Genomic DNA, 72089 nt, shown 5'->3' on the forward strand with positions numbered 1-72089 from the left:
TTAAGACTTGATTTTCGATGGGGTTGTCAAGTCCAATAATGCGGTCATAGTTGTATAGTTTTGTAGTTATCGGACTTTCGACGTGCGGTCTAGGTCCGATACAGAGTTTCAGTGTGCTCTCGAGAGTAACCAGGTTTAGGGATGGATTCTAGATCTCAGGGTAATGTAGCGTCAATGACTCTACACGGTTTGGGTCTTGCAGATCATATTTAATGTGATTAGTGTTAATTTCACAAGTACTTTAGTTTAGCACTTACTATTCTTAACCTAATTGGTAAAGGTTCTGGTCCTGGGTGATTTTCGCCTGAGGTGGTACTCGGGTCCTTGTACGGATTTTTTCGAGACATTACAATAAGACTTAACTAATTTTTTATAATCAATCTCAGAAAATAAATTCAAAACAGTAATTAATATTGAAATATTGATTTCAATTGAGTCATAGGACAACCTTATTTCACGGCCTCATTGATTTTTGTGTTTCAAGACAATAAATATTTTTTAAAAAAATTATCAATCACCATAAGTGGTATCAAAGCGAGGTTGCTCTTAATTGGATTCACCTCTTAAAGCTAGATCTAGAGCTATAACATGTCAAATTTCGAAAGCTTATCCATATCCAGGCCACCTCCCTTTGATGGCTCCAACTATTCGTATTAAAAAGCCCAGATGAAGATATTCCTTAAATCTATAGATGAAAGTTTGTAGCAAGTCATTGTGACTTAATGGTCCCATCCTACGATGGAAGTAGTAGCAAAGGATAGAACCACGTCTATAAAAGAAATAGCCTATAATCTATGGACAAATACTCAGAAAAGTGAAAGTAATGCTAATGTGAATGCCTTGAATGTTATAACTTGTGCCCTGTCACCGGATGAATTCAAAATAATCATTTCGTGTGAAATGGCAAAAGAAACTTGGAATATACTTGAAATGACCCATGATGGAACTAATATTGTGAAAAAATCTAAGATCTAAATCCTCACAACCAAATTTAAGGAAATTCGTATGGAAGAAAATAAGACATTCATAGAATTTTATATAAAACGAAATGATATAGTTAACTATATGTGAGGTCTTGGAGAAAGTATCATTGAAAGCAAAGTTTATGCAAAAATACTAAGATCACTTCCTAAACAGTTCAATTCTAAGGTTACTCCTATGCAAGAATTGAGGGATATCAACAAAATGAAGGTTGAGGAATTAGTTGGATCTCTTCAAACACTAAATTTCAAAGCTCTGAAGAACAAGTCCATAGCCTTCAAATCCTCTAAGTCCAAATTAAAGATAATAAATGAAAATTTAGATAATGTGGAAAATGAGGATAATATGGCGTTATTGGTGCAGAAATTTTATAAAATTTTCAAAAATTATATATATATATATATATATATATATATATATATATTCAAAAACCTTTTGACAAGAGAAAAGGAAATTCTAACTATTAAAAAGCCAAATCCAAAGACACCCAATGTTACAACTACTCTGAGTTTGGGCATCTTGCTTCAAAATGTCCTAAAAAGAATAAATTAAAAAGAAAGGGTATGATTGTCACTTAGGGTGAATCATCAGAATCTGAATTCGATTCAGAAACTGATGAATTAAATCAAGAAGAAGTAAGAAATCAAAATGCATTCATGACAATAGCTGAAGTTGCTATTGTGAAGATAGTGAAATATCTGGATATGAAACTCCCGAGAGTGACTCTGAAAATGAAGAAGACCTTCAAGAAGGTTATGATGCTCTCTTCAGAGAAAGTTGCAAAATTGCAGCTTGAAAAATACAGAATTTCAAAATCTTAAATATAATTATGAGAAATTGAGGGTTGAAGTTTATTCACTTCAGAGTTCAAATGATACTTGGAATTATACCCAAGGAGACAATAAACTTTAAAAATTATTAACCTCATCTCGATGGTATAGTGATAAGTTTGGCCTTGCCTGTAACAAATATAACAATCTAAAGCCTAAAACTTTTACTCCTACTTTTGTGAAAAGAGAATCCTCAAACTCTAAAGTATAAACTCAAAAGGGGAATGAGTTTGATTGTAAGAAGACTAACTTCAAAAATAAAAAACTCTTCCAAGAATTTTCTAAAATGAAAACCTTTTGCCAACAACCAGAGATATCAAAGAAGAGAAATTAACAATCCTCCTCTTGCTGATAAAATTTGTGGACTTATTCAAAGAGTTGTTGAAAATTAACTCAAACAAGAAAGGAGTAAACAGGAAAAGGAGAAATCCTAACTCTTTAAAATAAAAAAAAAAAAGAAAAGAAAAAAAAAAAAGAAACAAACAAACAAAAGGAAAGAGACTCTTCAAAGCCTAGAACCATCATGAAGTGGGTTCCAAAGGTAAAGTGTCTTGTCATCCACATAGCTTTCAAAGTAAGTAACCATTCAATATGGTATATGGACAATGGATGTTCTAGATATATGATAAGTGATAAAGCCATTCTCTTAAATATCAACAAAACTGATGGTGGCTCAGTTGCATTCGAAGATTGTAGCAACTGCAAGATCATTGGCCAAGGTAATGTACATCTTCCTAACTTATCCATATTTTAAAATATTTTTTATGTTAAAGGATTGAAACATAACCTTCTTAGTATATCTCAAATCTATGACAATGATCATAGTGTAAGATTTTCTAAAAATGATCACAAAACTTCTGAAAATTGCTATATAATTGATGCTACTTGCTCAACAAACCTTTCATGTTATGTGGTTCAAATAGACGAGACTGAATTATGACATCTAACAAGTATAACTATGTGTGTCTTGTAGTGATTGATAATCTTATATATATATATATATATATAGATATATATATATATATATATATATATATATATATATATATATATATATATATATATATATATATATATATCTTAAAATACTAAAATCAAGGAGGTCGTGAAATGAGGTTGTCCTACCTAAGATATTAGGTGAAGGTTGTCCTAAGACTCAATTGAAATCAATATTTCAATATTAATCATTGTTCTGAATTCATTATGTAAGATTGATTATAAAAAATTGTTTAAGTCCTATTCACCCCCCTCCCTCCCTTCTAAGACATTGATAACTCAACTTATACTTTTTATGAATTAGACAATTAGTTGCCCATCTGAGGATTTACATGTGGCTAAACATAGATATAGTGTATTTTTTGTGGTATAGAAATCGCTCAAATTGTCCCACTTTGGACGTTCAAGGTTAGATAGATTGTGTGCTTTCATATAACCTATTTAAATGCTCATACTTTATTTGTGCTTCATCTCCACATTTCTCTTGGATATGTTTCTTCCTTTTTATTTCTTATGTCAAATATCTTCACATTGCTTAGATATTAAGTATGGGAATGAAATGAAATATCAACTTATCTGAAAAGACATGAGGAGATGCTGCCAGAATTTTGGGGTGAGCGTTTAAATGGAAATATAAAAGTATTATAATCTATCCAACCTTGGATGGGTGACTAATCTAAGATTAAGTATAAACTTTAAGGCATTATAATGTTAATCTGATTTAGTATCTTTCAATTAGTAAATGGCTAGCAAGGAAATTGCTAATACCCCTAGCGGTTTGTTAATCACTTCGCCGATGATATTAAATGAAGGATTAGGTCTGCAAGATGGAGAGGCGCCCATTGATATTAGTGCCTCACAGTCACAGAGTTCAATAAAAGCATTTTTATATTTTTTAAAAAAAATCGGTAGTGTAAGAAGATTTTGAAAAGTAACTCTAAAAACGGCTCGGTGAAGGTACAATTCAAGTATTGCAACGCTCAATATGCTAAATAAGTAGATGGGTCAACTACAACTATAAAGAAACACATTTCAAAGTGTCATAGAAAAGTGAGAAGCCAAATCTTAGGCCAATAGGCACTTTCATTTACCCAATTTTGGTAGTCCGTCACAAGGTACTTTGTCCACCTATAAGTATAATAGAGACCATGTGAATGAGTTGACGGCCAGATTTTTTATTGTTAATGAAAAATCATTTCATATGATAAAGAGTCCATCATTTATCGAATTAGCCAAAGGCCTTAACCCTAGATACGAAAAGATCTCCCCTACAACAATAAAGAGAGTATGAATGAAAATGTATGCAAGTGAGAAGGTCAAGTTGAAAGAACAATTGGCATCGGTTTCCCGAATCAACCTAACATCAGATTTGTGGACGACATCCAATTAACGAAAGGGGTATATGTCACTAATTGCCTATTACGTTAATGCTGAATGGAGGCTCTACAAAAGAATTATAAACTTTCATTATCTTGTACTTTCTCACAATGCTTTGATGATTTCAGACTGCATCTACAGATGCCTTGTGGAGTGGGGCATGAAAAGAAAACCACATCGATAGCTTTAGACAATGCCTCTGCAAACGATAGAGTGATGACGAATTTTTGAAACTAGTTTAGGGCCACCAGTGACTTATATTTTTGTGGAAAAATATTTCATGTTAGGTATTAGGCCGACATCCTAAACTTGATTGTACAAGATATTTTAAAACAATTGAGTCAACGATCGAGAACATAAAAAAAGAGTGTGAAGTACATACAGGGGTCACCTTCACGATTAAATACATGGAATGAGATCGTGAAACGGTTGAATTTGTCGTCTTAGAGAATGATGAAGCTAGATGTCATGACACGTCGAAACTCAACTTACAAAATGTTGGATTCAACGATAGTTTTAAAAGATGAATTCTCTCACTATGCAAAGCGTAATAATGCGTATCAATGGTTGGCTTTTGATGATGATTGGACAAGAGCTGAAGCAGTTCGCGAGTTCCTTTCAGTTTTTTACGACACAACGAAGATCTTTTTAAGAAGTAAGTATCCAACAACAAATATATTTCTGTTAGAACTTTGCAAAGTAAAATATGTTTTGTAGAAAAGCTGTAGTAAACTAGACTTTCTACAATTAATGACTATGGTTATGCAGTTAAAGTTTGATATGTATTGGTATGAGTGCAATTTGGTAATGGTTGTTGTAGTCGTTCTTGATCCTCGATATAAGATGTTCATAGTTATATTCATTTCTAAAAAGTTGTATGGTGAGAAGAGTGTTACCGAGATTGATAAGATTTGTGATACAGTTGAAGATTTGTACAATTTTTATGTAGAAATTTTGAGGGTCGCAAAAGACAATACCGCAGGTTAAAATCATCAAGTGGGTTCTAGTTTTAGTGTTAATGCACAACAAAACACGATCGATGATTTCATGCTTTCATGGCACAAGTTGATACTCAAATGGAGACAACCCAAACAGAACTTGACCACTATATCAAGAGCCACTTATAAAGTACAAAGGCAAAGAATTTGATGTTTTAATTTAGACTAGTGGAAGTTAAAAGCTCGTGAATCACAATACCATGTGCTCTCGTTAATGGTACAAGATATATTATCAGTTTCAATTTCAACTGTGGATTCAGAATTTGCGTTTAGTACGGAGAGTAGGGTCGTGAACTAGTATTGAAGCTTACTTACACCAGAATCAGTTGAAGTATTCATTTGTACATAGTATTGACTACGTCTGATCTGAAAAAAGGCAATTTTGTTGATGAGAAGTTCGACAAAGAGGAGAGTGAGAAGCAAGATAAGACAATACCTACAACAATTGCATGAAGCAAGATGAGACATTACTTTCTATTTCCCTTGCATTTGCATACGATAATGTGACAGTTATTATTTGTGGACTTAAATTGTAACATTTAATAGGTGGATGGATATTTTCTATGCTTATCACTTATTATCTTATGTATTTTAATGTTTCTTTTTTATATTTTCTCTCTTTTCATTTATGCTTTTAAATGACTTAATGTTGCTTAAATCTCATATGATTGACTGGTTTCATTTATTTATCTTCATTTCTTAATTATTTATATTGCCTCAACCAAACCAAATATTCTATCTTTCAAAATATACACTTGTAGATATGTCATCGGAAGATGATCCATCGGTAGATATTTAGGATTATGGAGCCCAAGTCTACTCGCAGGACAGAAAGATAAAGTTGCAACACAAGTTATGTGAAAAACAAATTATAAACAAAACAAATCCGTTAAAATTACATTTGGCTTGTTGATGAGGAGACATTGCCTCATGTAGCAAAGCTCCTCCAGAAGTCCGGGATTTATTTTGAGCCATTCTCGACTCAAGTACAAATGTTTTCACCACCCCTTCCCTTACAACCAATACAGCCAGTCACAGAAGATATAGAAGTATGCCTATTATAATTAAAGGGTCAAGCAGAGGAACTGCCCCCATAATTAGTAGAGAAGAAGAAGACACACTATTAAGGGAACAAAAAGAATGTGATTATAAAGAAGCCGTAAAAAAAATTCTTGAAATTGGCATCCAAAACTAGACAACAACATCAACCCCCTCCAAGACAACATGATGCTAAAGCAGGCACAAGTACGGGACATAAGCCAAGCGATAAATCATCAGAGTTTTTAAATGTATCACAGCATTCTATAGGCGGTTGAGAATCCCATACAAATCGGATCATAATAATGGGCTAAAAAAACTTATTGAATCTATAAATGAGGACGATGGAAAAGCATCTCCACCATTTGATTCAGTAGAAGTAAACAACCATCTTTTAGACACCTCCAGCTCGGACTCAACCTAAAGTTTTCCTGCAGTTCAAGCCATAAAAAGAGAACCAAAGGATGATTTTGGCGACGAAGGTGGAGGAGGGGGTTACTATTATGGATAATGTTATTCGGGTTACACACCAAAAGGGCATTCATCATACAAGAGATAGTGAATGAATGAATGGTTTTATTGGTTTGTATGTAGAACTCCATCTAAGATTCTAAACATACTTTTGATTTTTGATAATGATTATTTACTTTGTTTGTTTTATGAATATGGTTTATTTTCTTTTAATTTCAAAATCGGATCGGGTAGGATCAGCCCTAACTTGGTCTGACTCGACTCAATGCCCAGCTCTAACAGGGGTCTTCTTTGCATTGCAACATGCAACAAATACAACTGGGCTCATTTTAATTTTTGCATGACTATCTCATACCGCTAAATGGAAGAGGAAATGAGAAGTGGTTGAAAAATGCAAGTTTGTTTTAGTTAAGAGAATGCAGCTATTTGTCTTAAAACATAACTTTATTCTAAATTACAAAAATGTTCTTTTAATTGCTTTAAAACCCTTGTCATGTATGTCTATGTTAGGAGTTATATGGGTTAGGCTAGGGTCAGGCCAAGATTATCATTAGCCAGGCCATTGTCCTCTAAGTATTGACCAGTGGCCCTATCAAGTTAAGGAGTGAAATGACCAAAGGTTTTAAATGGGGCAATCTAAGAATTTTATGAGTATATCCTCAACGAGTCTCACAATACACATGATTTTGATCATTAAAACATCTGTGAAATGATCAAAGGTTTTAAATGGGGCAATCTAAGAATTTTATGAGTATATCCTCAACGAGTCTCACAATACACATGATTTTGATCATTAAAACATCTGTGGCAGATCCAAGAGTGCTTTTAAGAGACACCTATATTTTGAACAAGGCAAATCGTCGATTACTTTTAAATCATTCATTCTTTTTGTACAGAGTGAGCCACTTAATGAATGCACCAAGCCATTCACCACTAGCATAGTCTGGACACCCTAGGGTTAGATTTTTAAGCTTGGGCTTAGCCATCAGGTCAAGTGTTTGAGCCCAAGCCCTTGCCCTAGAAAGCCAACTCGGCGACCTGATCTGACTCGGTACCAACTCGACCCGACTAGACGCGATATCGAGTCAGGTCGAGTACGGGTCAGGCCTATTTCAAAACCGGATCGAGTTGGGTCAACCCTAACTCGGACAGACTTGACTCGATGCCTAGCTCCACCTAAAAGAAACATGGGTTTTTGCATATTCCCACCTCAATGGTAGGGTTTAACAACATAAAAATATTAAGTTTTGTAAATAACCACATTATTTATTTGATGTGATTACAAATACCTGCATTTTTTTTTTACTACTACAATTTGCAACAGTTAAGAGAAAATGATTTTAAAAAAATGGCCATTCTATTGAAGAATAAGGAGAATGGCCACCTAGTATTATAAAATGAATATAAAAACCCTTGTCCCCCTAACCAACCATTTTGCAAGGCCAGGATCATCTAATCAATTTGTTTTCAGGCCAAGGCTCCATCTACAGTGGGTCCCACTATTTGAGAGGTTTAACCGAGGACCAGGTATCAACTTGTACACAATTTCTACGTGCAAGACGATGAGGTCTTTTGAGTAGAAGACCTCTAATCAAACTGTTCGGATCATCTGACAACTTTCAGAAATAAACCCTCCACAACTCTGCCCCACTAATGAAAGTCTGTGCGGAAGAGTGGGCCCTCAAGATCTGACAGTCTACACGGTATGGGACCTCCACGAAGTCGAGGATGGTCCAGATCTAACAGTCCACCTAATCACTATTAGAACAGATGGGTCTAATCACCCCTCTGATTCTACGGTATAGATGGCCTCAAATAACAATCTATAGCTCAGATTGTTCAAAGGACAAGCAAGATGGACAATTACCACTCTCAATTTAACTTCAAACAAAAGAAAGGAAAATTGATTAACAAAAAGAGGCTAAACCTCATGGGACCCACCCACTAGTGGGGCCCATTGGCCTATGTCCAACAGATGCCCCACTAATGAACAGCGCCAATCACATCCATGCTTAATTAGGCAGGGAAGGACTAGAGTGATTCGCAATACATTGCCAAGATCTAGGCCATTCATCAGGCAGGTCAGTGCAATTTATTTTATTTTTTTTCCACAGCCCATCTACAATGTGGAACCGATCAAATGGATGGTGTGGATTGCCTCAATAGACCCCACAACTAATTCCCAATGGAAGGAAACAAAAGAAAAGGAAAACAAGGGGTGGGGGGGTAACAAGTACTTCTAGGTTAAGGTCTGAAGGCAAGGCCAGGCCAAGAGAGGTTTGCAAGAAAGAGAACATTGAACGAGGGAAGGAATGGGAAAGAGAATGCAAGTGAGAATGAGTGGGAGAGGTGGGAGACGCAAGAAGCGACTGATCCAGGGTCTTTGGGCTTGGAAAGGGGAAAACGAGAGAGGGTCTTTGGGTTTGCAGAGGGCAAACTGGAGAGTATTTTTGGGCTTGCAGTGAGGGAGGAGTTTCAAGGGGAGGGGCATTTTATTTTATTTTTATCATTTTTATGTTAAAAGAACAAAAAAAAAAATTAAAAAAAAATCACAACCGTAAACAGGCACAAACTAAAATTAACGGAATGTGGGCACTAGAAAAATAGGTAGATTATGATGACTAATTTGTAAACTCAATGTTTTTTTTACAGAATCTCTCTCTCTCTCTCTCTCTCTCTCTCTCTCTCTCTCTCTGCACTGAAATACATGCAAGGCATGTGTAGAATGGATGTCATCCATATGCAGTAAGGTGCAACTTATTTCCTAATGATAAAAACTTTTAAGGTCAAATGCCCACAACATTCAAAAAAAATAGGATAATGTTACATTACATATCACTAATACAAACTGCATCATCTTCTCTCTTCTGAAAAGTGGGATGGATAAGCTGTTCGGGCTTCTTATTACATATTTATATAGAGATTTTTGTTATATGTGCCCGCTCATCTAGAAAAAGGAGTTACGATTATCACATCAAAGCAAAGGCCATCATGTCATTACAGAGAAGGCGGTACCCATATATAGCCATGTGTTTGCACATAACCAGCTTTTGCAAGCAGCTCATCTGCCTCCACCGGGCCGCGGCTGCCTGGTTTGTAGGCAAGTGGCTTCATTTTACCTTCATCAATCCTATGTAGTAAAGGAGTGAAAATCTCCCATGCCGCCTGATGAGCAAACAGCCCAATTTCAGTTTCAGACACCTCATGCACACCTAGAGTTCAACATACATGGTAGAATATAAATATATATATATACCTTTAATTCATCTCGGCGGACAAAATGCTGTTGATCTCCTCGAATTCTGCAGACAAAATCCCAACGCTAAGCAGTTGTCTAGTTCATCTTGTGCATTATCACAAATCTGTTCTTCCTTTTCATGGGATTAAAATAACTCAAAGTGGTCACACCCATGCCTAATATGTATCAATACTTCCTAGTATATCCAAGACAACCGGGAAAAAAATGCAGTATGGATGTATTATACACAACAGGTTAAGTAGGGTTGTCAATGGGTACCTGGCTGACCCGACGGATTTTAACATGCTTGGCTACAATTCCTCTGACCCATTTAGGAATCAGGTCAGATTCGGTTCCACCATTTTGGGCCCAGTTAGAGGTCAGCTATAGCAGTTTTGGGTCATGTCCAATTAATTTTAATAGCAATGTTTCTATTATATTAAATAATATTAATTATTCTAGTGACTGGATGAGATTTGCTTACCCATAAGAGGTTGTTTCCACACCACGTGTCAAAGAAGCACAAGTGTGTGCAAGCTAATCCACCCTGCAGGTAGCTATGACCATGTAAATGCCTTTATTTGACCCAGAACTGACTTGGAACCCAACTCGTAACCAAGGTCCAAAGACCAGATTGTACCCGATGGGTACCCAAACCCAATTGGATACAGGTTCAGGTTCTGAAAATGAGAACCAAATCCAGAAAGGACCTGGACACAATCAGCATGGGTACGGGTACTCCAGGAGCTGACCTGAACCTGACCCTTTGACAGCCCTAACAGGAATTAGAGAATCTTGATGCATCCAGCATCAGATGTATACAAACAGGAAGGTAATCTGATCCAGACCCTGATACAGACCGTCGTTCAGATGGGCTCCACCATTGACCGACCCTAAACCACCCAGATTAGAAGTCCTAACTCCTCACCCTTCAAGGGGTGGTCAGCAAAATAGACAAATAAGAACCAAGAAAAATAATTTTTTAAAAAAAATACAACAATCATTTGGAAACACGACCAAACGATTGGGGTATCTTGGTAGACAAATATTGGTGGGATCTTGATCTTCCAGTCTGGAAAACTTTTGGGGTATCTTACCGTCCATAATGGACCCCATTATCCATGAATCATTCACAAATACCATATATACTCCAGTGTGTCAAGATCCTTAATTGCTTAGTACTCATATCCTTCTCTATGTATGGATTCATATGACTTAAAAAGGTTCAAAGGCTTGCACCAATGGATTGGCATTGAGCCCGTACCTTTTCATGTTGCTTATGGATCAGTTAACAAGGCATTAGCAGGAAGAGATCCCATGGTGTATGTTGTTTGCAGATGACATGGTTTTGATTGACAGGACGAGTGAGGGAGTAAACACAAAGCTAGATTTATGGAGGGATGCTTTAGAATCTGAAGGATCTAAAATAAGTCGGACTAAAACAGAGTATATGGAGTGCAATTTTAGTCGCAAAAGGAGTGAGAATGAGGAATTTGTTAAGATTGATGACCAAGAAGTTTTCCAAAATGACCACTTACAATATCTTGGGTCGATGATTCATGAGAGTAGAGAGATTGAGAAGGATGTTGCCCATAGATTTCAAGCAGAGTGGAACAAACGGAGATGTGCCTTCGAAGTTTTATGTGATCGTTGTGTAACACTCAAACTGAAAGGAAAATTTTATAGGATGGTTATAAGACCAGCCATGCTTTATGGGACAGAATGTTGGGCAGTTTGGGATGAGTGTAGCTGAAATGAGGATAACGAGGATCATGAGATGGATGAGTGGGGACTTGGATGGTTTGGTCATGTACAACAAAGACCAAGAACTGTGCCAATTAGAAGTGAGTAGTTTTGTTGCCCCCCTGCCGAAGGAATTTGTTGGATGACGAAGTGGACAACTTTGTAAGGCTTCAGGAACGTCTTCGATGCTGCTCCCCACACTTGGGGAGAGGGATGCAATGGTATAGAATAAGGACAAATCATGTCGCTTCTCTGTTCACTCATTTTACATGCTCCTCCGGAGTTTCAATGGGAGAGAGGAGATTGCACTTCCAAGGATTGGTTCTATGGCTCCCCTCCAAGGTAGTGGCATTTGTTTGCTTAATGGGGAGGAAAAGGGTGCTAACAATTGACAACCTTCAAAAAGGTCAATGGTGCTACCCAGTGTTCGAGTTGTTGGTATCACCACAAGTTTCGCTGACGGGAGATAAAGATATAATATTGTTATCGCCGATAATATCACTGATAACTAAAAATGCAGAGAAAAATGGTGAAACATGGGGAAATTGATGGAATTTTTCAATGAAACTTCAGGACATGCCTAAATACATATATTTGCATATTTATGAATAAAAAAAATATTATAAAAGAATGCATTAAATAATAAGTTTTCATTTAATGGGTCCAAAAAGCATGCCCTGTCGTAATAAATCACTCCAATTATAACCAAAATGAGTTTATATAATACAAATGCAGCTAGCATGTGATAATTAAGACATGTAAAAGTTAATGAACTAAAAAAGTACACCTTTCTTTGGATATGGAATCTATATAATGGTATACTTGGTAATGGATGGTTTGGATATGGCACTTGTCTAACATACTGGTGCATCCATCCAGTTTTCCGAATCATTTTATGCCTAAAAAATAGGTAGATCCAAATCTCAAGTGGATCACATCACTGGAAATAGTGTTGATTGAACGCCCACCATTAAAAACTTCTTAAGGGCCACAAGTTTTGGATCAAATTGGTCTATGTGACCTAATCAACAGGCTAGATGTCAAATAAACATTACTACGGACCCTAGGAGGTTTTTAATGGTGGACATTCAATCACTATTGTTTCATGTGGTGTGGTCCGCCTGAGATTTATATCTGCCTAATGTTTTGGATCAAGATTTAAAATGATATGAAAAAAAATGGATAGACAATCTGGATCAAATAAATATGTCACGATTGCGCTCACATAGTACCAACCATTAGCCATCTGGCTAGTAGCAACGTAACCAGCCAAACCACGTCTTGGTTTAAGGACTTTGTGGTACCCACAGTGACGCATGTGTTTTATCATGTTACCAAGAACGAGGTGGCTACTAGACGGTGTTCCATGGGCCCACCATGATATATGTGAGAAATCCACCCCATTCATCCGTTTCACCATATCATTTTAGTACATGGTCCCAAAAATGAGGTAGATCCAAATCTCAAGTCTACCACACTAAAGGAAACAATATGAATTGAATCCAGGCATTAAAAACTTCTTAGGGGTCACAAAAAGTTTTCGATCAAGTTGATAATTATGTTTTCGATTTATCCAAGTCTTATGTGACCTAATCAAGAGATTGGATGGTAAAAAAAAATATTACAATGGCCCTAAGAAGTTTTTAATGGTGTGTGTTTAATCACCACTGCTTTCTTTGGTGTGGTCCACTTGAGATGCGGATCTGCCTCATTTTTGGGCTCATGCCCTAAAATTATCTGGCAAAATAAATGGACGGCATGGATAAAATATACCACATCATGATGGACCCAACAAAGCACCGAGCCACCGACCCTTGAGACCTAAACAAGTTGTACACTTGCGCATTGAGTAAATCTGTATGCTGAGGGAAACGAGACAACTCTGTGGGGCCCACCCTGCTTTATATGCTTTTATCCACTCGGTCCATTAATTTTACAAGATAATTTTAGGGCTTGATCCTGAAGATGAAGCATATCCAATGATCAAGTGGACCACACCACAGGAAATAGTGGGAATTGAACGTCTATTGTTGAAAAATTCTTAGGGGCCATAGAAGTTTTAGATTTGTGTAATATGTGTTTTACCTTCATCGATGACCATGTGATCTTATGAACAGCTTGGATGATAAATAAACATCACTGTGGGCCCTAGGAAGTTTTCAACAGTAGGAATCATTGTCCCCATGGCTTTCTGTGGTGTGGTCCACTCAAGCTTTGGATTTGTCTCATTTTTGGTCTCATGACCTAAAATGATCTCACTAAATGGATGGATCGTGTGGATATAACACACATGATGGTGGGGTCCACGAAACTTAGTGACATCCAAACGCCATCGAGGTCGACACGCACCACTGTAACACACGTAACGCCTAATCTGCTTCCGCTCCCTGTAAAAGGGTTTCAAATCCCTTAACTCCCGAAAAACCAGTTGCCAGAAAAAGCCCGATAGAAGACAGTTCCAGAAGGGAACCCTAAAATCCTAAAAAATCTCTCCAAATTTCCTAAGATTTCTCATATTCTTCGCCAAAATCATTATTTGATTTGAAATTTTTTATCTATTTGAAGAAAAACAAAAAGGAAATTAGAGATTTTTAGACATGTAGTTAAAAACGGCACACTGATCAATCGATTGGCCCACTCTTACTTCCGATCAACGATCCTATTCTACAGGTACACACTTCCAAAAGTTTCTTCTTTTTTCCCCTTTTTTTCAGATTTTTTTGGTATTTACACAACCCCCAATATTATCGCCCCTTTTATCGTCGAAAATGGGCTGTTGGCTACAATTATCCCGTGACAGGGTAGCGATTTCTAGTCGACAACTGTATTTTACGGGAAAAATCGATAAAATCGCTGAATATTCGCCGATAATAGGAAGAGAAACGGAAAAAGTGAGTTTCGGTATCGCAACTCCGGCGACATCGATAATATCGGTGATATTATCGATTTTTCGCCGATAATATGAACACTGGAGCTACCCAACATTTGCATGATGAGCATGGAAAATGTGGAATCAGTTAATCATCTCTTCATTGTTAAAGGTCGATGGTGCTACCTAACATTTGCATGATGTGCATGAAAAATGTGGAATCAGTTATTCTTCTCTTCATTCATTATCCTTTTGTGTGTGGGAGAGGTTTCTTGATCTCTTCAAAGTTTTGCAGGTGGTGTCAAGGACAATTGAAGATCTCCTCTTAGCTTGGCATGGAGGAGGGATTGGAAAAGAAGGATGATGTGGCGGCTGTCTGATGGCAGTCTTATAGGCTATTTGGTTGGAAGGAACAATCGGTGCTTTTGAGATAGGAGTGGATTGGTCGTGGAGGCATTCAATAGGGCAAAGCTAGATGTTGTGCGATGGGCCTCTTGTTTAAAGGCTCTTCACAATTGAAATTTGTCTCTCTTGGTTGGGCTGTAGCTTTTGCATCTCAGTTTTTTCTTTGGCACTCTTTTGTAATAAAATTTCGTTCTCTCTCAATAAAAATAAATAAATAAAAATGGATAACATTCTTAGCAGACATGGACATGAAAAAGATACAAATGAACATAATAAACAGCTAGTTGAGACTAGTTAAACAAAGAATTCACTGAAAGCTGGAAGTAAAATGTATCAAAATTCTATCGCACAGAACAAAGACACAAAAGGCATAATATCATTATCCTTGCTACTATGGGGAAAAAGGTCACAAAATGTTGAGTTCAAGGCATACGTGTCCAGAATTAATCGTTCATACGCCTCAGGAATCGTCACTCCTTGGTAGCGTTGCTTATAAGACAAGTCTAGTTCACTTTGTATAGTTGACATTTCTAGACCTGGTTTCTTGACCTGCAGAGAAATTAAAGATGTCAACAGGATATTCAAAGAGGTCACAGATATTTCTTTAACATTTATGACTCATGATGATATACCAGCTGATAAATTGATCCTCTTGGTAACTTTCATGCAAAATGAGCTTAAACTTATCACCTAGGACCCTACAATCAGTGTGACAAATATCTCTAAGATTTTGTACATCTCGCAATATCATCTCAAAATTTTGCTTAAACGATATTATCGAATAGCATCAGGAGTTTCAAAATCTCACCACTTTTTGAAAGCTAAAATAAATCATTTTAGACCTATATTTTCTAACCATTAAAATCATTTTATTAATTTATTATAAACATTTCTGTATACTATTTTCAGTGAGATTTTCATGATAACATCACAAGAAAAACATCAACTTTTGAAAATCTCCCAAGAAATTGCAGAGAACGAGATTTGTCACTCTGCCTACAATATGGTGGGGAAACTTGTTTGGAAAAATACACCTGCAAGGGAGCAAACTTTGTGTGAAATAAAACGTGAATTTAGTTTCTTGATACCTCACTGACATATGCTTATGAAATGAATGAACCTAAATTCAGAAACCACTAGGTATGTTTCCAATCAAGGTGTTCCGTAATGGTAACGGTGGCCGTAACGGCCACCACCGTTACCTTTACGATACGGGGCATAACAGCTGTTACGGCCCCGTAATGGCCGTTGTGGTCTCTCCTTTTTATTTTTTTTATTTATTGAAAAACCCCCCGAAAAACCTATATCTGCCACGTAATGTTGATTAAAAAGTATGAAAAACCTGTATATGTCCCATAATAGACCATTACAGGGCTATTATGGTCTTTATATAGGATGTAACGTGCCTTTAACGACAATTACAGGTCATTTTTTTCCATAACGGCTGTTATGGCCATTACGACCCCGTAACATGTAACAGTTGCCAAAGTTACCTTTACATAACGGCCTTTACGGCACACCATGTTTCCAATACTTCCATGCTGGGATTTCTTACTAGTTCAAATTTGATAAATTTCACATCTTTGACAAACAGTGGGAATGCATTTGAATCTATCAATGGATTTCTCTCATGACCAACTGCAGCAAATGCTTGTCCAAAGTATTTTTAAGTGGAGCCATGGAAATATGGAAGAGATGCATTGAATCTCTACTCCTAAAAGCAACATGTCATGAAACTTTCTATAATTTGACTTTTTAAAAATTTTATTTCCATATTTGTAATAGGACATTAATTCAGAAGAAATCCAAGACATTTTACAGTACCGTTTTAAACAGTCTACATCAGCAAAGCTTAATGTGCTACAGCATGAGTAATTCAACAGCCGTGAAGTTCTCCTAGAGTAAAACATGAGTGGCAACTTACAGACATGTAGGATAGAAGAGCCACATACATGTGACAACCCAACCACTCACATCTGCAAGGACACATGTTCACACACAGCTCACCCGCCAAAAAAGAACTTATCACATGTTTAATACAGCTCAATCATCCATGGAAACTTTGGAAAGTGAAATTGGTAAGATGGAAGAATGAGACCACCCAACCCTCTTATTGGATGAAGATAAAAGCATGACAGCTTCCAACTAGAAACTTGGATTTTGAACGGTTGATTAAATCAAGATGACATGGATTGCAGGTTAATCCTGTTTTACGGTATGCGAACAGGTATGCTGTCTGCTACTTCCCCCAACACTCTGCACGTGTGGGTAAGATCTCATGGGTTGTTCAGGTACACACTACCAAGTATACATAATATAGTTATATATCCAAAATTGATGTTTAAATTTATATAAATAATGATGTCTGTTATTATTGTAAATCCTGCAACCACAGTATTATATTATATTGTAATGCATTATTACATGATCAAAGTATATATCTCTACATTCTAAATTCAAATTTAAATTAGAATTTAATCAAGATAAGAGTGTAAACCATAATTTTGGGTCAGAGAAAATAGCTATGCAGTCGTAAATGAACCATAATCTAAGTGCCATTCTGAATGGAAAACAACTGTTGGTGTGTGTTCATACTTGCACATTTGTGGACTGGGAGATCTATAGTCACATTGGATTAAATTACATCTTATTTTCTTTACCTTTTTTTCTTTTTTTTGTCATTGTTGACGGTACACTTTACCATTCATTTGAAGAATCCTATAAATATTAAGGTATGAGATATATGTGACAGCATGATTCAACACAATTTTACAGCTTATACTGCATATTCGGATTTTAATTGATGCAGCTAAATCCTTCGTGTATTTTACATTAGCTCTTTTAAAATAACACATTGTCCATGTTGGCATTGGTTCAGAAGATGAAATATCAAACTTGGAAGTCATGACCTTATTATGTAGCTCATTGAATATCACTTTCACCCAAGACTCACAATACACTACACGAAGGTATTGAAAGTTGGGAAGATTGGATCCATATGAAACCACAATGATAGTGTAATAGTAATTCTAATGGTGGCATACCATAAGAACCAAAGACATACCGTAAGTTTCATGTACATGGCTTCCGAAGGCTGCAAGCGTATAACAAATTCATTTCTACCTTGCTTTTTACCTGCAAAATAGAATCCAGAAATATGTCACTCTTCACACTTTGGCTGACCAAAACATGAAACTTTAAATTAAATTTCCAGAAAGTACCAAGCCATGCATATACCAATTTTTGTAGAGAACAAAAAAACAAGAAATAATGCATGGTAAGTGACATTTTCAAAATTTTCATCAATAAATAATGAAATAGTATGCAGTATGCTGTTCCCAAGGCATGCTAGTGAACAGGGAGAGAAATGGGTTTGACTCTAAGTTGCAGGCTGTGTTTAAGACAGCTTTTGGCGTAGTATAGGAGAAAAAATAATCTCGATCATGGGATTCCTACTCTTAGTAGAGTTTTCCAAAAATCATTAAATGATATTGGCGTGAAAATGAAAGATCTCTTTCTTTCCAAAACAACACAAAAGATCCCCATGTTGCAATTTTTGGAAATTCTACTGAGTGAAAATTCCAAAATAACAAATTATTTTCTCCATTCTTGAAATGGCAATGAGCCAATGCCACCACAATTCGACCTAGAAATTTGCATGGACACAAAAATGCTTTTATCCATGTACTCTAAAAGTAAGCATATACAGCTTTTCCATGGTGTTTTTCCTATTGACTGTCTGGCTCGGCCATTTCAGCAGCAAAGAAAATTTGTTCTGCAAAACACCGCCAGTGTGAGTGTGAGCCTTTGTGCTCTCATTGTTGGTTCCAAGCCCAGATAATGGAGGGTTGTGTCAGCTAGAAAGGCCAGCATAAAAAGTTCTCTCTATCGACATTTCAAACTCATGCTAGGGCATTGGTCCTTGATTAGAGTGGAAAGGAGGAACAGGATTCTTGTAGCAAACCCCAATTAGTTATGGTGAGGCTTAGATGATGATGAGAAAAAAATTTCACAATTTTGCAGCTTCTACTCTCAGTTCAGTAGCTTCTCACAAATTGCAAAATGGAGCTTTTAGAGCTCTTTCATATATACATGGGTAAGATTTCATGGTTTACGAGAAAGTTAACTAAGAGTAAAAATACTAAATTATTTCTCCTCCTGAGACAAATGCAACCGGTGTTCCAAGTATTAGTATCGCTACAAGTTTCGCTGGCCAAGGATACGGAAACGATATCGATATTGCCGATAATATCGCTGATAACCGGAAATGTGGGGAAACATGGGGAAAACAGTGGAATTTTCAGCGAAACTTCAGGAGATGTTAAAGTGTACATGTTTACATATTTAGAAATAAAAAAATTGGCAAAAAGAATGCATACATAACAAGTTCCCATTTAATGGGGCCTTAAAAGCATGTGTTGTTGTAAGAAATTAGTCCAACCATCCCATCCGGCCTATTTAACCATCCAACGTTCCATCCAAACATCCATCGATATTGCAAAATATCAACAACACATGATATTTCACCAAGAAATCATCAACAATTGGAAAAGAAACGAAAGATTGTGGTCTCAATAACGCGCATGTTGCGATATCGATAATATCGAGATATTATCAATATTATCAATGACAAATTAAACACTACATACAACCATGTGCCCGTGAAAAAAAATTGAAATAAAAAGCTTTCTAATAAACAAAATTTTGATAATATCAATACATTGGCGATATTATTGAAATATTGCCGATACACTTACGATACAAGCATTACCTAGAATTCACATAGTCGAAAATATTGGCGATATTGATGCATTGGCAATACAAGCAATACCTAGAATTTACATAATTGAAAATATTGGCAATTACATTAGCGATATTGATATGTTGGCGATACTTATCTATACATTGCTAATACCTAGAATTTTCGATACTACCAGTGTTATCGGTATCGCTACCAGTGTTATCAGTATCGTTGATCTAGAGATAAAGATAATATCAGAGATATTTCGATAATATCAAAGATAATTCTCGAACACTGAATGCAACCTATACAACTATACATGCTCAAAGTGCACCTGGGGTTCATGCATGATTTTGAAGTAGCTTTTCATTTAAACTGATCATCACATGCTGTCCATGCATAATATCAATTTCAAAAGTGAGTAGTACAGCATAAGCTTAAAAGGCAAGTTTCACCAAGAAAGGCAATGGAGAAACATTTCTAAGACAACTAATCTCGGAAGTTGTGCACTACAACTGGAACTATAAAAGAAGGTCAAATGCCATACATTTGAAGATATCACCAGGAACGTCCTTAAATTGAACACGAATTTCTGCTTTCCTTGAATTTAATGCTTTTCCAGCCTTCATTATAAAAGGAACACCTAGCAGTAAAGGTTGATTAAACATTGATGTTAGAATAACAAATAAAAAGTGGCTATCAAATCAACGTAGTGATAAGGAATACACAAAATCATACTCATCAAGCTCTACATGTAAATATAAGTCAAGTTAATGTTAAAAAACAAATAGGTAAGAAAAGATGCATTGCTGCAAGCAAGTTGATAACTTTGAAATGCTTATGTCACACCTTCCCATCTTTCATTGTGTATTCGAAGAACCACAGTTGCAAACGTAGGGGTGTTCGAGTTATTTGAAACAGTTGGATCGTTTTTGTAGCCCTCATACTGTCCAAGAACAACCTCTTCATCTGATATGGGTAGGACAGATTGAAGAACCTGAAATTTGACATAATTCTCAGAGGATACAGGATAGCAGTCCGTAACTAGGAAAATGTATTGTGGAAGTCTTAATTAAAGAAAAAGGATTTGATGAAAGAGATTTCAGAATCTAGAAAAGCTGTAAAGATTTCAATATTCAAGTGATGGAAAACAGTTGTGAAAAGGCTATGACGGCGGTAATCGTAGTTGTCTGGAAAATATTGATACCTTGTAAATATTACGAAGTCTAAGTGCAAATGACAAAATAAAAATACGAAGGCAGAGAATAAAGATCACCTTCACTTTCTCATCCCGGATGTGCTCCGGTTTAAGAGACACGGGCTTCTCCATGGCAACCAGACAAAGAACCTACAGTAGCATCCAATATAATCTTCTCAGCTTAAATTCAAGTTCCACATCACCAAAGTTCAAAATTTTGAGGCTATTCAGAATCAGCCTTCAGATTTCCAAGTTGGACCCATCCAAACTAATGGAAATTCACCAATATCCTAAAAACAGTCAAGTGATTCGAGGAGAATCAAAGCTTTGACTAGTCACTTAGAGCTAGGCTAAACGAAGTCAATTTGGCGGAGTTCCACATCAATTAACAAGAGCTCTTATTCATCACAATTCAAATGCTAAATAAGTATATCATGAAAATAATAAAATAATTTTTATTTTTATTTTTTTTAAAGCAAGAAAGCAACGCTTTCTCATGGCAGAAAGCAAAGAAACAAGGATGATATACGGTCCGAATCAATTGCGATTTTGAGAGAATCGAAGTTTTGGCTAGTCGCTCAGACTAGGCCAAATAAAATCAATTTGGCCAAGTTCAGCACCAATCAACAAAATCTCGAATATTCATCACAACTCAAATATAAACAAGTATATCATGAAATTAATACACAACAAAAGACCAACTCAAATCCGTATAGTCGACTCGAGTCCATCAGATCTCACCAAGATTCAAGAAAAACTTTATTTGGAACCGATTGAGGTGGTTTGGCCATGTGGTAACAAACCCTGGTAAAGGGAACTTCGATTAGAATTGATGGCCCTACAAAATAATGGACCCATTTGGGGCAGTTTAGCCATGTAGTAACAAACCCTGATGGGTGGTAAGGGAACTAAAATTATAATTGAGGGCCCTGAAGGGAGGCTGAGAGGAAGACCCAAAAGGATTTGGATAGAGGTAAGAGAAAGGATATGGAGGGCTTTTCACTAATTCAAGATGGGGCCTTAGGAATTTACGGGGAAACAGGATTGGTATAGCTGACCCCAAATAGCTGGAACAAGGCTATGATGGTGATGGTGGTGGTGGTGTGGTGGTGAGATAATATTAAGTATAGTCAATGGACACTATGATGACTCTTAACCATCCCATAAACAAATAAGTGCATTGACACCTGAAAGTGGGGAGCATAGGCAAATAATATCTGACAGAATGTTGTAATAAAGACAATGAGTTGGAAGCTTTAGAAGTATTGGAGAAAGTGCCCTAAGTGCTCTGTACAATACTGTCATGGTTAAGAGGCCGGACAAACAATAACAATAAATAACACAGCAACTGTCAAGAAGAGACTAGATCCAATTTCAATTATTATGAAGTTGAGCCATTACCAATTGCACAATTAGTGTTGAGGTCAGCTGCTTTCAATGAAGTTTTCTATCAATCGTACTAGTACACAGAAACCACATTAAGAATCGGAAGCAAGCATTTTATTTTTTTTATTTTTTTGAAAGGTTACGAATATCATTAAACCAAAACAAAAACACAACAGAGAAAAGGAAAAAACAACAACAAAAACAAGAACAACAAAAGGCAATGCTGAGATAGCATCAGCCCTTAAGCAACAAGCAACAAGAAATCCTCCTCCCTTGGGCAGTCAGCATAAGTGGCCCACTCAACCACCAAGGTCGAAACTTTGAGAGAAACGGAATCGGCCGAAGAGGAACAATTTCTAAAACATCTATCATTTCTCTCGACCCAAACTGACCACCAGATAGCAGGAAGGACCATCCTCCAAATCTGGGTCTCCATCTTCCCAATTCTGAAGCCGTGCCATGCTTGGATGAGGAGATCCACCAAGCTGGAGGTGCACCAATTGATTTGGAATCTTCTAGCGAAGACCGCCCATATTTGAGAGACGAAGGGCAGTGGATTAATAAGTGATCTATGGACTCCGCGTTTTCATGCAACAAAGACAAACATTGGGGAGGATCATCCCTCTTTTTTCCAAATGGTCGATGGTGAGGATCTTCTTATTGAGAACCAGCCAAGCAAACGCTGCAATTTTGGGGGGCGCAGAGGAGGACCAAACCAGAGCTGAAGGGAGGGGAGCTTCAAGGAGTTGAGGGCGCATAATCCACTTGTAAAAAGAGCTAACAGAGAAGGAAGAGGACTTCTCCATATTCCAAATAGTTCTGTCATCCGTGTTAGGATTGGGGGAAGTTTTGTAAATGCGATCTACCAGATTGACCAGAATTGGAATCTCCCAGTCTTCCAAATTTCTTCTGCACTGGACTACCCACTCCGTCTTCCCACCTATAACAGAGTAACTGTCGGTGATGCTGATATCTTTGTCTGAGGCTATCCGATAGATTGAAGGAAAGGCATCTTTAAGGGGCCTGTCACCAGCCCATTGGTCCTTCCAGAATCTGATTCTGTCTCCCCTTCCTAACTCGAAACCGATGCCTTTAAAAACCTCATTTTGAATGCGAAGGATACCTTTCCAGATGTTGGAAGCTCGATATGCTGATGAAGGATTAGTCCACCACCCCCCTGGCAAGCAGCCATATTTGCTCTTGATCAGAGAATTCCATAAGCTGCCGCGCCTAGTCTCCATATCTACTTGCCAAGGAGAGCCTTGTTCATACACCTGAGATCTCTAAACTGCTCCGCCATCACTCTGATGCCTGCAAACGTGCTTCCAGCCCATCAAGTGCATTCTTTTCTTGTCCTCTTTGCCATGCCACAAAAAATCACGACGCAGCTTGTCGATGGAAGCCAACACTGAATGAGAACATTTGAACAAGGACAAAAAATAAATGGGGAGATTGGAAAGGGCAGATTTGATAAGGGTTAGGTGACCTCCGAGGGAAAGAAAGCGACATTGCCATTTGGCCAGGAACTTATCGAACCTGTTGACGACCTTGTTCCAAGCCGCTTTAGGAGGAGCACCAATACAAAGCAGAAGGCCGACGTAGGAGGTCGGAAATGAATCTACACGACAACCAAAACATTTCGCAAATGAGAGGGCTTCGCCATCTTCCAGATTGAACCCATATATCTTGGATTTTCCCATATTAACCCGCATGCTAGATACCACCTCGAAGCATCGAATGGCTGTGCGCAGGTTGTCCATCTTATCGGAGGAAGCCTCTGAAAAAATCAGATGTTGTCTGCAAATTGCACGTGGGAAACCGGGCTGCCCAAACCTTCTATTTTAATACCACATAGAATACCTTCTACCTGGCCTTTTAGAAGCATGCAGAATAGAGCTTCACCCACTAGGAGAAAAAGGAAGGGAGACAAGGGGTCCCCTTGTCTAAGACCCCTGCTGCCTTTGAAATATCCCTTTGACAAACCATTGAGCAGCACAGAGAAAGACGGCGACTAAATACATTCGGCGATCCAGCTACTCCATCTTACCCCGAACCCCATCTGCTGCATGATATAAAGGAGGAAGTCCCAGACAACGTGATCGTAAGCCTTCTCTACGTCTAGGCTGCAGAAGATACTCTTTAAGCTAGATCTGGAGGCTGAGTGGAGACATTCCTTGGTGATGAGGGCGCAGTCCACTATCTGTCTGCCGGGAATGAACGCACATTAGTTAGGAGAAATAATCGAACCAATTACCTTCTTTAACCTGGTGGCCAACACCTTTGCCAGGATTTTGTAAGGACTGCTGATGAGGCTGATGGGGCGGAACTCATTGAAGGAAGCTGCTCCTAGGATCTTGGGTATGAGAGCAATGGAGGAGCCAAGAACTTTGGACAATCTGCTTCTGACGTGGAATTCCTCCATAAAAGCCATCACGTCCGGTTTAAGCATCTCCCAAAAGTGGCTGAAGAATCGGATTGGGAATCCATCAAGGCCGGGAGCCTTGTCACCTTGGAGGGCATTGATAGCCGCACTAACCTCTTCCGAAGAGAAGGGAGATTCTAGGGATCAAGCTTCCTCAGAGGAGAGGGAATTGACTTGAAGGTTGTTTAGGCGAGGTCTGATCCATTGGTCATCTTTGAGAAGCCTGCTGAAATGGGAGATTGCCTCCGTTTCAATCGAATTTTGGTCTTCAATACAAGACCCATTGATTAGAATGTTGCTGATCTTGTTAGCGCTGGAATGCATGTTAGCTAGGCTGTGGAAGAATTTCGAATTTCGGTCCACTTCTTTAATCCATTTAGCTCAGGCTTTTTGCTTCCACGAGATTTCTCTTTCCCGAACTTTGACGGAGAGGCTCTGAATGAGCTGAATTCTCTTAGCTAGGATATCTTTCGACATGGGAGTGGATTCAGCTTAGAGATCGATCACCTGGATCTCAGCGAGCAACGATTCCGTCTGTCCTTCTCTGTTATTCCATTCAATCAGTTTCCATTGTTTCATCTTTGCTTTCAGCAACCTTAGCTTGCAACTGAGCCTGTAACCTGCGAAGCCTTGGACCTGGAAGCTATTCCACCACTCGGCAACTAACTTGGATAAGCACGGGATTTTGAGCCACGAGATATCAAACCGGAACGGCTTAGGGCCCCAATTGAGCTCTTCCGTGGAAAGAGTGATCGGCCAGTGATCCATAGTGATTCAAAGGAGGATTGACTGGAAAGCTGAGGGATACTGGTCCATCCACTCTGTTGACAGAAGGAAATGATCCAACCTGGAAAGAATTGGGTTTAATCTGCCGTTGGTCCAAGTGAATCTTGACCCAAGCAAAGGAAGATCCACCTGGCCGGTGTCGTCGATCCATCTCGAAAACGCTTTCATTGCTACAGTAATCCTTGAGCCTTCAGACTTTTCTTCAACAAATCTGATTATGTTGAAATCGCCTACAAAGTAGCAGGGGCCTGAAAATTTGTCTGGCAGCAGACAACTCTTCCCATAGAAGCTTCTGATCAGAATCAATCGATGGGCCGTACACAACGCAGATGAGAACAGTAAGGCTCGATGCTACCTCCTTCAAGATCACCGACAGAGAGAACCTGCCTGTCCAACTCTGCTGTAGGTCCCGGATAGAAGATCTCCAAGCGACCAGAATACCTCCTGCAGACCCATTTGCGTCTAAAGAGGCCCATTTGGCATCCTTCACCTTCCATAGAGAACTCATCAAACGATCGTTGAAATTCTGAACTTTAGTTTACTGAAGACATATAATTTGAGGATTGTTTCTCCCACACAAATCCTTAATTAACTGCCTCTTCTGATTTGAGCCCACTCCCCTGACATTCCAAGACAAAATCTTCATGGGCAAAACGAGCTACCCCGGTCTGACTGTCTCCCTGCTTCGGCTAGAATGAGAGCTAAACTGCTCGAACTCGTCTCTAGACGTTGGAGGTCTCTGGAGCTGCATGATCTGGCGATCCGTTTTCTGGGGGATCTAGAAGTAGTAAGGGGTCTCCCGCGGTGTTCGACACATTAAAACAGCGCGATAAAATCTTCTAGGCAGTCTCCAAAAGACAGGCCGAGTAATCTACCCACATGACCCATGGCATCCCGAATCCATTTCTTCTTGTGCATTTTGTTAACCAGTTGGGCCCTACTTTCTTCCATGATGTTGCTAGACCCACCAGAGTCTGCCTGAGGACCTGATGATCCGTCTCTGATTTACAGCGACTCAGCTTCAATGACTTCCTCTTCCTGGGTCTCCTGAAAAAGCGAAACAAGGTTTTGGTCGGACGAACCAGAACGGGCAGAAGGATGGGAGAACGACTAGGGACAGGGGGAAAGTGGGCCGTCAGAGGAAACCTCATCACCCGAGAGGCCGTTAGCGTCGTTATCGAAAAGGACAAGATCTCCGCTCTACATACCTATGTAGAGATGAATCATTTGATGAAAGTTGGGGGTGCAGATAGGGTGTGGCATGATCCAAGGACTAGGGGGACCTTCCTGGGGAGATAGACTGGGGAGTCTGCTGATAAGGGAGTTGCGCGCCAGGGTGAGAGGGAGGTTGAGATCTAGGGGAGATGGGGGAGGGAGCTTGGAGACTTCCTGAGAAGGGGATGTAGAAGAAAGCGAGGGCACCCTGCACTATTGGAAATGAGAGTCCCCTCTCTAAAGAGGCTCGGAGACCCTTCTGGGTAAGGGAGGATTGGTGATAGGAGCGTGCGCCACTTGGATAGGTACTGAAGTCAGACGATGAGGATCTGACACTGGAGCAAATGGACGGTGAACAGTTGGCGCCCAATCCGCTCGAGAGAGCATTTGAATCGGATGGGAGACATTTGTCGACGGAAGACCAGGAAGTGACGCCACGTAGCCAGGTTCGGAGCCGAACGTGACAACATCGATCGTCGAACTGGCTAATGGCGTGACACCTGTCGGCCGAGGCAAACGAGGCAGAGAGAAATCTGACGCATTGGGCGGGACGCCGAGACGTGGCAGCGTCTCTAGCTCCCGATCGCGATGCGAATTAAATGGGTCTAACACCCTGGGAAGCGTGATGATACGTGTCCGCTCCTCCAACGTCCAATGCCTGCAGCGGTCGTCTCGAGGAACAGCCACAGCCCGCTCGCCAGTGCCACATGTGTTCATCTCTGCAATGTCATGCGGAGAAGTTTCGAAGGGATGAGCTCCATCATCTGCCGAGCGGGCACGTGGCGGGACGTTCAGAGAAGGGTGGGGATACGAGTCCATAGGAGTCAACATCGTGCCACGTGGCAGCCGGAGAGAGGGGCGTGCGTCACGCATTCTGAGTGTTTTTGCCTCGAGGGAGAGGATACTCTTCGGTGCTCCGCTGGTGTACAGGGGCCGTGCACCTTCTTCCTACATCGGGCTCGGTGTTGCCGGGGGCAAACCTTCTCTCAGCCTCCAAAGATCTCCCCATCTTGGGGCGGCGAAGCCATCAGATTCCGTATACAGAGGAAGAGTGACGTTCCTGTTATTCACCATTACTGTGATGTGGTGAGGCAGAGGCCTCCCTTTCTGTTTGCGAATCCGCACTCTCTGAACAACCATTTCTTCCCCACTCTTAGACTTCGAGTCGAGCTCGATAAAGGATCCTAAAATGGAGGCCACCAATAGGAAGAAGTCCTCCTGCCATAGTTTAAGAGGGATCCCCCATATCAGAACCCAAACATCTTCTATACCAAACATAGAAAACTCATTCCAGCGCTTGACGGCAGAGATCGGTCCGTCCGTGAATATCGCCCCTGCGATTATCAGAATGTCGAGGTTGACGTCTCGTTTTCCTTTGATCCATAACTCGTTATATCTAATGGGTCTGATTGAATACTTATCAGGCGGGATTCTACTGCATTCATCTATCCAGGATTTAGCTTGGGAGATAGAAACGCCCTCTTTCGTTAGCAGGACGACAGAATCTTGAAGATCCTCCATCGATTTGAGAAGAGAAAGCTGGTCAACTTTCAACGTATACTTCATTTCTTCAGGAGGTAAGGGCTCATCTGTACCTACCTTCCCTGCCTTGTCCACCTTTTTTCTGCCCTTCTTCTTACTGCTGTCTTTCCTTTTGGTCTTGATCGGAGGATTTATCGGCGCATTGGGAAGTAGGAGAACTTCCTTGAAAGACCTTCCTTCTGACGATGGGTTGATAGTTGCAAGCGCAGTGGGAGAGGATATCTTTTGCGTCTCAGGCTGGGATCTAGGAGGTATTGTTTTAGATGAGATCTGTCTACTTTGTGGGCCATATCTGGCACTCTGAACTATCATCTTTCTGCCTCCGAAACTTTCCCCATTCAATGTATGAATCGCCTTATATAATTCTTCTTCTGTACTCATGCGAATGAGGGCGAAGCCTTTGTAATGCCCGATCGATCTGTCCCTTGGCATAACCACATCCATGACCACCCTTGCACAGCCGAAGACTCTGGAAATATTGATAGGCAACCACCCCTCCAAATATCCTTTTGCGAAGAGAGTAGGACAACTCTCTAAGGGTTTGCATTTCTCCTTTCCTCTCGTTGTTTCTCTTCACCTCCTCTTAGAAATCTCCATCCACTGCTCCGTGTCCGGTCTGTCCCTCTGCAGCGAAGCGTCGTCAAGGATAATTTCTGCCTGCTCTATCTGCTTTTCCGTGACAATATCATCATCGTTGGCATCTTCATCGTCTGCATCGCGTCTTCGGAAGGGCATCCTCAGCGGGAGGGCATCCTCGTTCTGTCGGCGTCGGTAGCTCATCGGCATTGGTAGCTCATCGGCGTTGATGAATGTTATTATTACTAACAGCCTACACTTGTATGAAAGTTTTGCGGTCCATTGTCCATGAGGGTGATCATCTCTGGTAATCAAAGGTTATGGTGTCTCGGTTAAAGAATGTGATAGAGGAAGAATCAGAAGCAAGCATTGTTCAATGCTATCTCTTAATTTTGTCTCTAGATGTGCGTATTTTGTCAATTCATACATTATCTCTATTTTCTAGCAATTGCATATTGATGGGGAGAACTCATTGCATGGTCAAAAAAAAAATCACTGTTCCTGTTCCTTGGTCACTATTGTCTTGTTTGTGCATAGCAACCTTGTTATTTGTCTCACTGTTTGCACACAGTGAAATACTGGAAACTTCTATTAGATCTACATGGTTGGATTGTAGATTAATATCACCAAGATCTAAGACTTCATTCATTAATTATTGCATTTGGTATTCACACCTTGAGATGCCCATCTAAACTTTCAACTTTCTGACTTCAACTTGGATAATACTATCCAGTTTTTAAGGATAAAGGCATTCATGCAGAATTGAATTTACCTTTGTGAAATATTTGAGCATGAAATCCATGGAACTAAAAATACAATTTAACTATAAGAACAACATGTGCACAGATTATGCTTGAAGAGAAGTATAAAGTTTTCATTTTTATCCAATGTTCGGTGATGAAACCAACCATCGAATGCATAGAGTAACCTAAATAGTCAATGTACTGAGCCTTCCTATCAAAATTGATAGTTTCGCACAAGACATCCATAGTTGCATGTCCATAGAGCACATTTAGTTCTTTGGTGTTTTGTATCACTGAATATCAAGTGGCCTTACCTGCAAGAGATGATTTTGAATGATGTCTCGAATGATTCTGCAAAAAAACAAAAGAGCATAACTTGTTAGAAAATTAGAATAGGTAAACTTCCTAATCCAGTTGAAATGTGAATTAACATGAATCCATCCTGAAGTAAACACTATAAGTGAAGGCCGAAGCTAACTTTCTAAATATTGGAAGTTCTCACTTAATGAAGGAGAAACATGATTTTTTTTCACATACATTTTCCACAACATGGTAGACATTATTAGAACCAAATAACATACCCATATTCATCAAAATATCCACCCCGGCCTTCAGTCCCAAAGTCCTCCCTGAACACTATCTGCAAAGAAAAGCCACCTCTTGAAATGTTCAATGATGAAACAAAAGTTTTGCAATGTAGCGGGTAGCTTTTTCAGAGGAGATAAAATATTTTGTTAGAGTGCAAACATAGATTTGATATCTTCAGGAAGAATAGTTAGATTTTTTTTATTTTTTTATTTTTTTCGAAGGCTGAAGAATAATCAGATTTTGTGCAAGGGTAACAAAGACGGAACATTTGGACACATGACCAATATGGCAAAGTCTCATATATTAATTAAAATACAAGCAAAAACTGCCCCAATCACAAGGAAACATGTGAATATGGGTAAACAAAATACATTTAAATTTGATTGCTTCCTTTTTTATTCAAAGTCAAAAGCAGCTCATACATATAGAAATAATAATATTAAAAAAATAATAATAAATAAATAAATAAAACTCCAGTAGCAACCTTCATTTTTCGTAACACAGATTTTCACAAAATAGTATTATTGAGAACAGTTACTATATGGGCAATATACTAGTAACATCATCTAAGACAAAAGGAAACAGAAAAGAGTTGGCTATGCCGACCCAAGGATCATGCTATGATCTTTAGAATATTTTAAAGAAAGAGATATGATCACCAAAAACCTGCCGTAGACTAACCTAACCTACTACCCACCCATTTTCACAAACTTTGACCTTGAAAAGGAAAATTTGAGAACAAAAATTCCAATGGCATAAAAAAAAGGGGCCGTACCATACAACCAGTTCAGGTGATTGGTTCTCCAAAAACCTTACCTTTATCTTCAGTGCATTTACGACAATGAGCCCATTAATTGAGAACAAATATAACTACCCAAAAGATTTCATTGGAAATATTCTTACCTGTATGTTGTCAATGTTATCGCGGTTCCAGAGGGGCAAAAAAAAGCGATTTGCAAAACGAAGCACCAACTGCAAATTCCAACAGATATATGACAGGAAGATCAGCAAAGTGTAAAAAGACATTAGGGAAACATTGGTTAAATTAGGGTCGCGCGTATTACCAAATTCTGCACCAATTCCTTTCCCAAGTAATGGTCAATACGATAAATCTGTGGTTCATCAAACAGCTCTCCCAGCTGAGCACTCAGATCTTCTGCAGTACTCAAATCCTTGCCGAAAGGCTTCTCAACAACAATCCGAGTCCATCCACCAAGATCAGCTGAAAAACAAAAAATACTAAGAACAACTACAATGAAATTTCATCATAGATGACTGAATTTTCTTTAGCAACACAGAAGTCAGAGGCGTTTGAGGACCAATCATTAGGCACCGGTATGAATAATTTCTCTACTGAATAAATTGACAAGAAATTCAAGCTCTTTAATAATGAACAAGAGCAGTGACTTCAACAATCAGAAAAGTATTAGAGAACCTCATGGTTAGCACTGACAAGCACTCCATTACAAATGTATAATGGGGTATTAGTTGACATCCACATGCATCTATTTCCTAAATGATGTGATTCCTTCAATGTGATCTGATATCACAACTCACAAGATTCAAACCAAGTCATATTGTGCATCCATTGAATAATGTGTGTTATTTGAATATATTCCAAGGTACTGAAGGACCATCCTTTTTTCATTATGATATTTCCATTGCTTGCTCCAGCTTCATAATTGACTCATGCTGGTTGTCTTTCTTCTCTAGAAGAAAGTTGTTTTTTAACATAATATAGTACCACAGAGTTGATCAGGCTCATTTGACATAAAACAATTACCCTTAAAACACACAAGCAATGTTATAGATTGTCTATTAGTAATAATTCCAGTTCTATGCTGCATGTTTTTTCCAGCATCGTTACTTCCTCTAATGCCTTAGTACAGTGGATAGTTGTTTGCTCTTCAATTGTTGATGCAGGACAATTAACCACTTGCTTTAAAAGCTCGAACTAATAGAGCAGGCAAATTAATCCCTTTATCTCATAGCCCAGGCCCCACATCTATGGGTTAGGTCCTTGGCCGAACCCTCCTCGTGGGCCCCAAATTACATGGGTTCCGCCTCACACGAGCCACCCGCCTCACACGGGCCGCCCACCCCGAGTGTGCCCCTGCATCCCACAAGCCACCCCACTCGAGCCCGATGTGAAAATGCCCCTATATTAATCACCCCCAGTGAGAAGTCTCAAACACGAGACCTCCCGCTCTGATACCAACTTGATGCAGGATAATTAACTACTTGCTCTAAAAGCTCGAACCGATAGAGCATGGCTAATTAATCCTTTTATCTCATAGCCCAGGCCCCACATCAATAGGTTAGGTCCTCGGCCGAAACCTCCTCGTGGGCCCCAAATCACATGGGTTCTGCCCTTCGTGGGCCTAAAATCACATGGTTTTCACCTCATATGGGCCACCCACCCCGAGTGTGCCTCTGCATCCCAAGGGCCACCCCACTCGAGCCTGATTTGAAAATGCCCATGCATTAGTTGTGGCCATGGATTACTGATGGATGTCCATAGAAAATGGGAGTAGAATCAAAGATGTAGGCTACCTTAGGTACATGAACTGCTCTTGCAAGTCAACCTTTTCCTACTTCACCAAGAGCATTGGATCCAGATCACATATATGGGTGAGATAGGAGGTTAGAACTGGAAAACAATGAATAAAATTACTTGGGACGTGAGACAGAAGAATGTCCATCTATCTCTAAATATGTTTATGTACCATCTTCATATACAATATTTACACATAACTGCAAAATAATGTGACAAAATATGGTTACAATATATAACAATGATGTGCATTACATAAAGAACCTATAGAATTATAAGATTAGATAAGAATTTACAATGAAGAAAAATAATAACAAATTAATGCCACCAATAGCCCAAAATGGAGTTAAATGATCAAGTTTGCCAACCAAGATCAGTGAGCAATTATTGATGATGGGATTTCTGCATATCATCTAAATGGTGATTAGAAAAGATGAAAAGATAAATAGACCTCCAAAGTTCTTTCAAGAATGAGGAATCAATCTCAATATCATTTATGCTCTTGTAAATAGTGGGGAGACTGCAACAGGGGACGATCGAAGTGGCGCAACAGTTTGAGAACAGCTTTAAGGTGTCAATCGGCTTCGACATGAGGAAGACCACTCCAAAGAGAGGTGAGAGAAGATCTACTTGGATATGACGGCTAGGGTGGCTAAAGCAAGAAGGGAAGAAAGAAGAAGGTGAGTCGACGAGAGAGGAAGGGTGAGAGATGGTGGAGTGGCTAATCAAGCATGGGAGTTTGGAAGGGGTTAGGAGAGGGCAAAAGGGGGAGGAGAGAGAGGGTGCAAGGGTTAGACATGGAGAAGTGGGGAATAGGAGAAAGAGGGGGAGAGCTTGATAGAAGTAGCGAATGGAAAGTGGGTTATGGGAGAAGGGAGTCGTGTGGGCGAGGGGGAAGAGGTGGGGAGGGATGATAGAGAGGAAGAAGACTGGATGCCGGTAGGGGAAGAGAGGGCCTGCTAAGAAGAAGGGGGCTTTCATCCTTGGGCCTTTCTCAGAGCCGCCCACCCTCTTTGTGGAAAACTTCCCGAAGGGGAGGATAGATGTCAATTTCAGAAGGGTGTTCGGCAAAGCCAGGACAGTGAAGGAAGTCATGATCCCTCGGAAGGACTCACAGGAGATTAGAGTCTTTGCTTTTGTACATCTAGATAAAGCGGAGCAGGTCACACAGGTGGTGTCAGCCATAAATGGAAGAGGTTCGAAGAGTGCAAGATATCAGTCAAGTGAGCTCAGTATGGGCCGGAGGCCATCAATAGAATTGTAGTAGGAAAGGAGAAAGGCGAGGAGAGTCACACCTGAAGGAAGAATGTGGAGGCGAGAAAGGTTGGGAGCAATGACAAGGGAACAAATGGACAAAGGAGGCTGGAGGTGAGCCGTCGCATAGGGATGTGGTGGCAAACCAAGTCAGAGGAGGTAAGTTGGCAAAAGTTGAACTTCAAGGGCCAAAAGGTGATTGAAATTTGTTGGGATTGGAATTTTATAGAAATTCATTACAGTTCTCCAACCTAGTTCCTTGTTGGTTTAACTAATTAATGTGATGGGAAATCGAGTGAAGAAAAAAAGGGGAAAAGTGGAATCAGGATTCAAGGGGAGGAATGCTCATGCAGTCACAATCTGTCGAGAGGAACTAACCAAATAACAGCTACAGGAACCGATAAGGAGAGAGAAAGGAAGTGTATCAAGTTGTGAAGTAAGGAGATGGAAGAAGGGGAGGTAGGAAGCTAGACGGAAGTTCATGGCAAGAAACATGAAGTGAAGAAGAAACGCATGGTGATGAACAAGTTACAGGAGCTCCCAACACCACCGGGGTTAGCTTTCCCGAAGGATGGCTTCCGATCAACTTCTCCAAGGTTTTCGACAAGGCAGGAAAGGTTATGGAAGTCATCATTCCTTTATCTCCATATAATATAAAAGTTCCCCGGTATCAGCAATACCATCAATAGTATTTGATACCAGGAATACTTCCATAAAATACTAAAAATTCACAAGAAGTTTGGGAAAACCCCAAAAATGAAAAAAATAAATAAATAAATAAATAAAATCATCGTTTTTGTTTTTGTGGGATTTTATTTTTATTTTTTTGGAGATTTTGTTCTTAAGTAATTTCAACCATTCCTTTTGGTTTTTGTTGAATCAAAGCTTGGATTTGGGGGAGAAATCTCGACTTGACATGAGGACGAGCCAACATTTGAGTGGGTGAATTGGGGAAATTGGAGAGATCCCAATTTCCTCCATTTTTTACTCCCCAAATTGAGTATGGATATTTTATTACTTGTAGTGTATGGTAATTGTATGATATGAACTCACTTTGGACATAACTACTACTTCTCGATACCACATAGGATCATGTAAAATGGAAACTTATAATGTATATGGTTTTTTTTGGAATACTTTGATTCCTAAATGTGAAAACGTGTCTTTTAACATCTCCTAAAATTCTACTGAAAATTTTCATCTTTTTTCCCAATGTTTCCCTCAGTCATCAAAATTTATCCAAGCATCAGCCATAATACAACGATTGATACATATTTCCATATCCTTGGTCATCAATACATGTAATGATACCAATACTCTAAACGCTAGATGGATTTGAATCATGCATCAAGCGCACTCCATCATGTATCAAAATGCATGTGTACACTAACAAGCAACGGCTTTTCAGATGTTGCTTGCTGGCTAAAAAGCTTATTCGTAAAATGTGCTAGCATGCTCATATGAGTAGAGGAACTTGGTGCTTTGAGAAGAATGACTCAATGAGGCGAGTTCTGCTTTGTTGGTTGGCCCTACACGTCACTAGATAGATCCTAACCCCCTAACAGTGAATTTGAAATAACAATAGCTCTCCCAGGTTCTACTAAGATATGAATTCAGCCCATGGAGGGCTTGCATTAGGCTCCACAGTCAACCACCCCCATTCCATCTTCCACCCCAATATATGGCAAACATACCCCCTAGGGAAGGCAAACTATCTATGAGGGGACAACCCTGGACCGAATAGTCAGTCATCAAGTGGGCCAAACAAGTTTGAAAAATGAACAATTCAGAGAAGTTGACCAGTGGTCCACATTCTTTGAACAACTTTGGCACACATAAAGAGAAGATCACCCAGATTTGTGCACTACGGTACATATCAGATGAGGCCCACCTTATGAACAGCCAGATCCCACATGTGATCCAGCGACAAGGATTCTAATCCTACAAGCGGGAGTATCTTGCACACTTCTAAACCTCAAATCGTAATCCCTACAAAACTAACAAAATGAAATATATGCCCCTAATCCAGCCCACGCCAGAAAATAACACAACAGGTTTTTTTTTCAAATGGCATCGCCACAAGTTATTTTGTGGAAGTACCTTCACCAAAACATAGCTAAGTGGATTACGGCATGGGAAAATAGATTTGTATGGTAATCCAAAAGGAGATAAAAAGTGAAATACAAAATCCAACATTTGCTAAGATAGGAACATATTTTATACTACACAAAACCCAATATTTGCTAAGATAAAAACGCATGTTATTCACAACCAAACTTGGCATCTAGGTCTAAGAAAGCTCTAAACAGGATTTAGTAACGAGCTTCATAAATAAAACTATTTGTCACTATATTAGTCCTTTATATTGATTTTCATGTATTATGGCTCTACACTGTTGTAATCAAACTAACTTGGCTGTCAACTTTGGAATCTGACCATCAATATATACAACTCAAAAAATTATGATCCAATATATGTTAGTTTCTTTAGGAGATGCAGTTTAGTTCTCTGCAAGTTGCATGGCAGTATTTCCCCTTCTATCATTCAGAAAAAGATAACTTTCAGCTACTTATTCACTTAAATCTTCAAACCTAGAAAAGCAAGCTGCTAAAATTCTTCATTACAAAGTATCCTTCTACCATAATGACTGCCTCCACCAATAAAACATATTTCTCAGGGGCATAAAGTGTAACAGACTACTGACATGCAATTTAAAAATTAAATGCATAAAGATTGCATACAAATCAATAGAAGGAATTTCATTCATCTTAATTATCTCCAAAGAGAAAATGCCTCATTCATCTGGATGAAATTTTAAGATAAAAACAGGGGATGACTTTTACTTGCATATTAGCTAGAATAGACTAGTCTGAAAGTATTCAACTGCGCAACAGAGTCTTACATCGATTCATGCAATAATTTCTAATCATTTTGCAGACAGATGGATAAACGGATGGAGGCAGTGCTAGATAAAAGAGCCTTCGAGAGGAGCCTTCTTGGCTGTTTTTCGATATTTCATGCTCTGAGATTTCCTTATCCAACAACCGGAAACCCTCTTCGGTATCATAAGAACCACTGACATATTTGATCTGCAAACATTATTGTTCGAAGTAATTGTAAGTTACAAAACTAGAACTTAAACTGGTTGAAGTATGGCAGAGAAATGAGCTCTTTCTTACCAATTGCAGAAACTCTGACACATTTTCGGAGTGACTGGATGTTCCATTGCCTTGACTAAGATGTCTGTGCAATTAATGCTCTCACACGAATCAATCCGACAGTTATGATATACATCAAAGCACAAACAAGAAAGAAACAGTAATAATAGACAGAATCTAAGGTTTTGGTCAATAACTCAGAAGTAGAACTTAAGATGGAGTGGAAATGATCATCAGATGAAATAACAAGCAATCACCTGTGGTGTTGAAACAGTAAACATACTAAATATCCGTAGTAAGAATTCATGATGAAGCGAAAAAGATCATCAGATGATATAACAGCCAAACCAAATGGGCGGTTGAAACATTAAACATATAAGATATTGTCAGAAATTATCACATTAACAATCAAAAGAAACTCTACTTCTATTGCAGCGAAGTGAAAGGACTCCCTCCATCCCTCTTGACTCTCAAGTTTTCAAAGGCGACAAGTGAAACTTTGGAATTGAATAGCAGTATAGCACCCCTTACAAGACACTCTTTTTCACAATCTTCGCAAGGAAAGATAACAATCATAAATGAAAATTTTAACAGGCCAGTCCATACAACAAAAATAATAACCCTACAATTTCACAACTTCTTTCCTCAGTATTCTAGAATATCTGCATTCCAAGAAAAAGAAAAAACACTCAACAATAACTCCAAATGAAATAACTCAACAAATTCTTCAATAACTCCAAGTATCCTGTCTGCATCTGCATTATCAACAAATTTGAGATCTTGATTCTACTATCAAGAATGTCTTATTAATATATTCCATGATAGCCCCACCCTGTTTAATGGCAATCTCTACTTCTAAAACAGTGATACTCTTTTCATCATCATCACCATCATATAAGCCTTATCCCAGATTCCCAACTAATTGGTCTCAGCTAAATGTATCATGTTTCGCCATTCCACACTATCGAGGGCCATAACTTGACCACAGGTCATCAAGTCTTTCTTACTACCTTCACCCACGTCCTTTTGGACCTTCCCCTTGCCCTTTCAGAGCCTTCAACTTGTACCAACTCACTCCTAACCAGCACGGTTCTTGGTCTTCATTCCACATGACCAAACCATCTAAGCCTACATTCCCTCATCTAAGCCTACCTATTGGTGCTGCTCCCAAGTTCCCTCAAATGCATTCATTTCCAATTCTATCCTTCCTAGTACTGCTACTCATCCATCTCAAACAAGCATTTCAGCTACATTCATCCCATGAACAAGTGGTTCCTTAGCTGTCCAACATTTTGTCCCATAAAGCAGGACTGGTCTTATAGCTATCCTCTAAATCCCTTTCAGTTTTGAGTGGTACACGACAATCACATAAAACTCTAGAGTTACATCTCCATTTTTTCCACCCAGATTGAATTCTATGGGCAATATCCTTCTCAGACTCTCCACTCATGAATGAATGACCCAAGATACCAGAAGTGGTCATTTTGGGAAACTTCTTGGCCAGCAATCTGAACTAATTCCTCCTTTCCACTCCTATTGTTACTAAAATTGCACTCCATATACTCTGTTTTGACTAAATTTAAAGTGGTACTCTTTTCTGTCTTTTAATAAACTTTGTGAATTGTGATTGATAAAGTAATAATGATAATAATTCCATGTAAAACAGAATTGAGTATATGCACATCTCTTTGTTTTCATAGACCTAAAGCTTCCGCATGACCTTCCATGAGTTATGACACCATGAAGCATCTTTCATCAAATAACATAAATTTTCAAACACAAAGGCATTGGAGCTAGAATTACTTAAACTTGCATGTCATAGGAAACAATTATCATTTTGATTCTCACCCACGTATCTGGTCTCTTAAAGAAATCAACTAATAAAGAAATCTCACCCACGTATCCGGTCTCTTAAACCATCATCCGAAATCTTTGTGCGTGCATACCCAAATATGTAAACTTCACTTGGTTGTAAGAATCCCTACATGCACCTCGACAGAATTAGTGAAAATTTGGGGGTAATTCAAATTTATAGAACAGTCAAAAATAAGAAATGAAAAATAAAAAAGACAAGTTTGTGACTACAAAATTAAAGCATCATCAAAGTTACAAAAGAACTTAAATCTATGTTGAAAGAATGCTTACAATAAGTTCCCAATAACCACATCACATTTTCTAAAAAGCAACAATCACCTGTTACCAGTTGTAGGTCCGCACAAAATACAACTGATCTCATGTGCAAAATCATTGCACGTATTCCTGATCTAACCCATGCAAAAAGTGGAACCCACAATAAAGATTAACTGGGGTTAAAATTAGGCCGACACGCTTGCTATACAGGCCATCCGGTCCAGAAACAATGGACAGTGGAGCCGTAACCTGCAGATGGTCTTATTCAAGCATTTGAGCGATCCACCTGATAAGTGGACCAGCCTGATTTTTATGTAGGTGATCTTCATGGTGGAGCCCACCTTTTGCATGGCTAGTGTGTGTGAGTGATCCAAGAGCCCACCTTTCTACTCCTGTTTAAATTGCTTATTTGGATGGTTAATGAAAATACAAGATTTAATTCTGATAATTGGTGCCCAAGGTCTGGCAATCCAAATCGTTAGTCGGTTGCATTGCATCTCATCATGGATGGATCATGTGAAAATTTCTCTTGGGCATTGTTCGCAGTATCCCCGATGTTATTCGCATCTCCAGCTTGACAATACCGATAACACTAGTAGTATTAAAAAGTCTAGGCATCGGTGATGTATCGCTAAGTATCGTCAATGTATAGATATCGCCAATATTTTCGATTGTATAAATTCTAGGTGTTACTTGTATTGCCAATGTATCGATATCGCCAATGTATCACAGAAACTTTTTACTGTGTGAATTATAGGTGTCGCTTGTATCACCAGTGCATCAACAATATTTCGATAATATCGCCAATGTTCGATATCGCAAAAAATATGTTTATTAAAAAAAGTTCCATTTCAATTTTTTAATGGATGCATGGTTGTACGCAGTGTTCAATTTGTCGACAATAATATCGACAATATCACAATATCATCATTATCGCAACATGGGCGATATTGAGACCACAATCTTTTATTTCCTTTCCAGTTGTTGACGATTTCTTGACAAAATATCGTGTGATGTCAATATTCTGAAATATTGGTGGATGTTTAGATGGTTGAATGGATGAATAGGATGGTTGGATGAATAAATGGAATGGAAAGGATGGTTAGACTAATTTCTTACAACAACACATGCCTCTAGACCCCCTTTAAATGGAAATTTATTATATATGCATTCCTTTGGCAATTTTTTTATTCCTAAATATGCAAATATGTGTATTTTAGCATCTCCTGAAGTTTCGCTGAAAAATTCCACCATTTTCCCATGTTTCCTCAATGTTTCCACGCATTTCTAGTTATCGGCAATATTATCAGTGATATAGATAATGTTTCTGTATCCCTGACCAGCAAAACGTGTAGCAATATTGATACTTCGAACACTGCTCTTGGAGTTGGGTAGCCTTTCAATTTATGGACTTAAGAGAAATATAACAACCCATCCTCTCTAAGAATGTATAATTTCCCTAACCTTGTGTTTTTAGTGATTTAGATATATCTAGAAAACCAAATAGAAACATGATGCAAATAAGAAATTAGCTGCTACTAAAAGCAGTATTGAGTTCCCAAAGGCAACTTGAACATTCTGAGAAATCTACCCATCACTATGTAGGATTGAACCATGTCACTACGTGACTCCAATTGTAATCAACCACATCTCACAGTTAATAGATTCCAACAAACCTGCTGGTAAAGATGGAATAGTGCTGGGAATGTCTTTTTCTTGGCAAGGTCTCCTGAAGCACCAAGCACAACAATAGAGAGACACCCTTTCTCTAGTACACTTTCAGAGTCTTTTCCTTCTGAGAAGGAGTCACTCCTAAAACTGTTTTTCCCTGGGGATTCAACCGATGATGTCGAAGAGGACCCACCCAATCCCATTGCAATTATCTGGTGGGTATATGGTCACTGTCTGTTCAACCTGCATAAGACAAGTGGTAAGTATCGGTCCAGCTGCATCCAAAGAAATTTATGAGAGAGATGAACAGACTAAAGGGTTTTTTTTTTTAGCCTAAATGGCATCGCCTAAATGGCATCTTATGCCTATTTCTACGAAATAGATTGCTTATTCAACTCGGCATCATTCTCATGGCTCAGTCATGAGCCTGACAAGGCATACTTCAGTTATCATATCATCGTACATCTATCAAAAGAAAAAGGACTTCTAATACTGCTTTCATTTTTCATTTATTGGGTTGAGAACAGGCCAGATGCTTAACTTCAGCCATACTAATAGAACTCATCATTAAAACACAAGTGTGTGCACCCACAAATTTTAAATGTAGGTGAATTATTCAGAAATAATTTGCAAGATTATGACTTGGCGATTGGTTAAAAAAAAATGAAGAATGAAAAAAATGACTTTGTAATTCTTTCTTTTTTTCTAAAATGAATTTTGTAATTCTTTATTTTTCTCGATCTCTGAACTCTGTTCTGATTATTTTCTTGATTTCCTGAATTATTTCCAGCTCACAAAGAATCGCTGCTCAAAAATTCCCCAATCTGACTTTCGTAACCATGATTTCACCTGTAAGATTGAATTCTACGAGAAAATCATTACATTTGTTATACATAAAAACATCACGAAGTTTGGTATTTGTAACAGGAATGGATCAGCATGCCAAAGAATCACAGAACAAAAATTCAAAGTCAAACAAAAATAATGCTCATGAAAATATAAGAAAATGAGGAATCACACCCTCCTCAATACTTGATGCATAAGAATGTGTAGCGTCCTGATGCATCCTGTTCATCCAAGTGGAGGCCCATGGCTTGATGATCCAGAGCACTGATCTGATGGGCTACAAGGTGGATGGAGGATGACCTAATAATCTTCCAAATAAGAAGATCCTGACCCTTGATCCGTGTCCACCAAATAGACAATTAAGAAGAACTTCCAGCTCTGATGGATAGGATCTTCTAATCAGGAAGATTTTCGAGATATCCCCAAATTCACACCAGGACCCATTAGATCAACGGTCTGGATCTCTAAACCATGGGCCCTACGTGTATCAACCGGTTACATCAGTATGCTGCTACATACGTTGAGATGCATCAGGACCCTGCAATCACTCTAAGAAGCACAATCAAATTTCAACATGATCTGACTGATATATAAAGGAAAGGAAATTGCGGGAGAGATTGATAGCATAAAAATCAAGAACGTCTAATCCCAGCGAAATCAATCACCGTCGATCATCACAACGGAATTCAAGCAAAAGCATGAATAGAAACACCATGGAATTTTTAGAAAGGGGATGAGAAAACGAGAGGGAAAATTCAGATTCCTTCGCTTTTCATTTTCAACCTTTTCGCAGCGATCTTGGAAGAGGAGATGACAGAGGGAGAAAAAAAGGGGGGGAATCGTTGGCTTTTATATAGAGAGAACTGTTGCTGCTGCTCACCTACTCTCTCCGTCTACTTACCAGCTTTCACTGTCGGATGCTGCTTCCTAAACTAACGTTTAGTGCGAAATTCGCACCCCCCGCGTAGTGGAAGGCGTCGGACTGCACTGGACGCGGATTAAGTGGTGTTACCAACACCACCCGTCTGATGTGTTGGGTACTGTGGGGTCCACTCTAATATATTTTCTTTATATCTACTCTTCTTCCACATAATTTTAAGGCATGTACTGAAAAATAAAGCAGATTCTAAACTCGATTGGACCAATAAAGCACACCATTAAAAACTTCCTGGGAACACAAAACTTTTGTATCAAGCCGATATTTGTATTTTCCCTTCATCCAGATATTGGTGGCATTATCATTAGGTTGTATAGAAATTAAATATATCAGTAGGCCTCATGAAGGCTTCGATGGTGAGCGTGGCTGTCCCTATTTTTCCTGTGTTGTGGTACACTTAAGCTTCAAATCTTTCTCTTTTTTTTAGTTAATGTATTAAAATAAGCTGAAAAAAACAGATGAACAGGATAGATGAAGAAACTACATGAGGGTGGCCCCAAAGCCCACGACACACCACAAACAACTGAGGGTGGTGTAGTCAACACCACCTAATCTGCTGCGTCCAGAGACCGGAATCGTCTAAATTCTCTTTTTACCCGGCGCGTCAAACACCCGATTTTGGTGGGCCCATCATATTTTAAAGATAATCATCACCGTCCATAAGGTGAGAACACTTATTTTTACTGTTGATACATCCCACGGAAAACTACTGTGCGCCAAAGCAAAGGGAAAATGTAAACGGGCTCATAGAACCTCTAATTTCATGTGGTGTGGCCTTGGATCAGACTGAAATTTGCATTTGTGTTTTATCCCAGTGAATTATACTTGATAGATACAAGCCACAGTGGCCCTATAAATAAACCAATGGCTGGCATCCCACCCTTATTAATCCAGTGATGTGCCTCATTTGAATCGTGGATCCGCTGATTTCTTTCTTTGGTGTCTAGAATCTTGAATAAAACCTTATAGACAGAGTGGCTCTTAAGTGTACAATATTAAGAGGGAACAGATTAGATGAGACACGGATTTACACTGTCCAACAGTTTTGAAAAGCTCATTTTAAGTCATAATTCAAAAAATAAATCAGATCCAAATCTTATGTAGATTGTACCTACCACAAGAAACAGTGGTGATTGAATCCCCACCATTAAAAACTTCATGGCACCTATGAAATGTTTATTTATCATCCAACCTGTTGATAAGGTCACAAAAACCCAGATAAAGAGACCACACCGATATGCTTGATCCAGAACTTTTGTAGACTACAGGTAGTTTTTAATGGTTGATTACCACTGTTTCATGTATTATATTCACCTGAGATTGGATTTGCTTCATGTTTTGGATTATGCCTTAAAATATTTTGTATCAGGCCCTAAAATGAGCTTTTAATACAGATGGACGGCACGGATGTAATAACATACATCACAGTGCGACCACAGTCAGGGTTCCCACCCACCTCGGTGGATCCGTCGTCTCACCTAATCCGCTCAAGAGCCCCCTAGAGATTGGATGCTTACGTAAGCGGATTGCGTGGAGAGTAGTAACTCATTAAAGGGCCTGTTTGGCCGGACCGATCCTACGGTATTAGGTGGCATGCGATTCAAAAAAATATCATTATTACCATGTCAGGAACTGTCCCATGTTACATGGGATAAGCTTAATTCCCTTTTTTGTTTGTAATACGGTGGTATGTTGGAAGGATATACCCACCATCATTTGAAACTATTGACAATAACATATATGTTATGTTCATTTGTTTTGCAACTTCATTTTATTGTATGGGCCTAAAATTGAGGCAGATCCAAAACTTATGTGGCCCCAAAGAAGTTTTCAATGGTAAGTATTCAATCCCCATTGCTTACGATGGTGGGGTCCACTTGACCTTTAGATCTATTTGGATTTTTGGTCCATGCTCTAAAATGATCTCGAAAAATGAGTGGACGGTGTGGATATAGCCAGCACATCATGGTGGGACCTACACAGCTTGGTAACATTAAGTGATATTAGCACAGGACGTGATACGATTCCATCTAACCTACTTCCAAGCTTTTCCAGTCTTTCCAAACATAGAGTGGAATTTACAGAGGACCAGATGCGATTCCATCCCACCTAAGCCCATCTAATCCAGCCGGCCAATCAGGCCCTAAGCGTACTGCGTAACCTCCATGGGGTTCACCGTGACTTGGATATTTTATCCACTCCTTCCTTCTATTTTACCGGATAATTTTAGTGCTTGAGATAAAAAATGAAACATCCAAATGTCATATGTGTCACACCACGGGACAATGTGAATTGAATTTCTACCGTTGGAAATTTCTTAAGGGCCATTAAAGTTTTGTATAAAGTTTATACCTGTGTTTTCCCTTCATCTATATATATATTTTTTATCATATAAACCGATTGGATGACAAATAAACATCACTGTGTGGCCTAGCAAAATTGCAACCATGGAAATCATTATTCCCACTGTTTCCAGTGGTCTAGTCCACTTGAGCTTTATATATATTTTAATTTTTAATATCAACCTATTAAATGAGCTGGAAAAATGGATAGACGGTGTGGATAGATAACATACATTCACAGTGGGCCCAACAGTGTTTACTCAGTACGATTCAATGCAATCCGATTTGGATATTTACCGGCTGCGCGGTGTACGTGCTTAAAATTGTACATGTGGCGTACATTAACTCGGGCGCGGATTAGGTACTGCCCGAACGCGGATTAGCTACAGACAAGTTGAATAGCGAGAAGTGCTGTCACCAAGTTCTGTGAGCCCTACCATGATGTATGTTTTGTATCCACACTGATCGTACATTTGAAAAGATCATATTAAGGCATAATCCATAAAATGAGTAGGAACCAAAGCTCGAGTGGACCCCACCACAGAAAACAGTGGGGAGAGTGATGCTCACCATTAAAAAGTTCTAAGGGCCATGAAAGTTTTCGATCAACTTGATATTTGTGTTTTCACTTATTTCAAGTCTGCGTTAACATATGAACAGTTTGGATCTCAAATAAACATCATGGTGGACCTTAGGAAGGTTTCAGTGGTAGACATCACTCTCCCCTTCGTTTCTTGTGGTGGGGTCCACTCCAGCCTTGGATCTACCTCATTCTTTGAGTCATGCCCTAAAATAATCTCTCCAAATGTATGGACGGTGTGAATACAGAACATACACCATGGTGGCCCCACACGGAACTTGGTGACGTCTTAGCTAATCCGCGTCCGTACTAGCCCGCAGGTACTGAGCTCGGGACAGGCGGGGTCTAGGATTAGGTACTACCCCGCGTGTTCGAGGGTTATTGGACACTCCTGATGTTTGAACTTTTATCCACACCGTCCATTCATTTTTTTCGAATTAGTTTAAATTATGACACTAAAAATTGAGAATATCAAACACTCAAATTGATCACACAGTGGAAATTAAAGTCCTATGGTTGAAATTTTTTAGGGGCATAGAAGTTTTGGATCAAGATGATATTAGTTTTTTACAATTCAACAAGGTCCATATGACTATAACAGATTGGATGGCAAATAAAAACATCGTGGACCTTAAGAAGGTTTCAATGGTGGGCGTACTTAGTACCGTTACTTCCTCTGTGTGGTCCACTTGAGCTTTGTATTTGCCTTATTTTTGGTCCTCTACTCTAAAACAATATTAAAAAATAGATAAACAGTTTGGATAAAATTCATACATCGCGGTGGCCACTCAGCAAGCCCCGGAGCCTCCGCATGTTTGGAGCTCCGAACAGGCGGGGTAGTACCTAATCCGCACCCACATTAACTCTAACTAAACCAATACATCTCGAATCATTTATACAGTACAAACGTATGCAATTTTAAGGTAATTCCTGTATCATACATTACACGCTGCCAGAGTACGAGAGACTAGCTCTTGCTTGCCGCTCGGGGTGCGTGCTCCGCGCACTGGTGGTGGTCCCCACTTTCCCTGTCGGAAGCATTCTCTGGTAGTGCGTGATTTTGGGGTAGTGGATTGGCTGGTGTACTTCACACCGGCTATAAAGCTACTGGATGTATCGGAAAGCTCTTTCGGTCCGATCACGGGGTATGTGTTGTATCTAAACTGTCCATCGATTTAACGTGTTTCGCTACTTAAGCTGTCAGTAGCTAATCTGTGTCCGTACTACCCCATGGGTACAGAGCTCAGGTCAGGCGAGGCCGCCGATTAAGTATTACCCTCGCATGTTCGAAGCTCAGGACACGTGGATGCTCCTTATGTTTGAATTTTTATCTACACCGTCCATTAATTTTTTCGTATCTATTTAAATTATGACACTAAAAATTGAGAATATCAAAGGCTCAAATTGCTCACACAGTGGAAATTAAATTCCTATGGTTGAAAAGTTTTTTAAGGACCATGGAAGTTTTGGATCAAGATGATATATATTTTTTCAATTCAACCTAGTCTATATAACCATATCAACTGGTTGGATGGCAAATAAAAACATCGTGGACCTTAAGAAGGTTTCAGTGGTGAGCGTACATCGTACCACTGCTTCCTTTGGTGTGGTCCACTTGAGCTTTGGATCTACTTTATTTTTTATCCATTATTCTAAAATAATATTGGAAAATGGATGGATGGTTTGAATAAAATTCCTACATCACGGTGGCCCCTCAGTGGGGCTCCGAGCCTCCGCCTGTCTGGAGCTCCGAACAGGTGGGGTATTACCTAATCCGCCCCCAAATTAACTCTAACTAAACCGAGACATGCCCGCTGCCGGAGTACGAGAGACTTGCTCTTGCTTGCCGCTCGGGGTGCGTGCTCCGCGCACGGGTGGTGGTCCCCACTTTCCGTGTTCGAAGCATTCTCTGGTGGTGTGTGATTTCGGTGGGCATGCACATCACCACTGTATAAGCTGAATGTACTTGTCTAAATCCAACTGTCCAGTGGAGAGCACTTGTCCAGACCCTTCAACGGTCATAAGATTTTATGAGTGATCATTCGTCTATGGATTTTAGACTGTCAGAGGTTCGACATTGATTATCCATTGGATGGCTTCGGACAGTTTGATGATCTTTTCAGTGTGATGCTTGGTTCGTTCCCTATCTACAATATGTTTGAGGTTTTGGACGTTTTTGATTGAGACAAATACGTGCTAGCGAAGGGATTGCTGCGTGTGTACAGACGTTTATGATCTGCTAGGGCACTGAACAATGCCTATTTCGTAATGGGCCCGAGGAATATCACGGGTCTGAGTCCACGCGAGTTTCCCCGTGTGGTCGTCGCTGACTCGCGAGACAGAGGAGAAGATGCGATATATTCAACTCTCCAAGCTACACATGGCACTGATGTTGGTATCATATCCGTCCATATGATGGCACCTGTTGATGCGTTAATCTGGTCTTCCCTCCAAGACCTTCGAATATCTGCACAAACAGAGTAAAAATGGAGGCTCTGGCTTATGCTGGGACCATCCGATGCCTAAATCAGAGTAGAGAATGTGAGCCTAGATGAGTTAATGCTTCTACGCATACATTTTTTTTTTACATTGGGCTTCTATAATTTATAGCCATGTGCGAGTTCGGTGGACGGAAAATTATCCTATTTGGTAGGTGCGTATCATAGCTATCTTCCAATATCCTTGGTGGAAATCTCAGAACGATCCCTACGATAAAGTCGAGTGGTCAGGCCTTGAAAAGACTGTGATAGTAGCCGAGCTCGACCAGCTAAGGTCGAGCTCTGGGTCTAAGGTCTAGTGTCGTCATGATGATGGTCTTCCAGAGTCGGGTGTTCGGTTAGGGTCGAGTCTACCTTCAATGTGTAGTTGAACTGACCCATATAGTAGTTTGTTGGCCACAGTAAGGAGGTCTCGGCAGCAGTGGGACTTTTTGCTCATAGTTAAGTCATTGACTTGCTCGTGGAGGTTGTGCTTGGTTATCTGACCCGAGCTACCTTCTTGGGAATGTTGTGTTCTTTTATGCTAGTTACCTTTGGTTAGTCCATTTTTACCCATAACAGTAGCCCCCTACTTCTGAGCTTGTCTCAGGAAGTAAGTTAGTAAGGACTAACACTTATGCAATGTTTTTATTCTGGGAGGTCAGATTGATTTGTCATCATTGTAGGAGAGATAATGGTGGCAGGTGCGGAAATTGAGGAGTTGTAATGATAGTGATGGTGCGCTGGCACGATGTCTCTTCGGCTTTCAGCCTGTAATGTGTGGGCACGTGGCTTCGCCTTGAAAGTCGGTTCGCGCTTCGAATAGAAAGCCACCACGTGGAAGGACGCATGCCTGTGGCATCTCCTCGACTGCGACAATTAATGCTTACAACCGAGGACTCCTACAAAAAGGGGGTAAAATCTGAAACCCTAGCCATTTGCTACTGCTTACACCGCCGCCTCTCCAGCCTTCCCGAATGAGGTGATTTCTGGTAAGTTGGAAACCCTACTTCGGCGAGCTCCTTTCCTTCTTCCTCCCCTGTTTTCTTCTTTTTCCTTCACTCCTTGGTCCAATATGTATGATATGTCGGACGAATGGCCTAAGCCCAGAGCTTTCCAGGGTGACTCCGAGCCGGAGAGTGTAGATTTCCGATTAAGAGCTCATTACGATCCACCATTGATGATACTGTTGGGTCACGGCTAGGCAATGGAGCCTACTCTGGCAGAAAGGGCGACAACTCAGTCTTCTGTTGAGCGGCCCGCTGATGTTGGCCCTTTTAGGTCAAGGTTGAGAGTGACCGACCTAGTTCGGATTGGGTCGAAGTACCAAATACCAGACACCCTAGTACTCCGAGCTCCCAAACTTAGTGAGGTCCTAGGTGATCCTCACAAGGGCGAGGTGGCCATCTATCTAGTCATCTTACAATGTGGCCTTCGTCTTCCCATCCATCTCATTGTACAAGAGGTCACTTCTCGCTTAAGGCTGACTCCGAGCCAAATCATCCCTAATGCTTGGAGGGCTCTGTAACACCCCAAACTTTTCAATACCCAAGTATTAAAAGTTCTCAAGTGTTACCATAAAATTTAACATAATAAGTACATGTGTACGATACCAGTCTACCTATCCTAACCGTACAACCAATCCCCAACACGAAACTAGCCCTTGAGAACAGTCTCCATCCATAAATTAAGTCATCTGACCGTTGATCACGTGTTTTGATACATGTACATTCCCCTAACTAAATCAACGAAAAACCCTTCATCCACGATGATTTAGATAAAAGTTCTTTCATAAGAATGACTTAGAAATGTGCCTACTACCATGTAGACACATTAGATCTCACAAAACTCTTAGATTAATGATAATTACGAAAATGCCATTTACCTAAACCCCTGAATTATAGATCTCATGGTTCCCACGATCTGTTTAAAGTGAAAATTTATATCATGCCTAATTATCATAAATTAACGGTACATGTCTAATTTCAACTCTTAGATCATTGTAAAAGTGACCCAATGGACAGATCAGTCCTTAATCGTTAATTTTTATATCCGTCGAAGTCATAGGTAGTCATGGTTGGAAATCATCTCTTCATCAATGTCTAAATGATCTTATGAATAGGTTGGATGACAAATAAACATCATTGTAGGGCCTAAAAAGGTTTCAACAGTGGAAACCATAAAATTCACTATTTCATGTGGTATGATTCACTTGATCCTAGGATAAGCTTCAGTTTTGGGCCCAACCCCTAACATCAGTTGACGAAACGGATGGACGGTGTAAGCCCCGTGTCCTAGACCGTATTGTTCCGTGGACTTCCACAGTCTTCCCGGTTGAATTCTGGCAACCTTCGATTCTTAACCGGTATTTGCGAGTGACCCTGAATCACATGCCGTCAACCTGAATTGACTCAAACTGAGACTTGTACCCTTGCGACCGCACCGTCGCTGCGGTTCTGATGCCACATTTCGCGCGCCGATCCGATACTCTGGCCAGGAGATGTGGGCCAGCGTTCGGTGCGAGGAAAAGCCGCGCGTGCGAATTCCAAGAGAATCTCTACGACTTGTCGCATCAATCAATCAATCCCATCATGTCAAGTACACATCACCTTTCACCCATTTCCAAGCAACCCCAAAGTCAAAAAGAGTTCTTACACACCCATGCCTTTCTTACACCAAGCAACCACAAAAGTCAAAAAGGCCTTACACACCCATCCCTCTCTCTCCCATCCATCACTCTGTCACATCTCTCTTTACAACACTCTCTCTCTCTTTTCAAACTCACTCCCAAGCAACAATCCCAAGCAAAGAGAGGTGCTCACGTCCAAGCCCTTCCCAACAGAGAGAGTGATTTTTGTGGCCCACTTCCTACCCCCCTCATCTCTCATCTTAACCATCCAAACTCCATCTTCTCCGTTGGAATCGAAGCTAAGGAGCAAAGGAAGCCTAGGAAGCAAGAAGGAACGGTGGGTGATCTTGGATCTTCACTTATTTATTTTGTTTTGTGATCTAAGGGCCCACTTATCGTGGGACCCACCTTGATGTATGCTTTGTATCAAAGAGGGGCCCATAGTGGTGGGGCCCCTCCACCCTCTCTGTTCTCTCTCTCTCTCTCCATTGTTTTTTTTGTGTATGATGGCCTATGGCCCACTTGATGCATGATCCACGCCATCCATTGATGTGGACCCCACTGTTTTCATGGCTGGTACATGCCATGGGCAAAACACAAAGATCATGTTAATCCAAAACAGGTGGGCCATGTGGGACCCACCTTGTGAGGTGTACATCCACACCGTCAGTCCTGGCGGATGCACTAGTGGAGGGTGCAGCTAATAGTGAAGCGTTCTTACGGTGAGTGTGGATAGACGTGGGTGGCTAACAGTGTAGTGTGGCTAGCAGTGGGAGTAGCTAACAGTGGAGTGTATGGACAGTGGGGTCCATGGGCCCCATCCACGCCCTCCACCCCACGTGTGGGGCCACACCATGGTGTATGTGTTCTATCCAAACCGTCCACCGTCGCTAGGCGATGGGACCACGTCCGTGTGGGGCCCTCCTTGGTGCGTGTGCACACCCAGCCCCATAGCTCAGGTGGCAGACCGAGTGAAAGATACCTCGTTTTAGCACTGGAGGTCTTGGTATCGATCCTGTGGAGGTGGCTAACATGGAGTGTGTACTGACATGTGTGTACTGACATGGCTGTGGACGAACTGTGGGGTCTGTGGGACCCATCATGTCGTCCATCCGTATAAGATGGCCCCACCATGATGCATGTATTGTGTCCACCGTCCATCTGATGGTGGGACACACCCCACGTGTGGGGCCCTCCTTGATGTAGGTGACCGTCCGGGCCTCCCAAGGGCCGGACGTTGGATGTAACATATATATTATATATATTATATATTATGATATGAGAGGGTGGGCCCTAAGTGGGACCCACCTCTGCCCTCTCTTTTGTACATAAAAGCTGTTGTGCAACAGTATAATATATATTATATATATGCCATGTGAGGGTGGGCCCTACGTGGGACCCACCTCTCTCTTTTAATGAAGAAAAGCTGCATGTACAGCAGCTAACCTCTTTCATATATATATAAATATATTTTATATTGCTTTAGGGTGGGCACTATGTGGGACCCATCTCTGCCTTCATAAAGCAGATGTAGCTGTAACATGCAACAACTATGCTGTTGTGTACGTCCAGCATGGGATGTGGACCACACCATACTTTATGTGTTGTATCCACCGTCCATTAGTTTGGGACGGTGGGATCCACTGGCAGGATAACGGGTTGGCTGGGGTACCTCATATCAGCTACATGGCTGGTGAGTTGAAGTCAGTAAGTTCTGTAGCCCCATTATGCATATGTCTATCTACACCGTCCACTATTTGGACGGTGGGGCCCATCATGCATGATGCATGTGTTGTATCCAAATCATCCAACCATTTTGAGATACCATTCATGGTATGAGGTAAAGAATGAGTCAGAATAAAAATTCAAATGGGCCCCACCATCGAAGCAGTGGACAGTGACATCCACCGTTCAAAACTTCTATGACCCCCTAGTTCCTAATATTGTTTCCACTTCACTTATCTCTATGTTAACTTGTGAATAGGTCGGATCTCAAATATACATAAGGGTTGGCCCGATTTGATATATATGAGGCCCATCGGTGTAACCTATTTGATGTACATGAAGTCCGTTGGTGTGGCCCATAAGTGTGGCCCATGTGATGTGGCCCGCTTGGTATAAGAGGCCCATTGAGATGTATTCGAGGCCTTGGTGCGAGGCCCACCTGTTATGTATATTCGAGGCCCGATGTGATTTATGTTGGCCCGTGTGACGAGGCCCATGTGAAGTAAATGAGGCCCATCATGATTGTACGTGAGGCCATGGGCCCATTATATGTTGAGCCGTATGTAGGCCACCCCTTTGGGAGCAATGTTGGTTTGACGTCCACATTGATGGGCAATGATGGTTAGATGTCCTCATTGTGACCTTCCCTTAGGCCTTATTAGGCCCATTCTCTTCATGGGTTAACCTAAATAAGGGGGCCCCATTCGCTGTAGATGAATGACTTCATAACTACGGTCGAGTGTCGATATTTATACTATGGTTGATCGGCTGATCATCTATGGACCCCACTTTGTTTATCTGCTGATTATTGAGGCCATTTATCATGACCAATTGCCGATTCCGATTGACGTGACCGATTTGCCAATTCCGATTATTGACCGATTTCGATTGTCATGGCCGATTGCCGATTAGCGATCGAGGTCGTTTATCATGATCGATTGCCAATTCCGATTGACGTGACTGATTTGCCGATTCCAATTATTGACCGATTTCGATTGTCGTGGCTGATTACCGATTAGCGATCGAGGCCGTTTATCATGACCGATTGCCGATTCCGATTGACGTGACCGATTTGTCGATTCTGATTATTGACCGATTGCCGATTAGCGATCGAGGCCGTTTATCATGACCAATTGTAGATTTCGATTGACGTGACCGATTTATCAATTTCGATTATTGACCGATTTCGATTGTCGTGGCCAATTGCCGATTAGCGATCGAGGCCGTTTATCATGACCGATTACCGATTCCGATTGACGTAACCGATTTACCGATTCCGATTATTGATCGATCTTGATTGTCATGGCCGATTATCAATTAGCGATCGAGGCTGATTATCATGACCGATTACCGATCAGCGATCGAGGCTGATTATCATGACTGATTATCGATTTTCGATTGACGTGACCGATTTGCCGATTTTGACTATCGATCGATTCCGATTGTCATGACCGATTTGCCGATTTCGATTATCATAGCCAATTGCTGATTCTGATTGACTTGGCCGGTTTGCTGATTTTGATTTCGAGGCCGATTTCGATTGCCGAGGCCGATTTCGATTGACGTGACTTATATGATGTACGCGCGACCTGTAGTTGAGGCCCATTGGGACACATATTAGGCCCATGATGCATGGCCCATTTGATGTATTCAAGACCCGTGTGTAGGGCCCACATGTCATATATTTGAGGCCCATGGGCAAGGCCCATTGTAATGTATTAGACCCATGAGCAGGGTCCACCTGTTGTGTATATGTGGCCCTTGAGTAAGGCCCATCGTCTTGTATATTAGGCCTTTGTGTGAGGCCGTGGGCCCATTATATGTTTGGCTCTATGTGTCACTCCTTGGGGGCAATGTTGGTTAAATGTCCACATTGTCGAGGCCAATTGTTGATGCCGGTTATTGATACCATTATGAGTATGTGACAGCATAACATCATAATACATGTCATACGCATCATCTGCATGTTTGTTATGAGATGTGATTGACCATTGCATATGCCATAGGGCAGGTTGTTCATAGGTCTCCTTGATAGGCGGAGTTGCTCCACATGAGAGCATGGCATGCATAGGATTGATGCATGATTGGACTATGTGACTCATACATCTCGCATTTGTGTGATATGACCACCATACGCCCTAGCGACATCAGGGCCGTAGCCTCCACAGGTATTTCGTGGATGGCCAGATGGAACATTAGAAACTGTTCTATATTGGGTGCTATAGATATCCTTGAGTGAAAGTTGCAGAACCCTTTTGGTTCTAGAGGTTCCTCCAACGTCTAGACCGAGTGGATGCATGAGCGCATGAGAGCCGTATACCGTTAGGCCGTATCTCCCACTATGTCGTGGTCGATTGGAAGGAGGTACGGCCTTACCTGCCCGAGAAGAGGGGGTAATGCTAGGCTGAGTTTGACCAGCTCGAGGAATGGGTCCACTATTAACAAGTCGGGCACAATATTGGCAGGCGGATAGTGAGGTCTCTTCCACTCACCTTGTTGCACGCGATGGGGCGGCAATCTGGTTTGGAGTGTAATAGACTCCGGTGATTTCCTAGAGAGGAACCGTACTGATATGTGGATTTATTGAGTAGGAGTTGCATAATCATGTATTTGTTTCATTCACTATCCAGTCGGGCTGGTAGTGCGCAACTAATTGTTGTGTACCTTTGCATGACCAGGATTTCGGTTGGACGCGTGACTAACCTGAGATCAGAAGTTTACCACATTGAGTCTGACTATCCAAATTTAGGTGTGGAACTGGTTTGGATAGAAGTCCCTTGTGATGGACCCCATAGCTTGTGATACTACGTATTATTATCCCGACTTCACTCCAGCTTGGTCATTTCATTCGCACCACATATCGCATTGCATCCGCAGTACTTAGCATTTTGGGTTGCCATGTTTCTACATTGATATGACCGTTAGTACTCACGCCTTGCATCGCATAGCCTTAGTATAGCTGATAGCACTCATAAACTTATTAGTATATTTTCGCTTATTTCGATATTGTATGATTTATGGCATTGTATCCTCGGCATCTAATATTTGGTTTGCTCAGACACCTCATTTGCATAGCTGATTTGCATTGTATATCTTGATATTGTATGACTCATGGACTTGTCAGTACTTCCGCTTACTCTGATTACTCTGATATTGCTTACTTGAATTATTGTTAATCTTAAAGGATAATCATCACTATGAGTAGGGTATTGACCCTCTCCCAATAGTACAGATTATGCAGGTGACGTACAGATTGAAGACCTAGTGAACAATCTCCTTAAGGAAGATTATGTTGAAAGAATAAGAAGACAATTTATGAATTTATTTTATACTTCCGCTGCGAACTCTGATAATGTAAGGCATTTAATTATTTAATGAATTCTTTTACTCTGATAAAATAATCAATACAGTTGATTTTATTCTTGTGAATGCTACCTTCAGAAATGTATCTGAATGTGATCTAAATGAAAAAAAAATGATGTGATTTTCAAAGTATCCAAGTTTTGCATCATTAACACCCTGTTTTCTCGGGCACAAGTATAAACTCTGGCCGTGAAAATTTGGGATGTTACAGGCTCTGCTGGGGACCTACATTCTCTGGTTCCAACTCGAAAGTGTCGAGCTGACCACCGAGGAATTTCTATACTTGTACCAAGAGAAGGCCAACCCCAAGTACCTGAGCTAGTACTACTTCTTGGCGTGGGCAAACAAGGGCTAGGCCCTTATCACTGGCAATCTGTCCTCCAATAAAAATTGGAAGGACAAATGGTTCTAGGCGTCAGGAGAGTGAGAGGCCCCGGTTGCTGACTTGGCTAGGATGCGATATCGGGTTCCCACTAAATTCACCAATACAGGTTGGACGTTGTCACGCAATGGACTTGTAAATTCCTTTAGCTTTTGTAATTCTGCTCACTCACCACAGTGGTCATTTTTTGTAGGTTTTTCTCAGACCCAGCCTTTTCTCTTCAACTTACAACTTCATTAAGTAAACCGAGCAAAGCTGACGAGCGCCGCTGATAGGGCCTGGAGTAAGTTGATCACGCCCGACCTCCTACATCGATCCAGACTTTCTTGACCCACTCCATCATGTAGACAGCAGGTCATAGAATCTTCTTAAAGGTTATGTTCGGATTGTGCTTCTTTCGTACTAGCCAGAAGTGTTTTGTCGCACAGGAATGGATGACCTTCCTCATCCTGCAAAAAGGGTTAGGCCTCTATCTGAGGCTGAGGTGGCCCAAAGGAAATCATCGGTGAAGAGGAGAGTTGTCGTGCCCTTGGCCAAGTGGGCAAGTTCCTCCACAATCATGGAGGGGAGGTTAGAGCCCAATGCTGAAAGGCTCGTAATAGAGCAGTCGACTTCAACCACTCTGGGTGGGGGAGCTCAGGGTGCCCCTACTCTTATAAATCCTCCTTAGCCAAGGACTTTGAATGTGGTAGATCTGGAACCCTCCCCAGCTCGGGAGGTAGTTCCTTCTGCTGAGGAGCCTCAGCCCCCTCACAGTATAAGCTCAGGTCGAGGAGGGCGGCGCCTCGGGCCGACAGGTAGATGGAGCCGAGGGGTCAAACCCTCTTCTTGCAGGGCATTACATGAATAACCTAGCCTCTTAGATGGCTCGACATGTCCCCAAGGAGGATAAACGACCCTGATCAAGACTCACTCGATAACTCTTTTGGGTGACATTGCCGCGACCTGTTATAAGGTAGCCTCCTCCCCTTAGTCAGTTGCGTTCGCTTGTAGACTGTGGGTGTCTTCTAATATGTCATTTTTATTTCTTTTAACTCATCCTTGCTATCTTGTCCGCCTGCCGATTGATGAGGCAAGTGGCTAAGGAGTACGAGTAGGCGGAGGTGGCACTCCAGGCCAAGACTACCAAGGTTGAAGCCTTTCAACAGGTTCTGGAGAAATCTGGGGAGGAGTAGACAGCTCTAAAGATCCATCTGGACAAGGCTCAAAGGAAGGAGGGCCTGGCGTTGGCTGAGCTGGAGGGGGTGCCGTCACGTCTCTCTTGCTCTGAGGGGGTTCGAGCTGAGGCAGAGGCCAAGGTCGCCAAGTTGGAGGCTGGACTGGACAGTTCAATGGCCAAGTTGGCCGAGGTTGAGGCTTCTATTCCATCAATCCGGATAGTGGTGGTGGAGGAGTATAAGACCTTGAAGGAGCGAGCTGACGAGGTAGAGGTATATTATAGCCTCGACTATGAGAAATGCCTCGACGACGTTAAGGAGAAATACCCCGAGCTTGACCTAGGCAACTTGGATGAAGTAGCTACTGAAGACTCGACTCCGAACGAAGCTGAAGCCAGGCAACCTCCTCGAGCAAACTAGCCTCGCCATCCATCCAAACTAGTATATTTTTTTGTGCTTTCACGTTGTAATCATTTTTCGATCAATGAAAAGATATTTTTTTTGTTGCACACATTTTATCTTTAGAATCTAATTGTAGGCCATTGTTGATACAACGAGCTTCGTAGATGTAGTGATAGGTCACATATAATAGGGTTAACAAGTTTATCCCAAAATGATAGTTATAGTAGCATGTTGAACACTGGGGACTTTGTTCCTCTTAATCGAGGGAAGTCTTCATACTCGATCATTCAGCTCAGATATCGAGATAGGGAAGAAATTCTCTACCCCTGACTTGGGGAAGTTCTTCCTTCGTAAAAAAGTAGAAGGTAGTTAGTTGTGCTGATTACTTTATAGTGATTCGAGTAGTTAGCAGGGCTTTCTTCCCTGGGATCCAGGGAAATCCCTTATGGTCGGCCATTTAACTCAGATAATTAAGAACAATAAGAAAGTACCTTATTCACAACCTCAAGTGTAGGGTCGAAATGTAGTAATAATCTGGGTAAGACCGAGGTCGAATCCACAGGGACTGAAACTTGTATGTTTTTGAAATTAACTAGAAGTAGAACTAGAAGAATATGTGAAACTAATTCTGAAGTATTTGAGAGAGTAATTGTGAATAGAGTAATTAAAACTAAGAATTTAAAGATGGGGACTAGGGTGCCAAGGATCCACTTGTAGTGATTAGGGAGCCCTCTTACTTGATTCAAGTAACATAATTGGAATTAGAGTCCTATCCTATCCAATTGGAAGATATATCAGTAAAACCAAATCTAAACTTTCATTGATCTAATTCTCAAAGGAGGAGAATTGTGATACTTAGAAGGGATTCCATCACCAAACCATGCCCATGGGACGATGGCCGACAACAGGATTTATCAATCCCATAATCTCAAAGTAAGGAAAAGAAGATACTCAAATCTATTACAAATCTACTATAATTTAAGTCACAAAAATCATTAAAAACTAAAAGTATTCCTTTAAAATCAAATTAGAATCAAAGAAGGTTTAACATAAACATGAATTAAAGTAAGAGAAACATCCCATCACGATACAAGCTTCACCTCTTAGCCCTGGCTAAGAGGATTAGCAAACCATAGACATGATTGGACCAAAGTCTCATAAGAAAAATATGAAAACAACTAAGGAAGAAGAAGAAAAACTCTTGGCGATAGCTTCTTCACCCTTCTGCTCTACTCTTTAAACCCTAGAAGATGCTTAGGAACATCTTAAAGAGTCCTATTTATAGTTGTGGAACTCCAGCTTTCGCACATAGTTGGAAAACTCTAGAAACTGCCTTAAATTTACGCAGTTACTAAAATAGACTTCACTCTGCACAGTTTTCCAAAATAGACTTCACTCTGCGCAATTTCACAAAATGATCCAGAGTTCCAGAATATGCTTTTTCAGGACGATTTCAGTATTCCTTTTTTTCCCTTCAAATCTTTGATTGTCTTCATTCCTCACTTGGTTTTCTCGAATCTTCGTCATGTGAATTCTTCAATCTTGGTCTCCTAAGATCCATCCCTTACCTTGGTGATTCTTGAGCATCAAATCCATGCTTTTAGCACCCTTTTCAATCTAAGCTCTTAAATTCACCTTGCAACATAAACATGAGTAAAATAGAACATTAAGCATTATTATATTCATAAAACCAAGATATAAATGGGGGATAATATGCAATATTTGACCCTCAACATTCCCTTATCATAGAAAATAAGTAGACATAGGATAATAGTCCTAGCACCCTTTTCCTCTTTGGACAAGGGGAGGGGTTGTTCTGGTTGGGTAGATCAGTTGCGGGAGGCGTTCCTTGTTGGTGAACTTCCCAAGTTCTCAAGAGTGGTAGATCTTCAAATGCACTGTGTTCCACAGGTGAGGCAAGGGCTGTCCATCCATGTCCTTGAGTCGATAAGATCTAGGCCGCATAGTGTTGGTAATCTAATAAGGTCCCTCCCAGGTTGGTCCTAATGTGCCCGACCTGAGCTCCTTTGTGTTCTGCAAGGTTTTGCATAGGACAAGATCTCCTACTCAAAACTTTCGTATCTTGACCCAAGAGTTGTAGTATTGGGCGACGCGTTGATGGTGAGCATCCATCTTTAATTGTGCTTGCTCCCTGTCTTCCTCGAGCATGTTTAGTCCTAGAGCCATCTGCTTGGTGTTTTGATTTTCATTGAAGGAAACGGCCCGAGAAGATAAAAGTCTTATTTTGATCGGCACCATGGCCTCCGCGCCAAAAGCTTAAGAGAAAGGGGTTTCTCCTATTGAAGTCCGAGCAGTAATTCGGTATACCCAGAGGACGCATGACAACTCCTCGGCCCAGGCTCCCTTGGATTTCTCGAGCTTTGTTTTGAGATGGTTTTTAATGATCTTGTTGACTGCCTCTACCTATCCAATAGGCTGGGGATGTTGAGGTGATGAGTAGGCATTCTGAATCCCAAGTCCTTCACACATTCCCCGTAATCTTGCATTATCAAATTGTTTGCTGTTGTCCGAAACAATAGTATGTGGGAATCCATACCTGCGGATGATGCTTTTCCAAACGAAGTTGGTTTTCTTTTATTCAATGATTTTGGCCAACGGCTTGGCCTCGACCCATTTGGTGAAGTAATCGACCACGACAATAGCAAACTTGGTCGGCCCCTTTCTCATTGGTAGTGGGTCGATGATGTTGATTCCCCATCGGGCAAATGGCCATGGTCCGTTCATGGGAGTCGTTTGTTCGGATGGTTGCGGGGTATTGTAGTAAATCATTGGCATTTGTCGCATTTTCTTGGGTAGTTGGCCAGAAATATCCTTGCCGAATGACTTTGTGGGAAAGGGCTTGGCCACCAGAATGGTTACCGCAGATCCCTTCGTGGATTTCCTTCAGGACGTATTCAGCTTCTTCAAGTCAGAGACACCTTAGGTATGGTAAGGAGAACCCCTTTTTGTAAAGGATGTTGTTTCTAATTCTGCACGCTTCAAGCTTGTCTTCGGGTAGCTTGCTTTCCTGAAGGTAATCAATGATTGTATCCATCCAGCTTAAAGTGAAGATAATAAAAAGCACCTCCTCTAGCTCAAGTTGATTAATAGTAAGCTCGGGCGGGAACTCAATTGGGATTGATATGGCGATGTCATTGTTGGCTGCCGATGCTAACTTTGTCAGGGCATCTGCTCGGGAGTTCTGGGTCTGGGAGACCAGGCTGAGTTCGCCCTTTGTTGAATTGGCTGAGGAGTTCTTTCGCCTTCTAAAGATAAGCGATCATCTTCTTCCCTTTTGCTTGGTACTTGTCGGCCACTTGGTTAATGATGAGTTAGGAATCATTGTAGACTTCTAGATCTTGAGCTCCAATTGCTTTTGCAAGCTTGAGCCTGGCAAGAAGGGCCTCATACTCTGCCACGTTGTTAGACGTCAGGAATCTAAATTTTAGGGCATATTGGGTACAAGTCTGGTCGGGTGCGACAAGAATAATTCTCACCCCGCTACCTTCAGAGTTGGAGGACCCGTCAACATGAAGTGTCCATACGTGGGGGTCGGTCTTGTCCATGCACTCCTCGGGTTGTTTTGGGAGTTCGATGTTGGTGAACTCAATGATGAAGCTGGCCACTGCTTGACCTTTTATAGTAGTTCGTAGTAAATACTTGATATCAAACTCGCAGAGCTTGATCACCCATTTTATTAACCTTCCCGAGACCTCAGGCTTCTGGAGTACTTGACGAAGGGATTGATTGGTTGGGACCATGATGGTGTGGGCTGGAAGTAAGGGCGGAGGCGGTGTGCTGATACTATCAGAGCGAACGCGAGCTTCTCGACATCGAGGTATCTAGTCTCGGCTGGGACTAGTGCTTTGCTGACATAGTAGATGGGAAGTTACTTGCTTCCAACCTCTCGTATCAAAGCGGAGCATTGCTGCGGATGAGACGGCCAGGTAAAACAACAGTGGCTCCCCTTGCTCGATCTTGGAGAGTAGTGGGGGTGACCCCAAATATTGCTTACGATGTTGGAAGGCTCGCTCATAGTCATCTGTCCAGGTCAGTTTTGCTTTACCCTTCAGTTGTTAAAAGAACGGAAAGCACTTGTCAATAGTTCTGAAGACAAACCTATTGAGGGCAACGACTCTACCCGTGAGGCATTGAATCTGTTTAGTAGTTTTAGGTGAACTCATATTCAATAGGGCTGGTATTATGTCGGGATTTGCCTCGATTCCCCTTTGGCTGACCAAAAAGTCGAGGAATTTTCTCGAGCTAACGCCGAAGGTGCACTTGCTCAGGTTCAATTTCATCTGATAGTTCCTTAGTATGGTAAACATTTCTTCGAGATCGATTGCATCTATGACTTTAATGCTTTTGACGAGCATATCATCGACATAAACCTCCATGAAACGTCCAATATGCCGAGCAAACATTTTGTTCATGAGTAGCTGATACATGGCTACGACGTTCTTTATTCCAAAAGGCATGACCTTGTAGCAGTAGAGTCCCTTGTCAATGACAAAGGTCATCTTCTGCTTGTCGCGTGAATGCATAACGATCTGATTGTAGCCCGAGTAGGCATCCATGAAGATGAGCAGCTCATGTCCTGCCTTACTGTCGACTAACTGATTGATCCTCAGGAGGAGTAAACTGTCCTTGGGGCATGCCCTGTTCAGATCTGTGTAATCGACACACACCCACCACTTCTCATTGGATTTCTTCACTAGCACAATGTTGGCAATACAGTTGTGGTAATAGATTTCTTCAATGAATCTGGCTTCAAGGAGTTTCCCAACCTCCTCACTAATGATGGTGTACTGCTCTGGGTCGAATGCTCGCCGCTTCTATCTTACTGGTCAGTGATCGAGGTCCATGTCTAACATGTGGACTATAACTTCTGGTTTGATGTTGGGTATATCCCGGTGGGACCATGCAAAGACATCGGCGTGTTGCTTCAACAGGTTGATGATTTTGTCTCGTGGACTTGGGGCCAGTAGTGAGCCCACCTGCACTATTCAAGATGGGTCAGCATTGTAAAGAGGAACGACTACCAGTTCTTCCACCGGGGATCCTCTCTTAAGTGACTCCTCTTGGGGATCGAAGGAAGTGACGACCATTGTATGTTTTGGTGCTCCTACCCTTAATGTAACACCCCGAACTTTTCATTACCCAAGTATTGAAAGTTCTCGAGTGTTACCATAAAATCTAACTTAATAGGTACATGTGTATGATGCCAATCGAACTATCCCAACCTTACACCTACTCTCCAACAGGAATATAACTGTTGGGAATAACCCCATACATAGAACAGGTCATCTGGGAATAACCTCCATACATAAATCAGGTCATCTGACTGTTAATTTTAAGATAAGACCAACCATCATGTGAGTTCACATATGTGCCTTCCCTTAAATGAATTGGAGAATAACTCTCTATCTATAATGATTTAGATATAATTTCATTTATGAGAATTGATTAGAGAGGCGCATACAACCATGTAGAAATATTAGATTTCATAAAATTCTTAGATCAACAATAATTACGAAAATGTTATTAACTTAGAACTTAAATTCTAAATTGCATGGTTCTCCTAATCCGTTTCATGCGAAACTTTAAATCAGGCCTAGTTATCATAAATTGATCGTATGTGTCAAATTTCAGCCATTGGATCGGCAAGGTCAATGGCTAAACAATACATTCACTTGAGATGGCCCACCTAAGGACCGACACTCGCCTTCTACTCTGATATGGACTCTAAGGTGAGCCAACTAAAGCGAATGGACGGAGTAGATTTCTCAAAAACATCACTGTGGGCCCCACAACCAGTCCCAGGTGTGCACAGTACACGTGCACCGGCGGTGCACTGAACTGGATATCGGGTCAAACTAGGTTTGACCCGATGAAATTTTGAAAGAAGGAAATCCTTCTCATACCTTTTCTTCCTGCAGATGGACGACCGTCTGTGTTTGAGATGGTGGGCCACTATCTTGGACCCTCTCCCTGATCCGAACTGTCCATCACATTTGGAAGCTTGGTCTGATCAAGACCGTGTCATCCATGTGCACCCATGCACACACATGTGCCCACAACCACAGTTGCAAGAAGTCTAGACGCCGCACCAGACGAACGGGCAGTGTCTGTGAATGACGTCTGTGGCCCACATTGTCATCACTCCGGATGATTTGAACCATCTATGATGGCCACTGACCAAAACTGACCAAACCCGGGTCCTTTTCACCTTCAACTCAATCAAGAAACCAGGCACAATCCTCATTAAAATTCCTTTTACAAACAACGTAAAAGGAAATCAACTGGTTCCAATTCTCTGTGCAAGGAAATCCCAAAGGGAACATCTGGTCCGATCAGAGCCGTCCAAATTGGGGTAAGGACACTTCTGACCACACCCTCGTTGAGAATAAGACAGGAAGATTTGTGGAAGAAATCGCATCCTCGGTTTCTACGAAGACGAAGGCATTGAAACTCTCTTCAGGGCTGACTAATTCCGCACTCAAGGGTGTGATCAACGCCTTTCATTTGTGGGCCCATCTAGGGACAAACCAATCCGATTAGATTTATGGAAGGCACCAGCGAACATAAACAGCAATCTAGCTGTTTCGCCCTTCAACTTTGCAGAAAGGAACAGGGCTACATCCGTTCTTCATGTCGTACAACAGGCATGCATAAGAGATTTTGCAGAAGGACCTAGAAGCTCTCACACCTATAAAAGGACCTCCAACGTCCGACCAAGAAGAGAAAGGGAAAAACAAGAAGAAAGAAAGAAAGAGAGAGAGAGAAAGAAAGAAAAGAAAGAAAAGAGAGAGAGAGAGAGGTTCAGACAAGCTAAATCTTCAGCTCCCACACCTGGAGAGAAAGAGAGGAAGAAAGAGAAAGAAAGAAAGAATAGAGAGAGAAAGAGAGAGAGAGGAAGAGAGAGAGAGGAAGGGAGAGCCGCCTGTTGTAGCTGCCCGTTTCTACTCCCGGGACGCACCAAGGCCAGCGAGTTCAGCCTGTCCTTATACAAATCCAAGAGGTGAGTTAGCCATCAAACTATCTTCTGAAATCTTCCGTAAGAACTAAATTCTATTTAGCAAAGAACTAGAATAATTTACTTATTTTGTCCAAGCTTCATCTAAACCTCCTTATGTATGATAATAGCATGTTGAAACTAGATTCAGATCTTAAACAAACTCTAATTTGAGTTGATCATAAAACCTATTTGGTGTTACAATCTAACCATACAATTCGTGTACTCATGATTATAATTCAACTCTAGAGCATACTCAAAATCATACGAGACGGTAATTCAACATTAAGGTGAGGGTTTTTATCCTTTAAACTTACTTGATTTAAAGATGATATTATCTTGACATTTACATGCTTTCATGACACTATGAACTTCCCTGAAATTGTTTAATTTATCAACATCCATTATTTATCCTTTGAGAATTTTGGGTATGACTTTAATTACTCGTATCTTTAATTATGTGGGGTGATGGATACAAGCCTTGCCTTTACCTTATCAATTTTGTTGAGTTAGCCTTTGCTACTCTTCTCTTTTGACTTGGCCATTGCCACTCTCCTTATTATTTAGTTAGCCGTTACCACTCTCCCTTTTGTTGAGTTAACCACTATTACTCCCCTTATTATTGAGTTGGCCATTACCACTCTCCTCTTTGTTGAGTTAGCTATTACTACTCTCCTCTATATCCTGTTAGTCTTATGTTATTTACCTTCAAGGCCTGGGCATGTGTCTTGATATTCTAGAACTCCCATAATTCAGTTTACATTCTCTTTGATGCAAGTGATATGTTGAAGGTATCACAACTAGTGATTCAATTATTATATCATGGATGTAATGTGCTCTGGGTAGAGACCCTCTTGGTCATCGCGTAATTCCATGGGTTCTTGGGTAGTGGTGCATAAATCGATGTAAGTAATTCCCAATCTGTTACATCACTTATGGGATTGGATGTCGTAAATAGTCGCTCTATAAACAAATCGTGTCACGTAATTCATCCGACTTATGTGTTGTGCCGCCTTGAGGTGTTCACGTAAATCCACGATAGCGTCGGACATGCCAGTGAATATCCATAGTGTGAGAATACGGGGCAATCTAGATTTTAGATGAATCGTATTCCACATTATCATGATCACTATGTATGATGAGCCGCACACACATTGATAGACATGCATCTCAAGTAGGTTGTTTATGCATGCTGATATCCCTCGTAGTAGTGCAGTACGAGATGTATCAGAATCCTTACATTACTTTTATGAATCTCTTGAATTATTATTAATCTTAAAGGATAACCATCACTATGAGTAGGGCATTGACCCTCTCCAATTGTATAAATAATGTATGCGATGCATAGATTGAAGATTTAGAGGACCATCACCATATGGAAGATTATACTGAAAGATTTAGAAGATAATGTTATAATTTAGTTTTATACTTCTGCTGCAAACTTGATATATGTAATGAGCTCCCATTGAGAGGGCATTTGATTATTTACTGAATTCTTTTACTCTAATGAAATAATCAATACAATCGATTTTATTATCATGAATGTTACTTTCATAAATGTATCTGGATGTAATTATCATCTAAATGAAAAAAGTAAGGTGTGGTTTTTAATGAATCCAATTTATACATCATTAACACCCAGTTTTCTCGATCATGGGTATAAACTCTGGCCATGAAAATTTGGGATGTTATACTTAATGCCATAGAATAGCACTGATGGGCCTCGTACTGATCACCCCTGACTTTCTTGACACCGTATTCGGTGGGGAACTTCATCATAAGATGGTAGGTCGAGACTGCCACTCGCATGGCATTGGGAGATGGTCGTCCGAGGATGACGTTGTAGATAGAGGGACAGTCCAACACTAGAAAGTCAATTATCATCGTAGTTTGGTTTTTTCCCTCTCATACAGTAACTAGAAGTAATATACTCCCTTCGGAGGCAACTCTCTCTCCAGTGAATCTGAGCAGAGGAGTCCAGACGGGTTGGAGGTGGGACCTTTCGATCCCCATCTTATAAAAGGCGATGACAAAGAGGATGTCGGCCAAGCTGCCTATGTCCACCAAGATATGGTGCACTTTATGGTTAGACATTATCATGGTTACCACTAAGGCATCGTCGTGCGGGTGCTTCAATGAACATCAGGTTGCTGGGGATCATCTCCTGCTCTCTCAGGGGTCTACTGGCAAGGTTAACATGATGTTCCAACCTTTCAGCACATATTCTCCTGGCATGAACCCTGCGAGCACTATTAGAGTCTCCTCCTCCCGCGGGCCCACCGAATATAGTACAGATTTCTCATATAGCTTCATTGTCATTCTTGTGACATTGTTGCTCAGCCCTTGGGTCTGGTCGTTCCTCCCTCCTCTTATAGACATACTCTTGCAGATGCCCATTGCCGATGCTAGCTTCGATCTCTTCTTTGAGGTCGAAACAATCACTAGTAGTGTGGTCTTGGTCGTGATGGAAGTGGTAGTACTTCTGCTTATCCCACTTGTCAGTGTCAGTTTTCATCCTGTTCAGCCATCTCGAGATCTTTTCGTCTCGAACTTCCATGAGGAATTTTTCGCGAGTAGTGTTTAAAGGATTTTAGGAGCAAAATCTGCTTTTCAACCATCGGTTTAGGCGTCGACCCTTGTTTGAGTCATCGTCCCTTCTCCTTTTGTGGCTGATAGCTTGCGGTTGCACCTCCTCCTTGCGTCTCTTTTCCTTAATCAAGCTCTCGGCACTCTGGGTGGCCTTGCGCGAGCTAAAAAGCTTCTCGATATTGGAGTATTTTTTAGTTCGGTTAAGGAGATAAACTAAGGTTGTTGGGGGGGGGAGGGAGGGGGGGGTTTACCGATTGAGAAGAGGAATCTCCCCTCTCTAAGGCCAGCTATCATGGCAGCTAAGGCTATATGATCTAAATAGCCTTCCACTTGCATTGCTTCCTGGTTAAAACGTGCGATGTAGTCTTTTAGCAACTTATCTTTTTAGGTAATAGTGGGAGGTGAGTCATCTGCTTTTGCCTATCTTTCCCTTCAATAAACTGTGTGATGAAGGTCTTGTTGAGCTACGTGTAAAAGCTGATGGACTTCAGCTTTAACTGTTAAAACCACTTCCATGTGGCTCTGGACAGAGTCAGGGAGAATGCTCGACACATAATTGAGCTCGACGCGTCGTGGAACTCCATCCATGCTTGGAATGATTCCAAATGCTTAGCCAGGTCACCAGATCTGGAGTAGGGGCCGATCTGCGGCATTTGAAATCTGGGTGGGAGTTGGGTTCCCATGAAGTCATCGATAAACGACGGCTCAGTCTCCTCCATCATAGCCTCAACAGAGGTCGGTACTTGGGTGTGGTAGGCCTGGCGGATATTGCCGATTTGACCTCACAGTTCTTTGAGTTCTGCCTCACAGGGGACCTCTGTTGAGGGTCAAATATTACATATTATCCCCTATAATTTCTTGGTTTTACAAACATAATATGGCTTAATGGTATATTTTACATATGTTCGTGTTGCAAGGTGAATTTAAAGGCTTGGATTGAAAAGAGTGCTAAAAGCATGGATTTAGTGCTTAAAAGTCACCAAAGCAAAGAAGGGATCTTTGGAGACCAAGATTGAAGATTTCAAGGTCCCGAGATCCAAGAAAACCAAGTGGAGATGGAAGGAGGTCGAAAGAACAAGCATAGAAAATCACAAAGACTGTTCCATCGAGAACCGTTCAATGACATCAAACACTGGTCGATGACATCGAATTTATGAGGAAAAATTGAGTTGGTTGCTAGACATATTGGGTACTTTTCTCAATCAATCGAAGACATGTTCGATGACTCGAAGGAAAGTGCTCGATGACATCGAATTTATTGAAGAAATTGAAGCAACTCGCTGGACTATTTTGGATACATTTTCAATGACTCGAAGACCTGTTCGATGGATCAAAGCTTCATTCGATGACATCGAAGGATGGTTCGATGATACTGAGACTTACACAGTTCGAAAGATCGAAAAGGCGTGACTTTCGGATTCAAACCCCTTCGATGTCATACAAGGCATTTTGCACTGTTTACGCGGACTGCGTAAATTTGATCTAGTTTTGCAATTTTGCAGAACTTTACTTATAAATAGGGGTTTCCTAGGAACTTTTTGGGATATCTAGGGTTTTGAGAAGTAGAGCAAAAGGGCGGAGCCGTTTCCCAAGAGTTCTTCTTCCCTTCTCCTTAGTTTTTAATGCTTTCTTCTAGGGTTTTTAATCCAATCATGTCTATGGTTGGCTAGATCCCTTACATAGGACTAAGGGGTGAAGCTTGTAGCATGGTTGGGATGTTTTTCTTGTTTGATTCTTGTTATTGTTGAACTCCTTTGATTCTATTTTGATTTTTAAGGAATACTATGTGTTTAATGGTTTGTTGTGATAGAAATTACAATGGAATTGCAATAGCTTTAAGTACTTTCTTTTTCTGTTTGGAGTTTGTGAAAATAAGAAATCTTATTGTTCATCATCGTCCCTTAGGCATGGATGGGTAACGGAATCCCTTCTATCCTTCACAATTCTCCCATGTTAGTTGTTGGATTGGTATACCCTGTCGTTTACCATTGTCTCCTGGGCATGGTTAGGTGATCGAATCACTTTTAATCTTCACAACTTTCATCTATTGAGAAGTAGGTCAATGAAAGTTCAGATATAATCTTATTGAATATCTTCCAATTGGATAAGATAGGACTCAAATTCCAATTGAGTGCCTTGAATCGAATAAGGAAACATCTTAATAGCTACAAGTGGATCCTTGGAAACCCTAGTTTCACACCTTTAAATTCTTAAGTTTCTAAATTCATCATCTCACAATTACTCTCTACTTTCCTGATTTAGGTTAGATCTTTTCCTAGTTTTGATTCTAATTACTCTTAGAATAAATACACAAGATTAGTCCCCATGGATTCGACCTCGGTCTTACCGAGATTATTACTACATCGCAACCCTACACTTAGGGTGGTGAACAAGTTTTTGGCATTGTTGCCGGGGATTAACGACCGTGTTTTTCTGATATTGAATAGTTTTGGAAGTAGGTTAAGATTAGGATTTATTTACTTTTTATTTTTAGGATTAGGGTTTTTCTAAATTATTTTAGAAACTAACTTTTTATCTTTTTAGAAACTTTCTATTTTCTAATTTTAGAAACTTTCTAATTTTCGTTTTTAGAAACTAGGGCTTTCCTTATTTCCCTTTTAAAAACTAACTCATCTTTCTATTTTTGTTTTTAGAAACTTTCTAATTTTAGAATTTCTATTTTTAGAAACTGATTTCTTTTGTTTTTTATTTTTTATTTTTTATTTTTTTTGCAGGATCTTAAATTAGGAACTTCCAATTTGGTAACTTCTTTCTAATTCTCTTCCTTTATTTTTCCAAAATTCTTATTTCCTTATATCCTTTTTAGGTTTAGGTTAGAATCTAAAATTGAGGGCTGAGAGTGTTTCATGCCCAAGTGGGTCCGTGACAACACTTAATGTCTTGTGAGTGAAGGAGGATTAGTTGAGGGGTTGTCTATCCATCATAGGATTAGACACTACTAGAGATCCTCATGGTTAATTGAAGTGATGGCTGTCAATCAGCCAGTTAATCAACTGGGAAGACAACCTCAACCTCAGGTTGAGGAAGTCCATGATGAGAATGAGGTGCATCAAGCACCCCCACCTCGTACTTTACGAGACTATTTACAATTGGCGGGGGTAAGTACACCTTCATGCATGGTTTTTCCAGAAAATATGAGACACATGGATATCAAGCCAGGGGTGATCCAACTCCTTCTAAAATTTCATGCGCTTGAATATGAAAATCCATATCTACACTTGAAAGAGTTTGATGGAACAATAACCACTCTATATTTTCCTAACGTGTCTGACAACACGGTCAAGCTGATACTCTTTCCTTTTTCTTTGAAAGAGAAAGTTAAGACATGGTTGTATTCACTACATCCTCGATCTATTGGTAGATGGAATGACATGACAAGGGAGTTCATAAAGAAAATTTTCCCATACTATAAGATGAACACCCTTAGAAAGTCGATCATGAACTTTACCTAAAAGGAAGATGAAACATTCTTCTAATGTTGGGAACGGTTCAAGGATCTTGTCGGTTCATGCCCACAACACGGTTTTGAAATGTGGCGCATCATGAATTTCTTCTATGATGGACTGACCTCTTTCATGCGCCAATTGGTCGAGACAATGTATAAGGGAAATTCAAGAATAAAAGCATCGATGATGTGTGGGATTATTTTGACAAGATTGCTGAAAACACACAATCACCAGACATCTCCCCAAAATTAAGCATAACGTCAAGGCCGACTCAATCTAAGGAGAGGGGCGGAATGTATCTCTTGAAAGAGGACGATGATATCAATGCTAAAGTGGCTAATCTCACCAGAAAACTTGAGGCCATGGAATTAAAGAAGGACAAGGGTAAGGAAATTGTTTGCGGTATTTGTGCTTGTAACATTCACACAACTAAAAATTGCCTAACAATATCTTCTTTTCAAGAGGTACTGAATGAGCAATCTAATGCTGTAAATAATTACCAAAGACCTTTCAGTGAGCCCACCTCTAATACGTACAATCCCAGCCAGAGAAATCATCCAAACTTCAATTGGAGAAATGGCCAAATTGCTACACCTCAAGGATTCCCTAATCAAATTCCAATTCAAGGGAAACCTCAGGAGGATCCAGTTTTAAAGCATCTTCAAAATCAAGTGCTTTCAATCAGGATATGTTACAAGTCTTTTAAGACCTCCCAAAGGCCATACAAGGACTTGAAACTAAAAGTACAATTGGGAACAAGGGGAGCCTTCAAGCTCAACCTCTTCCCAATCCAAAACCGCAATATGAAGTTAGCGACTCGAGCTGTTCAAATCAGATGGAGCAAGCTAAGTCTATCACCACTCTTAGGAGTAGGAAGACCATTGACAAAACCATTCCGGTTAAGGCTGAAAAGCCTAAGGACTAGAAAGAGGACAACAATGATAGATTTAGCCATACCCCACAAGAATTAGAACCGGAACCTCAAGGGAAGCCGATTGCTCCATTTTCCCAACGGTTGATTGCACCAAAACCTCTCTCTAACTCTCAGGACATTTTAGAGGTGTTGAAACAAGTGAAGGTTAATATTCTTTTATTGGATGCGGTGAAACAAATACCTTCATATGCCAAAATTCTGAAAGATTTGTGTATGACCAAAAGACGATAAAATATTCAAAAGAAAATCTTTCTAACTGAAAAGTCAGTGCCATCCTAAAGCAAGATGTGCCACAGAAATAGAAAGATCCCGGTAGCCCAACCATTGCATGTGT

At 40.5% G+C, this 72089-nt stretch overlaps 1 protein-coding gene and 1 non-coding gene across 3 annotated transcripts; both read right to left on the minus strand.

Moving 5' to 3' along the window:
- Positions 1-9432: 9432 nt before the first annotated feature.
- LOC131239886 (glucose-6-phosphate 1-dehydrogenase, cytoplasmic isoform) lies at positions 9433-42671 on the minus strand. Of its 2 annotated transcripts, none has more exons than XM_058237793.1 (16): positions 42540-42671; positions 40916-41153; positions 39005-39090; positions 37131-37194; positions 36854-37040; positions 31208-31365; positions 31047-31115; positions 30137-30195; positions 29870-29906; positions 20964-21035; positions 20537-20684; positions 20235-20330; positions 18011-18081; positions 15380-15495; positions 9948-9993; positions 9433-9856 (listed from the first exon to the last, which is right to left on the minus strand). In XM_058237793.1, the coding sequence occupies exons 2-16, from the start codon at positions 41111-41113 to the stop codon at positions 9689-9691; spliced, it is 1575 nt and encodes a 524-aa protein (XP_058093776.1). In that variant the 5' UTR covers positions 41114-41153; positions 42540-42671; the 3' UTR covers positions 9433-9688. The 2 variants fall into 2 exon arrangements, with proteins under 2 accessions (XP_058093776.1, XP_058093777.1); XM_058237794.1 differs by having other exon boundaries at positions 40916-41144; positions 42540-42608.
- Positions 42672-70794: 28123 nt separating this feature from the next.
- Positions 70795-70901, minus strand: LOC131241794 (small nucleolar RNA R71). The gene has a single exon (XR_009169361.1). It is a non-coding gene; the product is annotated as a small nucleolar RNA R71 (small nucleolar RNA).
- Between the last annotated feature and the right edge of the window lie 1188 nt (positions 70902-72089).

Source organism: Magnolia sinica, chromosome 3 (genome assembly GCF_029962835.1).
Source record: "Magnolia sinica isolate HGM2019 chromosome 3, MsV1, whole genome shotgun sequence".
In the NCBI taxonomy this organism is placed as follows: Eukaryota; Viridiplantae; Streptophyta; class Magnoliopsida; order Magnoliales; family Magnoliaceae; genus Magnolia; species Magnolia sinica.

Bases quoted from the DNA above. Each gene is read 5' to 3' on its own strand.
- LOC131239886 (XM_058237793.1), bottom strand. From the start codon at position 41,113: ATGGGATTGGGTGGGTCCTCTTCGACATCATCGGTTGAATCCCCAGGG. The intron at 31,116-31,207 runs GTAATACGCGCG...TGGAATTTGCAG, and splicing joins AGGAATTGGTGCAGAATTTG to TTGGTGCTTCGTTTTGCAAA. The intron at 29,907-30,136 runs GTATGTTATTTG...GTTTTTTTGCAG, and splicing joins GGATATTTTGATGAATATGG to AATCATTCGAGACATCATTC.